At 46.2% G+C, this 72,089-nt stretch overlaps 1 protein-coding gene and 1 long non-coding RNA gene across 2 annotated transcripts; both read left to right on the top strand.

The window, feature by feature from the left end:
• The first annotated feature begins 16,073 nt into the window (after positions 1 to 16,073).
• Positions 16,074 to 32,886, top strand: LOC142574189 (uncharacterized). Its single transcript, XR_012826448.1, has 3 exons — positions 16,074 to 16,225; positions 26,502 to 26,703; positions 32,748 to 32,886. It is a non-coding gene; the product is annotated as an uncharacterized LOC142574189 (long non-coding RNA).
• Positions 32,887 to 37,214: 4,328 nt separating this feature from the next.
• On the top strand, positions 37,215 to 44,345 carry LOC142574188 (uncharacterized). Its single transcript, XM_075683337.1, has 2 exons — positions 37,215 to 38,397; positions 43,869 to 44,345. Exons 1-2 carry the CDS (start codon positions 37,254 to 37,256, stop codon positions 44,012 to 44,014), a joined length of 1,290 nt encoding a protein of 429 aa, XP_075539452.1. The 5' UTR covers positions 37,215 to 37,253; the 3' UTR covers positions 44,015 to 44,345.
• The last annotated feature ends 27,744 nt before the right edge of the window (positions 44,346 to 72,089 follow it).

The raw sequence follows: 72,089 nt of genomic DNA, 5'->3' as shown, positions 1-72,089 counted from the left end.
CATCCGAGCTGCTTCAACAAGTTCCCGTTGTGTCAGCTGTACCTTGCGACACTGTTGTGATTGTGGATGTGTCCCCATGTTTTCCAACACTGCCATGTTGTATATATATATATATATATATATATATATATATATATATATATATATATATATATATATATATATATATATATATATATATATATATATATTGGGGGAGGAAGAAGATATATAGGGAGGAGGAAGAAGACGACGTGGCCCCGCTTGATATATTGTCGCCATTTTGGCCTTCCGTTAGCTTCCCTGTAAATAAATTGTATATAGTACTGGGCTCCAGCTACACGTAACATTAATTTGGTGGAGGTGGACGTTCCCCGTACCCGTGATGGGGCTTCGCAGTGGTCGCAGCGGCGATAGTGCAACTTCGGCTCCTGCTGGCGGCACTTCATCTACGCAACCGTCTCCGCCTGCAGCCCGACCTACGTCGCTGTTTCCCCCCCTCGGGATCCTGATGTTTTCAACGGAGTCGGCAGTCCTGATGTTGACGACTGGCTCCGCTTATACGAACGTGTCAGCACCAGTCACAGGTGGGATGCGACTATAATGCTTGCGAACGTTCTTTTCTACCTCGACGGAGCTCCACTTGCATGGTTCCAAACTCACGAAGAGGAGATGTCGAGCTGGGATCTCTTCAAAGAGAAGCTCCGCGACATTTTGGCAATCCGTTCGGTCGCCAAGTCAATGCCAAGCCTTGCCACACGTTTACAGACGTCGACCGAGTCTTACGTGTCGTGCATTCTCGACGTCTTGGCCCTTTGTGCCAAGGCTGACCCGACCATGTCTGAGGACGATAAGGTTAATCATGTTCTCAAAGCCATTGCTGACGACGCCTTCACTTTACTGGTGCTTACGAATGTCGCCAGCATCGATGCGATCCTCAAGGAGTGCCGACGTCGTGAGCACGCCAAAAGCCGTCGGGTATCCCAGCACATCACGCGACTTCCCAGCACAGCTGCTACGTCATCCTGTGACGACCTCTTCCACCAGCCGTCGCGATCTGCTAACTTGACCCGCATCATTCGTCGTGAAGTCGATGCGGCACAACTGGCGGCCCCTTCATTCCCATCACCTGATCATTCTCCGGTGACAATCTCCTTCATCCAGGCCGTCGTCCGTCAAGAGTTGTCCAACGTCGGCCTGCAGTCCATTCATTCCATACGCTCGGAACGTCTTTCTCCACGCACGTCTCCACTGCGCTCTTCTTACTCCTCTTACGGACAGCCCAACCCCTCCGAATGGCGAACCGTGGACGCATTGGACATGTCGCTCGCCACTGCCGCAGCCGCTGGACTTCTCCGATGCGCTATTCTCCTGCTTACCACCCTCGCCCCTCTAGCGCGTCCTTTTCCTTCGCCCCTTCTATGCCCGCTCCATCATCTGACCCTGCGACACCTTTCACACGACCTCGCTACTCCCGCTCGCCTTCTCCCTCCCGTCGTCAATCTCGTTCGCCCCCGTCACGCCGTGCTCCTTCTCCGACCTACTCGCCGCACCCCCGACCGGAAAACTAGACAGTGCAGCTTCTGGAGGTGAAGCTGCAAAGACGACATTGGCACGAAATCCTCGCTTCACCTTACCCACGAACAAGAATCTTTTGGACGTTCTCGTTGTCAATGTTCCTGTGTACGCGTTGATTGACACTGGGGCGCATGTGTACATTATGAGTGCTGCTCTTCGCTGTCGGCTCAAGAAAGTTCCGACGCCCGCCCCGAACCGATTTGTACAAGTCGCCGACGGAGGGACTGTACTGTCGCTATTGTTGGCATGTGCTCTGCCCGACTCACCATTGCTGAGAGACAAACCGTCGTTCTCTTCACGTCATCGAGCATTGCCCTCACAAACTCATTCTCGGTCTGGATTTCCTTGCCAACCATTCGGCCCTCATTGACTGTTCGGCCGGCTCACTTCGCCTTGACTTGCCTCTTCTTGCCGACCCTGTGGACCTGCCTCCAAGCCGTTTGAGCTGCATGGATTTTATTCGCCTACCACCTCTATCTGTGACACACGTCGACTTGTGCTCACCAGCTGTACCTGACGGTAATTACGTGGTCGCACCAATTCCGGAAGTTATACTTACACATGGTGTTACCGTTCCGCAAACTGTGCTGGCAATTACTGGCAACCGCACCTGCCTTCCCCTTGTCAATTTCGCGCTAACCGCGCAAGTCCTGCCTCAGGGGATTTCATTGGCCATAATTAGCGCTTTGCAGGATGATGAGATCGAGCTATTCACAGTGGAAGATCGTGACAGCTCAGCCCATACCGAGACGTCATCGCACGGTACTGACGTCGACATTGAGAAGATGGTTTCCTCTGACCTTACACCTGTTCAAGCTGAAGCCCTTTGCCATGTTTTTGACGGCTATCGCGACATTTTTGACTTTGACAATCGACCTTTAGGTCAAACGTCCGTCATGACCCATCGCATAAACACTGACGATGCGAACCCTATTCACCGACGTCCATATCGTGTTTCTGCGTCCGAACGAGCTGTTATCCAACAGGAAGTCAAAAAGATGCTTGCAAAGGACATTATCTAGCCTTCCTGTAGTCCCTGGGCTTCTCCCGCCGTACTTGTCAAAAAGGAGGATGGAACGTGGCGTTTCTGTGTAGATTATCGCCACCTGAACAATATCACAAAAAAGGACGTGTACCCTTTGCCACGTATTGATGGCGCTCTAGACTGCTTGTACGGTGCCACCTATTTTTCTACTATCGACTTACGGTCCGGCTACCGGCAGATATTCGTCAACGACATGGATCGAAAGAAGACTGCATTATTACCCCTGACGGCCTTTATCAGATGCCTTTCGGTCTCTGTAACGCTCCCGCCACCTTCGAACGAATGATGGACTCTTTGCTTCAGGGGTTCAAGTGGTCCACCTGTTTGTGCTATCTGGACGACGTGATCGTTTATTCGCCCACATTTGACACGCATCCAGACCGTCTTTCAGCGATTCTTGACGTGTTCCGCCGCGCCGGTCTCCAGTTGAACTCGTCAAAATGTCACTTCGCTCGCTGCCAAATCACCGTTTTTGGACACCTCGTGGATGCAAGAGGCGTGTGACCTGATCTGGACAAAATTCACGCCATTACGAACTTTTCTGTTCCGTAGTCTACCAAGGACGTTTGTAGTTTCGTAGCGCTGTGCTCTTATTTCCGATGCTTTGTGAAGGATTTTGTGACCATCGCACATCCCCTTACCGGCCTCTTAAAGAAAGACACCCCTTTTACTTCGGGTCCTGACCACGCCGCATCTTTTTTGCATCTCACTACTCTCCTTAGCACGCCTCCAATTCCGGCCCACTTTGACCCGTCTGCCTCAACGGAAGTTCGAACGGATGCCAGTGGCCACGGCATAGGAGAAGTGTTAGCACAACGCCAGCGTGGTCATGACCGTGTTATAGCCTATGCCAGCCGACTTCTATCACCCGCTGAGCGCAATTATTCAATCACAGAGCGCGAGTGCCTCGCTCTTGTGTGGGCTGTTGCGAAGTTTCGTCCATACTTGTACGGACGCCCCTTCTGTGTCATCACTGATCACCACGCGCTCTGCTGGCTATCCTCACTCAAGGACCCCACGGGACGACTCGCTCGCTGGGCGTTACGCCTGCAAGAATATACCTTCTCCGTGGTATACAAGACGGGACGCTTGCACCAGGATGCCGATTGTTTGTCCCGCTACCCCGTCGACGACCCGGCTGATGCGGACACCATCACTTGCGTTTTCTCTGTGTCCAAGTTGCTCGAAATCGGCAATGAGCAACGCCGCGATCCTTCCTTACGAGCCCTCATCGACCATCTGGAGTCAACGCCTGGCGACGCCTCTCTCCGGATGTTTCTCCTTAAGGAAGGGACACTATACCGCCGCAATCTCGATCCACACGGCCGTGACCTTCTGCTCGTAATTCCATCACACCTGCGTTCGACTGTCCTCCAACAACTTCACGACGCTCCCTTGGCTGGACACTTGAGCATCTCGCGCACATACGACCGTGTACGCCGTCGATTCTTCTGGCCGGGTCCCCTCCGCTCCGTGCTGCGCTACGTTGCCGCTTGTGAGCCCTGTCAGTGCCGGAAGAAGCCCACCACACTTCCAGCTGGATGTCTCCAGCCGATGGACATCCCACCGGAACCCTTTTTCTGTGTTGGTCTAGACCTTCTTGGACCATTTCCTCTCTCGGGCTCCGGAAATAAATGGGTCGCCGTCGCTACTGAATATGCTACGCGGTACGCAATCACCAGAGCCCTTCCGACAAGTTGTGCTACTGACGTTGCTGACTTTCTGTTCTATGACATCATTTTAGTGCATAGTGCTCCGCGCCAATTGCTCACTGACCGTGGCCGCAGCTTTCTGTCGGCAGTCGTCGAGAACATCCTCTGCTCCTGCTCGACAAAGCACAAGTTCAGCACGCCCTACCACCCACAGACCAACGGCCTTACAAAGCGCCTCAACCGGACCCTCACCGACATGCTTTCAAAGTACGTTGCGACCGACCCCCACGACTGGGATCTTCACTTACCATATGTGACGTTCGCGTATGATTCATCGCGTCACGACACCACCGGCTATTCACCATTCTATCTCCTATATGGCCGAGAACCCGCGGTTCCCTTGGACACTTTGTTGCCCTCGGCCACAGGTTCAACCACTGAATACGCCCGCGACGCGATCGCACACGCCGACCACGCGCGCCAGCTCGCCCGCACCCGTCTCGAAGTCTCACAGGAGCATCAGAGACGCCTCTATGATTGCCGCCATCGCGACGTGCACTTTACTCCGGTTTCTCTGCTGCTTCTCTGGTCACCCATTCGACGTGTGGGCCTTTCCGAAAAGCTGCTGTCGCGCTACACTGGCCCATACCGTGTGGTGCGACAAGTGACCGATGTCACGTATGAAGTTATCCCCGCCGACCTGTCAGCGTCATCGTCGGCTGCAAGTGACATGGTTCACGTGGCGAGACTAAAGCCATACGAGACACCTTTCAACGCGGATGTGTAGATTAAGCAAAGGGACGGTGCTTCTACCACCGGGGGTGATTCTACGGAACAGCCGCCACAGTGAGGCTGCACGGAGGAGCAAGAAGGCGACGTGGCCCCGCTTGATATAGTGTCGCCATTTTGGCCTTCCGTTAGCTTCACTGTAAATAAATTAGATATAGTATCGGGCTCCAACTACACGTAACAATATATATATATATATATATATATATATATATATATATATATATTTACACACAGAGAGATAGAGATTGGGTTCGGAACGCCGGTCAGGTGCTAGCCCTCCCCTCCCCCCCCCCCCCCCCCCGGAAACTTTCCGCCTATGCTAGACACTGTCACATGCCCTATGCATCGCTGGAAACCGAGCGGGAATTTATACGTCGTTGGCCTTAATATTACACTTAGCGGCCACGAAAAAAATGCCGGTTGTATATATTGTACTAAAACAGCGTATACATTTTTGTATTTGAAAGCATTCCCATTTTCGCTTTGAGTAAATTCGAATGCAGACGTATATTATATCGGAGAAACTAAAGAAATAGTTGGATCGCGTCTGCCTGAATTCAACGTGGCCGTCGCTCATGCTCGTAATGCTCACAAAAAATAATAGCATGATAGGGCTGTATTACGACTTTTATAACCGTGGCAACTAACCAAGCAGGAATAACGATGGCCTTCAAACTTCTTTTTTTCTTTTTGCACGGGTTTTTCATCTCCTCCACCGAATACCACCGCTGGCCATTTTCTTCTCTTTGTGTGACTAACCAATGCGCGCTATATCCGCAAGAGGGCGCTTTGTGTCAACTCTAAACTCCAGCGCTCCTTTCCCATAAGGTTTGAATAACACAATGAGACATCCGTGTAACTTTCTTTCTTCAGCTGATGGCCTCCGGTGAAGCTTCGGATGGAGACTGTTGCTGCTTACACTGGTGCCACAACAATAAAAGAACCTACAGAATGCCAGGATCGGGAATTTTCGTAGAGCAAAATAAACATGTCCTCATTTCACAAGGCGTCTTGAGTCAGTTTTATAAAAGTGCCGGTTGCACAGGGAAAGCTCCAATGGAGGCGTGTAAAGATCGCTCGCAATCGTATGCACTTATTTCGCTAAATAAGGAAAATACCGCACCAAGCCAGCACGCGGTTAGCAGTAGGCGCAGAAACAAATGTCGAGCCCATCAGGGCAGCCGGTGTAACATGTACTAGCTGGCGTTCAGATTTTGCGCGCCCGAAGTCGAAACCTCGAGTGAGGTCCAATTATTCACTCCAGCAGCTTGGTGCGCTGCATCGATTCGGCCGCTGGGCTCTACGTGACTTTCCCCTCTTGTATGTGCTTCTCCATGGTTGAATCCCTAACTCAGGTTTGACACTGCGCCTTTCTTCACTGTGACTAGAACCTGACAATATTTTTCAGTAAAGTGTGCGTTGACAGGTCCTCACTGGAAGCAGTATGCCTTTGCTCAAAGGATGACCATGCTTTAAGCCAAGAAGCTTGGACATGTTGTGAGTTATCCTCGCCCACAAGACGGTTACTATAACGTTTTGAGGGTGGGCTGAGTGCGTAATGGCATGATCCATTTAAGACATTTCATACGCACTTGGTGTAAGCGCTTATCCGGGATGTCCTTATACGTTATCGTATAAACCATGTTTGTTTTTTGTGTCTCAAAAGAGCTCACCGAATCGTCAACCAATCATTTGTTGCTTGTTTCGTAAAATGATGTACGTCATAAGATTCTTGAATTTTAGCTGCTGAAACCGCAATCTTTTCATGAGGCACGCCTCAGCTGGAGTGAGTGAGTGAGTGAGTGAGGGAAAAAACTTTAGTTCGAGTGAGAACGATTTGCGTCCGGCGAGTTAGTGCGCGGCGCCACCGCAGAGGTTACGGCCAAGAGTTCTTGCCTCTCGGCGGCTTCTTTGACCCGCTGGACTGCCCAGAGTTGGTCTTCCAGGTTTGAGCTGAGCATCGCGGCCTGCCATCGCGTGCGGAGGCTGTCGATGGAGACTTCTCTCGCATTGTCATGCATTAGTTCCCGGCATTCCCATAGCATGTGTTCTAGCGTGACTCTGGTGACACACTTTTCATCTATCTGTTGCGTATATGCCTGGATAAATAGCGTGCATTAGTATCGCGCTCTTGTAGGATTTGGTTTGTAGTTGTCGCCATTGGACAGCTTGAAATCGGGTGAGTTGTGGATGGGGTGGTGGATAAGTGCATCTTTGCATCCTGTAATGGTTGGTGCTGTTGTTACGCCTGGTCAATGTGTCTTCCCATTCCCATACTTCGGAGGGCCTTGTCGAGGAGTCTACGTTCGTAGCAGCTCGGAAAGTCAGTCCTCGAGCTACGTTGTGTGCCACCGCGTTAGGGTTGTCCTCTCCCGTTGAGTCGTTGGCGTGGGCTGGTATCCATAGGATTTGAACAATCTGTCTTCCCTGGTAGGTTTGCCTTTTCTGAGTATATTTAGCGCCTCAGCTGAGATCCGGCCATTCGCGAAGTTGCGTACTGCCGTCTGGGAATCGCTGATTATAAGTATGCGTTGGTTTGTACTATGGCTAACGCTATAGCCGCTCCCTCCGCCGTTTCGATTCATGTGGTGTTTATAGTCAAGCTTGTGCAGCATTGTTTGTTGTGGTTAAGTATACCGCTGCGACAAAGGTGCGTTTGTGTTTGTAACATGCAGCGTCTACAAAGACCGCGTCCTTGTTCCTTCCGTAGTTTTTTGCCATGTTCTTTGCCCTACTTTTTCTTCTGCGCTCGTGGTGTACAGGATGCATACACTTGGGTAAGGGGGGTACCTTGAGTCTGGCCCTTATTTTCTTGGGTATGTCCCGTTTGTTTCCGTGGTGCGTGTGCTAGCGGATCCCTAATATATCTAGGATGTGTCTGCTCGCCGTCGTCTTGGAGAGGCGTTCGTATTGCGCTATACGTTGCGCTCCTAGCTATTAGCTCCTCTAGCGTGTTGTGCAGTCCTAGATCTAGGAGTTTCGCCGTGCTCGTGCTTAGCATGAGTCCAATCGCTTGTTTGTATATCTTTCTAATCAGGCCGTCTAGCTTTTTCTTTTCTGTGGCGCATCATCTGTAGTATGCCGCCACATACGTGATCTGACTTATGACGAACGCCTGGATGATTCTCATGACGCTTGCTTCTTTCATTGCCTCGTGCCTGTTGGTGATTCTCGTGCCTGTTGGTGATTCTCTTGATCAATCGTATCGTCTCAGAAACTTTGGCTTCGATTTTTCGAATAGTTTCTCCGTTGGTGCCCTTGGCTTCTATAATCATTCCCAATGCCCTTATCTTTTCGACTTTGGGTATGGGTTGTCCATCTTCGGTCATGAGTTGTATGTCTTTATAGGTTTGTGTGTTGTAGTTCTTGGGAGGTGTCCCCTTTAGCGTTGGTCTGTACAGTAACAGCTCAGATTTTTCGGCCGAGCATATTAAACTGGTGCCTTCTAGGTATTTCTCGACTATTTCAACAGCTTCTTGTAGTCTCTGATCAATCGACCCATCACTGTGATGTCGTCTGCATAGATTGTGTGTTTAAGTTCCTAGATTCTTTGTAATTTGCTAGGAAGACCAATCAGAGCGAGGTTGAAGAGCATAGGCGATATAAACAATCCCTGCGGGGTGCGTGCACTGCCAATAGGCACTTTCTCAGACGTCAGATCTCCTACCGTGATTTTTGCTTCTCTATCCGTTAAGAAGTTTCGTATATAACTGTACGTCTGCTCACCCAAGCCAAGGTTGTTGATTTGGCGCTGTACGGTTTGGTGTGCCACATTGTCGAATGCCTTCTTGAGATCTAGCCCGAGGATGGCTCGAGTCGATCTCCCTGGTTCGTCTATTGGTGCTTCAGTTGCAGCATGGCGTGTGGTGTAGACAGGTTTCTTCGGAATCCTATCATCGTGTTTGGGAGTAAGTCGTTGTGTTCTATGCAGTTGGTGAGCCTCGCGAGGAAGGCATGCTCCATTAGTTTGCCTACGTAGGAAGTTAAAGATATGGGTCTTAGATTCCCGAGTTGTAGTTGTTTGCCAGGCTTTGGTATTAGGATGACTTGTGCCGTCTTCAACTTGTGCGGTATCTTTCCTTGTTTCCAGCACTCGTTCGTATATTCTTGTAGTTTGCCAATGGACGCGTCGTCGAGGGTTCTGAGTGTCTTGTTTCTAAGGGCGTCTAGGCGCGGTGCCAATTTGGTGTTGAGTTTGCAGAGGACTGCTGTTATTTCTGCTTCGCTCAACTCTTCATCTAGGTCGGAGATCTGTTCCCCCTCGTATTTGAGATGAATACACGGCGATGCCTGTGATATGTATTTGAGTTCGACCTCTTTAAAAAATTCTCGCTCTGTTCCTTTATACACGTATAGGATCTTGTGCATGTTTTGCCTGTGCAACGTTTTTGTTTCCTCTGGGTTAAGAAGATATTTGAATAACCTCCACGTCTTGCTCGTGCTAAGTTGCTGATCCATCTCCGTGCATAGTTCCTCCCATTGTCGTTTTTGGAGCTGTTGTGCATATTGTTCTATTTCTTTGTTTAGTAAGGCTATCTTCTTCCTTAATTTCTTGTTATGTTTCTGCGTTTTCCATCGTTTCTGCCGCCCTTGTTCGGCCTCCCACATGTGCGAGAGCCTGCTTTCTATCGCTTATAGCTGAGCCTCTTGTGGGATCACCTTCGTTAATTTGAAGACATTTTCCTTTACGTTGGCTGTCCACTGGTCAATGTCTGTAATGGCTTCTATGTTCCTCTCTTCCCTTATTTTTCTGAATTTCACCTAATCACCTAATTTGAGTTGATTGCCCGTGCATTTGTCGGAGCCTCCACTGAGCTGGATTTCGATTATAGAGTGGTCGCTCCCCAGGTCTTCCTGTGTATTTAGCCATCTTATGGATTGTATATTCTCAGCTAAGGTGAAGTCTGGTGTGGAGTCGTCACAGCCGCTGTTGCCTTTCCTTGTGGGCGTTGCTGGGTTCGTTACAAGGGTTAGACCTTCCTGCTGGGAGTCTAGCCATAGATTTTTGCCTTTGATGAGAACGTACTTGTATCCCCACGTGGTGCGGGCGGCGTTAAAGTCTCCACCTATTATCACCTTCGAGACACCTGCTATGTCGAACGTGCGTTTGAATAGTGTTAAGAATCGGCGCCTCTTGATTTTTTAACTGCTGTATACGTTTACAATAAATATACTGTTATTTGTCTTCCTTGATAGTATAATTACACTTAGTATGTTGTATATGTCTGTGACTCGTGTATCATGTTGTACAACCATATGGTCTCTTCTGACTAGGGTAGTAAGGGCCTTGGTTTCTCCTACGGCATTGCCTATGGACTGGTACCCTGACAGTTTGGTGATACCATTAGTTTCTTGTAAAATAATTATGCCTAGCTTTTCTTTGATTTTCAGGTATTCATACAGATTCGATTTTTTATTTCGGTAACATCTGCAATGCCATATGATATATCTTCTTTTTCTTTGCCTGGCCATGATTATGCTGTGATATTAGAGGCCGTCGGGTATAGTATCGACGGCCTGAGACTTGAGAGTTGCCTGGACTGTTTCTATTTCCTTTGGCGGGGCTACAGGGTCCATTCTTCCTTCTAACGTCGTTACGTTTCCGTTTATATTCTCAAGATGTTGCTGTACGGGTTGTAGTTGTTGTGCGACCATGCTATGGCCGCCTTAATTGATTCTTCCATCTGGCTCATGCGGTCTTCTATCTTTTTCTCAAGTCTGGGTTCAAATTCTTCTAGAAGGTCTTTTCTTATGCTTGCGGTTTTAGTTTTCTCGGGTTTGGTCCCGTTGTCCTCAATAATCTCTGCTGTCTTGCGTTTAAGTTGTGGAGCATGGCTGTTTTCTTCCGTGCTCACATTCTCGCTCTCCATTGTGTCGGTGAACTTTCGCTGTGCTTTTGTTTTTCAGCTTGGTGCTTGTGAACTTCTTCTTTGAATCTCTTATTCACCTCAATCAATACTGCCATTTTCTGTTTCATTGCTGCAACGACTTGTTTTATCTGTGCCAGCTCTTCCTCTAACTTATGATTAGCTACAGCCTTCGTCTCCGCGCGCTTCCCCGTGACCGTGCTTGCCCAGCTCACCGTTGGCGTTGGCATGGTGCCTCCTGAACTCTAGGGTTCCTTGACCTTGGACCTGGCTCGGCTCCTGGACCTGGATCTGCTCGATCTGGTTGTGGACTTCGACCGGCCTCTGCTCCTGGACCTTGATCTGCTACGCCCTTCTTTCAAAGGATTCGAAGGGGGTTCCGGCCGGTTCTTCAGGATGCTTAGGCCATGCGGCTCATCTTGCGTCGTGCAGTTTTCTTCTTCTTTGTGTCTTTTTTGCTTAATTCTTTCCCAGCGACGTTTCTTCACCAGGAAGGGGATCTTGTATCTTTCCTTGAATTATCGATCTGCTGTAGGGTGATCCATGCAGCATAGCCGACACTTAGCCTTGCATTCATGCTTTTCAGGAGGGTCCGCCAACCCACATCCTCGCAAATCTTGTCGTCGGGGTTAGGACACACGTCCGCTCTGGGTCCTAATCGTCCACATTGGTAGCACATGTCCAGTTGTATTTTGTATTGCGTGCACCGCAACAAGGCAGCACCGTATCTCCCGTAGCTTGGGACCTTGTATCCGTCGAACAGCACAATCCCATTTGTTGTGTTGCCCATTATCTTGGTGGCGATTGTTGCAGGATTTCTTGAAGTTATTATTTTTGTCACAATGTCTTGTGCGCTGTCTTGCAGTCCTATGCCTCGGATCACTCCTTTGGATGTATTGTCCGGGGCCGCTTCGTAAGCGCTGGCTTCATATTCCGGTGTATTCGTCCTGATATAGACGATCTTCCTGTACTTGTCGGCGTGTTCTTCTGTGGTAGTACTGATCACTATTATGTTCTGTTGATAGTTGACACATATCGTGGCTTTGCCTCTTCGGGTAGGCTGGCAGCCCTAACGATGCTTCGGACAATGTGGGTGCTCGTCTAGTCGGAGACTCGAAAACCCCCTCTTGGTCTTACTGTTATCCTGTAAGCCTCCTTTGGTAGATACGGCATTCTGCTCGCCTTGGTGATCTGTCGTATACGGCGCTCTATCTGTTTCTTGCCTTCTCCTGTGGACTGGGGTGGCACGTGTTGTCGCTGTGGCGTTGCTTCCTTGGCTTTGCGTCGTATAACTGGACGTCAGCCTGTGCCATCCTCGTAGCCTTCCTGCGTAACGTTCTCCTTCGACCGATACTTCCAGCTTGCTAAAATGCCGGACCGCTAAGCGTGCGGGAAGCCACGGCACCAGAGATGCGGCGAGGCCGCCAACGGCTGCCGTGCAGGCGTAATTTGGTCACAAATTGGTCCTCCCACCTGAATTAGGTGTCAGGGTGATCGCGGTGACTTGCTGCGTCGATCCGTGGTGGCTTTTCCGATGAATTTGGTGATTTCCGCTAAGAAGCACTCGAGAAACACAGAGCCGACGAGGGGTGAGTCCGCTCACCATTGTCTTGTTCTTCTGCGGAATATTCTTGACTACCTTGGATTCTTTAGCATGTACTTCAATTCAACTACATAAGAGTTTTTGCATTTCGCCCTCATCGAAATGCATACACCAGGACCTCGAGTTCCACAGCATAATGTCATAACCCCTATACTACAGTGGTGGGTCCGCTGTACTGAATAGTAGCATGTATGTTTTCTTTGTATCATTATTGTTCGGTAGTGGGGGTGGTGGTGGTGGTGGTGGTGGTGATGGTAGTGGTGGTGGTGGTCCGTTGTACCTGCAGGTGGGTTTAACCCGGCTATCTAGGCCGGGAATTGTTCCACCCAAACGTTCCTTTTATTTGTCATGGGGGTACTCTTGGTGTGTCGAAAAATTCCGTGTCTCTTAGAAATGTGAGAATAAGGCTTGAAGTTTTCTTGCGGTCTCTAGCAGATCCTTCCGGAAAGACAAGGGGTTGTAGACACGTATGTGGGAGGTCTTTCGTTTGTAAATTTTGGAGTCCCTTTCACTGCAGTAGCTCGGGCGCAGAATGTATTCGATGTCTTTTGCTTCATTGCATGAATTACACAGGGGAAAATCAGCACGTCCCATCTTGAATAGCAATGCAAGAATACATGCAGAACCGGTCTTTATTCGATGCAGTAGCGAGCCTTCCTCTTGACGTAACCGTCTGGTTACGTAGGGTGAATACAAAGTGAACACGGATGTCTGATTGCGAGACTTGACTGCTTCATGGTACTTTGGCGTCAGTGGATGTGAGATGGCTGCCTATGCAAGACGGCCAGCTTCGTCATCTTTACCAATGTCGATGTGAGACTGAAGCCTTTTTTATTCAGGTCTTTCGCTAATGACAGTGACTGTCGCGGCAGCTTGCTTAACGATAAACAGCGACTGGGTTGTTGCAAAGCCGCTTTCGAATCCGTGAGGAGTACGGCATCTTATGCAGGCAAGGTATTTAGCTTTCGTAAGGTAGCAGCTATTACACTCCCCTCCCCCTAGACAACTCTTCATGAGACCACACTGTCCATCCGGCCAGAACATTAAAAGAGGGTTTCCCAAACGTAGCTGCGCTGTGGTCTCCGTCCACTTTGACGGACCCGTCTGTGTACGCTAAGAGATGATTCTCGTAATTGATAGTCAAGTGCTCCAGGACGAGTAACTTTGCTTCTGACGATGAAACAGTGTGCCTTTAAAGCAGTATCGGTACGCTTAAGCTGCGTGTAATGGCTTCAAATGTCCGGGACTGCTCTATATTTTGCCTCTTCATTGAGCAAAGAAATCCTAAGGCTCGAAGCGTTTTCAGCGCTGCATAAAAATATGAATGTGTCCTGGCGCCTATACGTTGGAGAAGGATTTCAACCAAAAAAGCTTTAGGCGCCTGAATGTGGGCATGACTCGGCTTGGCACAACAAATTTTTGTTCGAACCTGGCTCAGGAACTCCTAGACATGGTCGAAGGCCTTTCCTGTGTATTGCCTGCGCATTGCTCTTAGGCGCTCGCACTGGCTGACGGGTGGCAACATTAGAGGAATATGGTATAATATCGTACTCGTAGCCAACACTGAGTGTAATAGTAGCGAGGGCGTTGGGCGCTTACCTCCGCGTATGCTGGCGACGCGCTGAGACACATGGATCCTCTATGTTGATTGTGTCCCAAAGTTATCAACCGTGTAGAGACATTGTAACCTGTGGTCAGTGTAATGCCCAGAAATCAAACATTGGTAGCTCGCCGAAATGTGCAGCCACCTAAGCTCTACTTGAAGCATGTAGCTTTTCGCTTCAGCCCGGCAAATAGGACAAATGACGATTTCTCCACTGGTAGCAACTATATGGTATCATCTATGTATCTGTATGGTATACTGTATACTGAAGGAGCTGCAAGCGCCATTCAGGCGCACTCGTCCACGCTACCTAGGCCTAGCGTCCATTCCGACGTTTCCGTTAGGAACCTACTGGGGAGCGCGTAGAAAAAAACTCTTGCAATAGAGAGAAACCGAGAAAACGAATTCGATGTAAAGAACGGACGCTAAAACGACCGTGGAAGTTTAGAATTAAGAATGCGAAGAAAGAAATTAAAGGGAAAATCTGTACGATAACACAATGGACAGTACCTTGCTATCTGAGGCTCGAGCTGGTTGCCTGAGGACAGAAATATACCGAAACAAGTACCGGAGGCCTGTGTAGATAAATTGAAGTGAATTTTGGAGGTTTACGTGCCAAAATCACTATTCGATTATGACGGACGCCGTAGTGGCAGAGTCCGGATTACTTTTTACCGTGAGGTAATGTTTAACGTGCCCCCAATGCACGGGCCACGGGCGCTTTTGCATTTCACCCACATCTAAATGCGGCCGCCGTGGCAGGCATTTCATCCTACGACCTCGTGGTTAGCTGCGCAACACCATAGCCGCTTGGCCGCCGCAGCGTGTGAGGCATGTGTATGCGGCAGCAAAAATCCGGAAACCCTTCAGCACATCCTAGTAGAATGCGAAGGGTTATCACTGTGAGACCCGGATGTAACGCACACGCTCCAGAAGCGCTCGGATCAAATTGACGGAAGCATCCACCGATCAGCAGTCAAGATAAGCAACGGACTTTGGAGTATTGGTGGAAAAAATCCGGGAAGAAATTGATACGACCGGATCCGTTACAGGCATAGGTGGCGATACAGGGTAGATAGAGTGACTTTGAAGAAAAAGAAAAAAAAATATTGCGGAGATGTATAGAAATACACTAGAAGAAGAAACTACTAAAATGGACCTGACTAAATGAAGCAGGCTAGGTGACTATTTGCCAACCCCCCATTTCAAAGCGGATGTCATCAATAAATCAGGAGCAGCAGCCCCCCAACGCAGGCACACTTCTCTTCCAAAGGTCGGTGATTCTACTTAAAAAGGCGCATAGGTTCAACCGCCTATTGACTTACTATACGCCACCAACTTGAGAGAAAACTGAACACGGCACGCCTAATTACATACCATAATCCTGTGTTTCGCGTTTTTTCAGAGGCTCGTTACAAACGACCATTGGCAGACGTCATATCAGGATCCCCCCCCTATTGAGCGCTGCTACTCTGAACTTGTGGAAGCTCTCTGGCGATTCTGGATGAAAACGCGTTTAATATTAGGAGCTGAAACAGGGAAGAAATAGCCTGCCTGCAGAAAAAGAAAAGAAAACGCTCTGTTTGGCGCTCGCCACGGCTCCGAAGACGGCCGTACAAGTGCGAAAATGGGCCATGGGCAGGATACGATAGTGCTCGGAAGAGTATACAGCTCGCATTTTGTGTGTGTGTGCGTGTGTGCGTGTGTGTGCGTGCGTGCGTGTGTGTGTGTGTGTGTGTGTGTGTGTGTGTGTGTGTGTGTGTGTGTGTGTGTGTGTGTGTGTGTGTGTGTGTGTGTGTGTGTGTGTGTGTGGCATAAATCCGCTGGCCGGATAATTTTTTATCTTCATCACCCTGTACATGAAAAAAAAAAACAGCGATGAGCGCTGGCGTTATCTTTCACTCGTTGTGAGCCTGCGTCGCGGCACTGTTCCGCAAGCACGCGCTTTGCTCTCACGGCTTCGCCGGCGCAGCTGCATGTGTTGTGTCGCAAGGTCGTGATCGTTCCTGTCCGTGGTCGGATTTTTTTTTTCCGTTTCTCACCGGAAACTTGTCTACCTACGAACAAAGAGCCTGCATCCCACTTGACTCTGACGCTGCGTCTACGGTGAGTTCCCTCTTGTGTGTCGGGAAAACGCGTGTCTGCTGACAAAAGTTCCATGTTTATGACATAAACGGGCGCTCCCTTCAATTATTCCTGATTCGTTAGTGATTGCAGACAAAAAAAAAAACATTGGACACGGACAGGCTTGACTTACAAATATCAAATGTAAGCGTTGTTACGACGGTCGAAATAGTTCCCAATATTACACGGTGCCATATATTGGCTCGTTATGTTGACTCGTACCTGCAAGCGCGAATGGCGTGCTCTTAAATTGTTTTAGTTATCGACAGGATCTCGTTTGTGTCTAGCGAAATCTTGCCTTCGGTGCTGGTAGAATCAAGGCCTGTAGTAATCATGAAAAATGTTCATTGTTCATTCCAAGTTCATTCGTGCACCGTGTTGTTTTGAAGTGGCGCGTAAGCCGGGGCACGTTGATTCCATTTATTGTGTACGCCTTTGTGTGGATTTAACGCGCTGTGCTTATTCATTTTGTACGATCTCCGAGCCGCGGGTAGCCAGCAGCAAAATATTTTCGTTTTTCCGAACTGTTTTGGTTATCCTGAAGATCTGCCCCAATGGCGTCGATTATTTCCTTCGCCCATTATTACGAGATAGCACGCACAATACAATTCTTGAAATACAGTTGTCGATATCTAGCGCTCCACTTTCACTAAATTCACACTTTTAGTGTCTTGAGAGGCTAGTTGGTTCATTCTAATGAGTGATTGCTAACTATGCAAAATTGGAAAATAGGATACCGCTCAGGAAGAAATTTTGGAAGCGTTCTTTTTTATCAAAACAAAACGTAGCGTCTGTGTAGGTGACACATCTATATCGTTGTTCAGTACGGGAACGTCTTCTTTTGTTATTAAAAATTATGTGGGGACGCGGGGATAGGTTTCTATCTTTTTGTTGATTTGTATGCGCCTGCGCATTTGGCCTCCCTTGTAATGCTACCTTTTCTAACGCCCAACGTTGCAATAAACCAGTCGGCAGTCCACTCTCGTTCTTTCCGCATTACCTCTGCTTGTGCGGTGCCCTCTTCCCCAATCTTGGCGCCCCATTTAGCAATCGGTCTCTAGCAGATTCACGCCTCAAAGGATATCCGCAGCACCAGAACCTGCATAAACTCCTTTCTGTTCTGTGCGCTCTAGAACAATATCTGTTTGAACGAATGCGGCAGAAGCGTGTCGCATACACCGGCCGTGGTTGCTCAGTGGGTATGGTGTTACGCTGCTGAGCACAAGGTCGCGGGATCGAATACCAGCCACGGCGGCCGCATTTCGATGGGGGCGAAGGCATCCCTGTGCTTAGATTTAGGTGCACGTTAAAGATTCCCGGGTGGTCGACACTTCCGGAGTCCTCCACTAGGGCGTGCCTCATTATCAGAAAGTGGTTCTGGCAGGTAAAACCCCATAATTAGTTTTTTTTTACTGGCGTGTCGCATAATCCGTTTAGCGTGTGGAATACATGCACTGGCATAATGCACTGCGAACGCGCGTCAAGTTACTTTGCCAAACAGAAACAAAGCGGAGGCAGTGTTTAGTGAATTGATGTCACCGGCTAGGATGAAGACTGAGAGGGCTAACCAGTCTTTCGTTCTTCCACTCAACGACGCAATTTGCTTGAAAAAAAAAAACAAACAACTGGCACGAACATGCTTCAGACGCAGGTACACGAAATTTGATGCGCTACTTGCAAAGGGGGACACGTCGTACAGAAAATGCGCGCTTGAACATATATGAAGCGCTTGTGCCGCATTCGTTTAAGCTGACCAAATCAATACTATTTCCATTCTTTTTAGGTCAGCGGGGAATCCGCTTGAAACAAGAAGGAATAACACATTCCAGTCATTCGTGGTGCGCTCAGTGATTCAATCGCAAAAATTAGCATTCTTGGCTGCCGGCGTTTTTCGCGGCCAAGTGAGCATTGGATGATTTCTAGGGACCAAATACAGTGCCAATGTGTCAGAAAGGCCGACGCTTTTATAGCGTACCACAACGCATATCAGCTAGGTGTCTCCTAGCGCCCACGGACGGTGCAATAAAGCACCGGCCGTCATGCGGGCTGGTTATCGCGTTTGAATCGCTGAGCAATGAAGATGCAAGTAGAACATGTGCAATAACGTCCACGCTCACGTCGCGTGGTTCCGTCTCCCGGACTACATCAGGGCACCTGGCTCGATTGTGGATGCGGGCTGTGCCGGAAAATACATTCTTCATGCGCGACATTATAATTGCGCACCTGCGCTGCGGACATGTTTTGAGACTGTCACAACACGCGCTTGCCTGCTCAAGTCTGGAAATAGAAAGCGTATCCGCATTCCAACGAAATAAGTTTCTTCGTTATCCGAGAGAAACGTTTTGCGTGAACAGATATTTCAGGGCGCGCGTGTAAATCGCGAGGGACAAAAGCGAAGACAGGTGAGCATTGGCGAACAAACATGTTATACGAAGGAACAATTTAATTTGCGGTAATTTGCCGATAGCGCTACTCGATCGGCTCTTCAAGGCGACAGAGCACAGTTGATACTGCTATAAAGGACAGATGCCGCTAGAAAACTTCGAATGCTCACCCAGGACGTGGGATCGTTCGCCACTTGCGGCAAGTTGTTTTTTCATCCCATTTCATTGCCATTAATTTACATTTCTTTAATTCAATTAGTATGTACAAATAATTTGCCCTGTGTATTCCTTGGTATCTTTGTTGGCTTCTTGTGATATGCCCCACTCCAACCCAGAAGAAATGCAAGAGCTGTGACACAGTAAATCCGTCGGCTGATCACCCCTGTCTCCCTTGCTGCGCGCTCTACGGCAAAGACCACCCGACTGGTGATAAGTCCTGCCATCGCCGCTTCCCGGCACCACACCTCTTACTCCAACGACGATGGGAACGCCTACGACTGGGACAGCAAGGAGCAGACCAGCAGACGGGGCCATCGAATTCTGCAAATGGAGACTCAGCTCTCCCAACACCAAAGTCGACACCACAACTGCAGGCTCCCGAACGCAGCAACTCACGCGGACGCAGTCGGTGACGTGGACGCAACCGCTCCCGAGGTCGCAGTCAGTCACAAGGACGCAGTCACTCCCGGAGCGAACCGGATTCAACACCGCCGCAGCAGCAAGGAAACGCAAGCCTTCGAACGACCACAGTTAAAGTGCAAGACGCACCCCCCAAGGTAAGCTGGGCCAGCATTGTCTCCCACACAGGTCACACCTCACAACCTATAGCAACCCCAGTGAACACAGTTAGTGACGGTACCATGCACAGCTTCATGCATGAGCTCCGATCCTTACGTGCTGAGATACAAGACCTCAAGACAGAAAACGCTAAGCTCAAATCACAACTTGCAGACACACAACCCAAACACTTACCATCAAATGCAGACAACCTTCCTGTCCCTGCAATAGATTGCCCGCAAACCACCCAACAACCAACCCCGCACAAGCGCAAAGCTCTCGAACCAATCTCAGCAGCGGCAACACCAGCATACACTTCAGAAGGAAATGTGAACTGTGAAGCCCTCACTGAGCTGCAACAGCGGATAGAACGCAACCTGAATGAAGCATTAGACTGTAAACTTGCCACATTGCTCGACGCCTCCATTGCAAAGGCTCTCTAACGCGCAATGGACAACCTCCTTACTGCGAAACTAGAAACTCTACTACTGCCCAGAATTGAGCAAACCTTTGCGGCAAGCGAACAACAGCGACAGGAAAACATGGACGACGCGCGCAAAGTGTTTCAAGACATGGTCGCGACTCTGGCTCAAAATCACAACACCCGTTTGACAGAATTGGAAAACACTCAACTCCGCCCCAGAGCAGGTCCACTAAAGAAGCCGTACTCGCGTCTCGACAAAGATGGCTGCGAGTAATCCAGAACGTGCTACCTACTGTAATTGGCAGTGGAACTGCCGGGGCTTCCGGTGAGAGCGAGCACCCACTTAGAGCAATATATTACCTCTCTCGCACCACATACTTCCCCCGATGTTATCGCATTACAAGAGACCGGAGAAGCGGCTAAGCTGTCGGAATACCCGGCATACACCGCAGTTTGCGATGATAACCGCAGGCCCCAAGTAACCACACCAGTTAAGCGAAACATTCCGGTTATACAGCATCACACAAGCATTCATACAGCAGCCCACATTTTCCTGGAGATCATCCCGTCTGCAAGGCGCAAGCAACAGAGCCTCTTCATCCTCAATGTGTACAGCAGCCCCAAAGAACAACATAGGTTTCTACGACTTTTCACCAAAGCAGATCAAGTAGCTAAGGGAGCCCCTCTGCTCATCGTAGGGGACCTAAACGCCCCTGCTGTGGCATGGGGATACCCAATAGACCGCCGAAAGGCAAGACAACTATGGCTTGACGGACAGAATCTAGGTCTTACTCTTGTCACGGATCCAACTTGTCCCACTCGTTTGGGAAACAACGTTAGCAGAGACACTACTCCAGACTTGACATTCGCAAAACGAATTCCACAAGCAGACTGGATCAACACACAAGACAACTTGGGCAGCGATCACTATTTAATCCAAACAACAGTTCGAACGGGCCCGCGAAAGCCTAAGGGCCGTCAACTCCGCAAAATGAACTGGGACGCTTTCCGGCAGGCCAGAGCCCTCACCTCTTTCTCGGGTACCCAACCCCCTTTCGCAGATTGGGTCGCATCCTTGGCGCAAGACGCGAGCGAAGCCACTAAATTGGTGCCTAAGGAAGCCAATCTGCAGGAGGCAGATAGCAAGTTACTGCATATGTGGGAAGCCCTCACCAGTCTTCAACGCAGGTACAAACACAACAAGCTCAACCGAACGCTCAGGAAACGTATTAGTACTCTCACCCTTCACATCGAAGACTATGCACAACAACTTACTCGTCAAAATTGGCACGGCACATGCGACAGCATGGAGCGGAAACCAAACCTGCCCAAAACGTGGAATATCCTCCGTTACCTCCTCGATCTTGCCAACAGCAAGAACACACCAACAGCACAATTTGCAAAAAATTATTCACACCCATCCGGGCACGGACGCACAAGTTCTTCAAGAGCTGATAGACCGATACATAGGACCTCAACCTACTACAGCCGTTCCAGCATACACAGGCACCGCTAACGACCACCTGGACGCGGCCACACAAGCAGCAGAAGTACGTGAAGCCATCCTCGCACTCCGCCCTAACTCGGCCCCGGGACCTGATGGCATTACTAATAAAATGCTTCGTAACCTAGATGAGGATTCCATACAAGCCCTCACAGCTTATTTTAACGCATACTGGGAAACTGTAAACCTCCCTTCACAATGGAAAGAAGCCAAAATTATTATGATTCCCAAACCCGGGAAGCGCCTCCTACTCGAAAACCTCCGCGCTATCTCCCTCACTTCATGTGTCGGAAAAGTCCTCGAACATGTCATTCTCACACGCTTACACAGACATATGAACGACAACGACCTCTTCCCCAATACCATGGTTGGCGTCCGCCCGAAACTTTCTGCTCAAGATATCATGATTCAGCTCAAGCACCAAATTATCAATGGCGACAAAAGCTCCAGGCTGGACACCAAAGCCATCTTGGGACTAGACCTAACCAAGGCATTCGATAACGTCACGCATGAGTCCATGCTCAACCAACTGGCACAACTCCAGGTTGGACATCGAACATATAACTACGTGAAGAATTTTCTTACAGGTCGCACGGCCACCATTACCATCGGAGGGTTGCAGTCGCCAATTATTCACTTCGGCAGCAAAGGCACGCCGCAAGGATCGGTTCTATCCGCTTTTCTGTTTAACGTGGCCTTGCTCGGACTACCGCCTGCATTAGCTAGCATCCCCAACCTCAAGCATAGCCTCTACGCAGACGATATCACCCTGTGGGTCACCGGGGGCAGCGACGAGGACATCCAAGACACGCTGCAGCAAGCCATCAACGAGGTCGTTGCGTACGTAGAACCGTGCGGCCTGGCGTGCTCCCCACAGAAATCGGAGCTCCTTCTGTACAAGCCCAATTGGGGAGGTCGACGTTCAGACCCTCACCCGCCCGAGATAGAACTCCACGTGCACCAGCAACGCATACCTACTGTACCTAGCATCCGTATCCTTGGCTTACGCATCCAACAAAACGGCAGAAACACGGAGATACTCAAGCAATTAGATAATCATGTGCACCAAACAACTCGCCTCATTGCACGCATTGGAAATCGACATCACGGCATGAAAGAAAGCAACCTTATACGCCTGGTAACCGCCTACGCCCTGAGCAGGATCACCTATGTCGCCCCGTGCCTTAGCCTCAATGCAGCTGACAAGCTCAAACTCAACACCATGATCAAGAGGGCCTATAAACAAGCCCTACATCTTCCCATCACCACCTCTAACGAGAAACTGGACTCCCTCGGCATTCATAACACCATAGACGAGCTTATTGAAACGCAGCGTATTAGCCAATACGAACGACTCGCCAATTCCACCACGGGCAGGCACATTCTAGGCACCCAAAGCATAACCTACACCACCCAATTCGGACCAAAGGTACCCATCCCTCCAAACATTCGTGCTCAACTAGTTATCCCACCCATACCTCACAATATGCGCCCTGAACACGGTCCGGAGCGACGTGCAGAACGAGCTAAACAACTACAAAAGCGCTACGACCAAGCAGCTGACGTAGCCTACGTGGACGCAGCAGAATACCCCAATCAAAACGCCATGGCGGTCGTCGCAGTCACGGGTTCGCAGTACCGCCTCGCCGCGGCCGCATCAATATTCACCATGCAACCCGAAGTAGGAGAACAAACGGCCATCGCTTTGGCCTATCCGGCTACCAATGCACACTGCATCATTAGCGATCCAAAAACGGCCATTCGTAACTACACAGGACTTATAGCACCCCAAGCGCAGAAGATTCTCTCTGGCACTCCTCCCTCAAGGCAACGCCGCGTGCAGATCATCTGGGCCTCTGGTCACTCGGGTCTGGCTGGAAACGAAGCCGCCCACGATGCCGCCCGAGCTCTCGCACACCGGGCGCATCATCCTTCTCCTGCGTCTTCCGATCCCGACCAGCCCTCTGTTGTGCATCGCGGTCACGCGCGGGACCGAATGGTCACGTCCAGAGAAATTCTCCTGCACTACCGCAGAGAGCGGTTACGCTACCCCGCAGCACACAAAACACTGAATAAGTCTATCTACCACTTGGCGACTCCTTCAGACACGAACTTTTCCGAACCCCGTGCTTTACAACCGCATGTACCCCAATGCATACTCCCCATTCTGCAAAGCGTCCGAGTCCCGCGCTGACCTCGATCCTATTATCTGGCAATGCCCCAAAGCCTCACCCACCAACACCTCCCGCACTAACACACGCATCATTGCTACGGCCGAGCAGTGGGAGACATTGCTGCTCAGCTTGGACCCAGAGGAGCAGCTTTGGGCCGTCCGGATGGCCGAAGACGCCGCCAGAAAGCAAGGACTGGCCGCCGTCTGAGGAAGGGGGGGATTGGGGGTCAGTCTCCCGCCACCCCTGAATACCATCAAGGACATAACAAAGTTTTATCTTGCTCTCGTGATATGAGCCATTCAATTAGTGTTTTAACGTTTCAGCGGTTTACCTGCTAGAAATATGAGAATTTGCTTGCCGTGCTTATTTGTCCTTCCCGATGACTGCGCACGCTATCGGTTACACGAACTTGCATCTTTTTAAGGCCACGCTATCTTGCCAAGTTAGAGGCACGTCTTCGTACGTTTCTGGCCCCCAACGCTGAGCGCTTTTGACGGGATGATGGTGCCATCTAAAGAAGGTGCAGCGAGAGTATTTCACCGTTTCAAGCACAGTGTTTTATACAATTACTAAGCGAAACGCTGACTTCTACGGAAGCTGCAAGCAGGGCGATTAAGCCACGGCGATGTTGGTTTGTGCACAGATTTCCCTAAACTTCGTCCTTTTTGCATCAAACGACCCTGTGACTTTGCAGAGTCATTATTTTCGACAAATTACCACGTTATAAAGAATTAAACAAACATTATTAAAATTCTTCGACTGCAGGATTCGAACACGGAACCTGTAGCACCCATGCCTGATATTGGAACAATTAGGCCATGGACGCACGCGTCGAGGAGCGGCATAGAGCACCTTCTCTGCTGGGCAATCCAGTGCGTAGAGGCGCTTGGCGCATTTTGATCCGCAGCTGCGCTAGTCGAAACCGACGCATCAGGAAAAGCCGCAATTGCAACGCCACACTATCAACACCACCGAAAATTCAAACAAGTAATATAAATTGATGTACTGCATGTAAATATGTGCGGTCGTTTTCATGTAAGCGCATGCGCAGTCTATGCTGCTTCACATGTATCAACCGATGCAGGGGTACAATAAACTTAGTTGAAAGTTTGCGCTTGGTGTACCTTCTCTTACGTCTGTGTCTTTTTTGTTGCATAATAATACTTGAGTAATAGGTGGTGTAGCTACTGAAGGAATAAAAATCGTACGCTACTGGCTACAAGAACTGACGCTCAAGATCCGAGCGATCACTCTCTTAAGTTAGCTCGATATTTTCGTAGTTTTCAGCCTCAGTATTAAGGCCCGAACTATTGTTGAGAATGAGTGCGTGTGGTATAGCATGGAAGCGTATTTAACGGACACCTACCACACTACTGATTCAAAGGACGGCAAAGCGGGCTTGAAGCCGCACATAGCCAGACCACAGCGACAGCTGGCTTGACCCTGCACTCGACTTGTTTCTGCATGCTCGCACATATTACCTTATGTGTATTGGCATTCGCAAAGTTGTAAAACCCTCATAACTGTTTATCTTATGTTTGGTGAAAGTTTCTGCAATAGAAATTGATGAGATTCGGCGTTGGCAGCACAGTATTATTATGATCGAAAATAGTGCTCCTGGTTGCGAGTGTAAAAGACAACTTTCCAGTGCAGCACCATCTCTGGCGGGGACACGAAACTGGCTCCTGTGTCTGGGCTGGTTTAAATCTTGATATAATTAGGAGTCCAGGGGTGCTATAACGCAAAACTATTCCATACTTTTATGTTTCAATTCTTCAATCAGCCCTCCGTGACTGGTAAAAAACTTTTTTGGACCACCCCCGCTTCACGACGTCACGAGAACCGCGATAGCTCCCCATCTGATATGACGTGTACACACTGATTATGCATGATTTGACCGAACAAAAGAAAAATAGTTATTTCTGATTCGACGCCTTTTCTGCCTTAGCCCTCGGCTATTGGTCAAAAGTTTTCTGGCTGCACCCATTTCACCTGCCTCTCACGCGACGTCACGAAACCGCAAGAACTCACTGCGTCAAAGTAACGTGTACGCGTTAAAGATGCATTAATATGCCAAACGAAACTGAATTTTCTTCTGAATAGCCGCAGGCTGCCCCGTTCCGAAAGGAATAAAACATGGCTGCCGCCGATCGCTCAGGTACTCGCTGCTCGCACCTGCCGGAGAGCATGGATTTATTTGCGTGTAATGAACGTTTTTGCGTGACCGTGTAATGTTTTCAAGCACTTTCTACACGTATATGACCTCGTCCTGCCAACTTTTCTTTGCTGAGGATCCGTTTTAGCATCATTCTTAAGCTTCCGTTGCATGCCGCCGCGATTGTCGACGAGTCCCCGCAAGCTAAGTAAGGGAAAGCAGACCAATCGCAGACGCCGGCCCTGCCCTCTTCATACGGTTATCGATTTTCAGTGCACTGGCTGGACCCCATCGAATCCCTCTCCACTTGAGCATGCTCCTCGCCTTCTATCAGCCAAGACAAGACAAGCGGCTCAGTGTAGGCAATGTTATTCGTTTTTCAAGCAAACAAAAGTGACCTCTTATGAACGAGGAGAGCGTTTGATTGGTCTGTTTAAACAACCCTGCAGGTAACCACCCGATGCTTGCGTCGGCGGTTATGCAAATTTGACGTCAGGAGATTTGAATAAAAACATATTGGAATAGTTTTACGTTATAGGGCCCCAGCACTGCAGCATTGTGTGTAATGGAAAAGCCCGTAATCTTTTACGGGCCATAAACTGTTCTTTCTGACATCGCTGCATTGGTGGCTCGTCGCCATTGCCTACTAGCAATGCAGTGCGAGTAGACGATGGCGACTAGCAAATGTACGGCAGATCAGGATGGTGAACATTTCTATTGCATAAGTCAATGTGACAGGCGCCAGTGACGATGATCAAGCACCACATAAATAAAAACGATCTTGTGGTCGTGCTCAAACAGGAAAGAAAAAGTAAACAAACCTATCTATTTGCCACGCAGTGTACATGCTTGAAGTCCAGTGAGCCATAAATGGATCGAAGTTGGGGCGTAGCTGGCGCCGCCAGCCTCACCGCCTTCTTCACGGTGGTGATGATGATGAATTCCGGGTTCTTCTATGTCTCCTTCATTGAAGAATTTGGAGTTGACAGAGAGACAGCCTCATGGCCCGCCAGCGTCATGTCAGTTGTGTCACACTCGTCAGGTAAGAGTAGGCATTGCTGTCATCCTATGAGGCAACGGTTTTAATGCGAATGGCATTTTTTGTCTGCCTCAAATGTCTTGAATCTAGCTGCACACAGTGTCCCAGCTAATTTTTACTCAGATTTTACAAATATCCGAGAGCCGCGTAGCTGCACAGAACCATGGTAATGCTGTTTGTCGTCGTTCGGAGATGCTCAAATTATTTTGTATTCATTTCGCGTAATGAGATAATCAGTCTTATATAATTGTGCAACTTCTCAATTATTATAATTAGATTAAAAGTGCTATATAAACAGGTCTTTCCGAGCGTGAAAGAAGCCGGCGAATGCGCGCAAAGTATCTCAAGCAGCCAGCGTGCGGCAATTTTGCGTGCATTTGCGGGCATCTTTCACACTCGGAAAAACACTTTTCTGTAGCAGTTATTGTGCAACGGAAAGCTGTATCGGGAGTTTCTCATGTCGCTCTACAATTTTCTCATTGACAGTTTTCGTCTAACTATAATCTTTGCGAAGTTGATTAGTTATTTAACATATATTATTATCTAATTAAACGGAATGAAAAAATATAATTTCGGTATTTCGAAGTGACGGCAAACAACATTACGTGGTTCTGTCCAGCTACGTGACATTCGCATATTTTTAAACTTTGGTTTAGGTTAACTGGGACACCCCGTGTGCGTGCCTGTGTGTGTGCGTGTGCGCGCGTGTGCGTGTGTGTGTCCTCTTAGGTTCACCCAGTGGCCTAGGTTGCCTACCTGGTTGAGCAACTACATTTGTGCTCCTGGTCGTGACGCCATCGTGGTCGTTCCACTGTCGTCATTCCAGCTTTGTGATCTTATATTCGTCATGCCATGATTGTCCCTCCTTCTACCTAGACCTCGTGACCCTAGCTGACTGTTGCGGCTTAGGGTGGTGTTAGGGAAAGGAATCCACCAAGCCCATCGACTGCTCCGTCATGTTATAGGAATGAAGGAAAAAGGGTTTATTGGCTGAGTTACACGGTTCCAGTTACGGAAGCCCACTCCATGCAGGAGCAAATTAAACGTCTGAGTTTACATCAGGACCCTCGGTCCCACTTCTTGAAAAGTCTCCGCTTTTAATAGTGTTGTCTTCCCTAGGCGAGTCGACTAGAGAATCTGAAGACTGTCCAGCAGCAAATCACAATCGATGAATCCGTTGCGATACCACGCCCATGTTCGCAACACTGCATAGTAACCTTGCCTCCCAGCCACATGGTATGGAATATACGGTAGGAAGGCAACCTGCGAATAAAATGTCACCGTCGTTGTTTGGTAGCGTTGGATAGGGCCTCCTTTCATCGTTAGTTCAATCTGCCAGGTAATGATGTGGGTGGCGGCCTTTTGTGGACACGTCTAGAGTCGGTGTCTATGCCGTGTTGACATCTGGATAGGCGCTGATGGATGGGTGGGCGTTTTCCTTGTGGCAGACGTCTAATTACCGCCTTTGTGGTGCTGGGACGTGGGACGTAACATCACTAATAGCTTGGGCCACTGGATATGGAATCGTGGTAGTGCTACCGTCGTGGTCGTCACACAGACGCTATCACGCATCCGCTGTCATACTGTCGTCTTCGTATCGTCTTAGTCATGCTATTGTCGTCATTCACGGTTCTTCATCGGGTTTTCCCACACCGCCGTCATCACGCCATCGTCGTCATAGAGTTCACATCGTCGTGTTGTCGCTGTTATACCGTCGTCATAAATTATCAATGGCCATCTCATCCTCATCGCGCCGTTGTCCTTATACCCTTTGTCGTTCCACCGATATCATTCCTTTTTTTGTCGTAACATCGACCCCGCGTCAGCGTCATACCGTCATCGTCATTTGTCCATGCTCACGTGCGACCTTGACAAGCAAGTGCCATAGCAAAGTGGGATGATATAGGAGTATGTGGCATATTGTCAAAGCAATGAAAGTTTCAGAGTTACCGCTAAGCGTGTTGGAATATGGTCCGTCGTTTCATTGCTCGATTGCTATTCGCATTACCGCCGACAGTTATTGTGAGATGAGTGCTGGCAGAATTTTGTTTTCTGGTAACTTATGCCACTCGATATACGTTGCAAAATATCACTCGAGAGCCGCCACCAGACGTAGTTCGCGGCAATAAGCGAATATATTTCAGCTTTTCTGCTATCAAAAATGCCTTGTGGTGAAAATTCTACTTGCTAGAAAGCCATAAAGTAATAATAATAATATTTGGGGTTTTACGTGCCAAAACCACTTTCTGATTATGAGGCACGCCGTAGTGGAGGACTCCGGAAATTTTGACCACCTGGGGTTCTTTAACGTGCACCTAAATCTAAGCACACGGGTGTTTTCGCATTTCGCCCCCATCGAAATGCGGCCGCCGTGGCCGGGATTCGATCCCGCGACCTCGTGCTCAGCAGCCCAACACCATAGCCACTGAGCAACCACGGCGGGTGAAAGCCATAAAGTGTTCGCCTCAGCGTTAACAACCACGTGGTTTGCTTATCGTCTTCTTATGTATCACCATATAAACCATCGCTTATGGAAACACCAAGTGCTTCTTTGGAGCATTCACTCTATGAGATCTCTCACAGGATCACACTTGCGTTATTCCAGAGGCTGTCGCACCACACCTGTGGTCAAAAAAAAAATTGCGGTAAAATTAGTCAGCTTCGTGCGCCTGTACCGCGCGCTGCATCTATAATGCCTACACTGCTATGCTCTGTTGACGTCGAATTTGCGGATGCATAAAAACAATTCTGAGAATAATCTTTATAGACCTTCACAGAGAGATGTATAAAATAGGGAAGAAAACGGTCAAATGTTTCTATACATCGTTGACACATAAAGTTAGTGTCGTGTATCTGCCGACGTTATGTGCCACGTCTAAAAAAGTTGAATGTCGCACACATAGCATCTTGTTTCAGGCAGGTACGACAACAACATCTCACCGTAGCTCTCTCTGGCCTTGGCTGCTTTAATTTTCAACTAAATAGGAGAAATAATACAGACCTAAATGATTGGAGCGTTCGCAAATCGACGGCGTCTAGAAAGGTGCAACTCGGACACGCTTTATTTTGCGCGGAGAAATGTATGTAAATATGTAATGTATGTAAATATGTGATGTTAGGGCAGACCACTGTAAGCTAACTCAACATACACAGAAAATTCCAAACGCAGTTGAGGCGCCATGTTTTAAAATAATGCTTAGTGATACCTTGTCAAAAAGGTAAAGTACCGCCGGCTGATTGTTAATAAAAAGAATTCCGGTATGATTAACTGCACGTAAAATTATAGCTCCCAAGGACCTAAAGTTTGTCCCGGGGATGATCCGACTAGAATAGCGTATTAGAATGCATGGATAGTGGGAGTGCCAGTGGCTGGACTTTGTCATATTACTTCAGTTTCAGTTTCAGTTTTAGTTTATTATTCTTTAGATACAATGAATTGGTAAGCGACTTTATACAGACGAGGGTCTCAAAGTCAGACTGCAATGGGACCTTCGGTTTATGATAACAATGGAGAGATGCTATAAAGAAGAGCAAGATAACTAAAAGAAAAAAACATAATCGCGAAAATACAACATATAAAAATAAAATTAACGAAAACGAATAGTCTGTATACAAGCCTATAGTGCGTAAAGAAACTCAATATATACAAATGGCAAATGTAGTGCAATCAATGACGTAAACTTAGATATACCTATAAGACAGCTTAAGGGCATGACTAAAAGTATGAAAGGATGAAGATTTAATGCTGATGGGTAAACCATTCCACAGTTTTATAGCAGCGAATGATGATGTCATTTCTCCATAGTTAGAATGAACCATGGGGAGTACAAAACTGGAGTTAAGTGCAAACCTGGTATTAATGTTACTGTTGAGGGGCCTGGAATCAATGAATTGGTATGAGAGCTGTTTAGTAAGTAATTTATAAAACATAATTACTAGATAATAGTTGAACAAGTTCGTTACAACAAAGATGTTATTTTCACGAAGTAATAGGGTAGCACTCGTCAAAAACCCACTGTTAGTGATAATGCGTATTGCTTGGTTTTGTAAGTGCTGAATAGACGAGATATGACAGTGACATGGTTTTTCCCCAGGAAACAACGCCATAATTAATGTGGCTGTGAATGTAGGCAAAGTATAATGCCAATATTGCGTCTTTAGAGAGGCATGTTCTTGATTTGATTATCTAATAGCGAAGGCACACTTTTGCTTAATGAAGGTAATGTGTCGAGAAACTATTTTGACGCCCAAAAATAATACACAGTCGGAGAGGGGAATGTAATGAATATCTAGAGTTAGCTCAGGCAAGCTTTGGCTACAACAGAAAATCGTGAATTGAGTTTCTGAAGGATTGATAATTAAATGATTGGACGAACACCATCCAAAAATATGGTCAAGCTCATTGTTAAATTTAAGGATTAAAGTTAAAGAACTGTCGCGCAACGAGATAGTAGTATCGTCTGCGTATAGTATACAATGTGCCGATTTAAGACACGATGGTAAATCATTAATATAAATAGAGAATAGTAAGGGACCTAGTATGGGGGGGGAGCCCTGTGGTACACCTTGGTTAATAACATTAGTTTCAGAATAAGCCCGTAAAAGAAACTGTTTCTTCTCTCTCATGTAGGTAACATTTTGGGAGTCTTTGTACTGGACCGGTAATTGCAAGGCTTCTAGCTTAGTAAAAAAGTACGTTATAACTAATTGTATCAAACGCTTCACTGAAGTCTAAGAATACCGAACCAACGAAGTTGCCCGTATGAATCGAGTGACGAATGTAGTCGGTTAGGGATATTAAAGCTAATTTAGTCGAACTGCTAGCGCGACAACCAAACTGAGAAGATTGAAACAAATTAACTTTTTAAGTAATTATTTAGGCGCTTACAAAACAACTTTTCAACAACTTTACTAATCGACGATAGAATAGAAATAGGACGACAGTTAAAAACCTCCGTTTTATGACCGTTATTATGTGCAGTGGGAAAAAGCCAAGTGGGAAAAATACCCTATTTTAAAACATTATTAATTGTAATACAAAGTGGATCAGAAATAAGGGGTGCAACAAGTTTTAGATGAAATAGAGAAATATTATCTAAGCCAGGGCTAGTATTCTTTAGAGGTAATACCATGCAACATACCTCATCTGCAGTTACGGGAATGATTGCAGCGATAAATGGGGTCAGTAGTAGTCATATGGTGACGGCGTATATGTTATAGAAGTAGTCACTGAAACTATTTGCTATGCTAGAAGAATCAGTATCAGTTTTATTGTTGTAGTTTATTTTATCAGCATTATTACCGGACTTAGGTAAGTTCATGATCTTATTAAGAAGTTGCCATTGTATTTATATTGTTATTAAAATATTAATCAAAATTAAGAAGCAGGCATGCTATTGTTGAAAATGATACGAAATATAGAAGTTCTGGACATTAATGTTCCTGTATGTGCTCCTATGGCCTACGGTAGGCCGTGAACACAAAAAGAGGCTAAAATGTAGCTTTTAGGCAATATCTGATAAACAATAAAGAAAATTTATTTGGGCGATTCAACTAAGTCTTATTCAACTCGCCACACGTTACAAATGCACCTGTGCCCGTTATGGTCGAAATGTTAGCCACTGTGCTTGGAACAGTTTGAGCAATAGTAGCACATGGAAAGCATCATATGCTATCTTGAATTTGAAACAGAGTACTGTGTGCCGTAGAATTTACGGTGCGCGTGCACATAACTTATGACATCGGCTTTGAGTATTTCAACAGCGTGTCTTTCAAATGCAAAGCATCTTTTTCCGGACTTTCTAACAAATTTTTATAGCTTAATTTCGCTGCTGTTAGGGAAAATACCCGCGGCTTCAATGACTCAAGAGGAGGCCAGACTTTTGACGTAGTTTTCCACCTGCTCGAGCAATATCCTCGTGTAGGCTGTGTTTTGTATTCACGTGAGCAGTCGGTGTGGCTACGGTGGCGTAAATGGCTTGCATGTTAGAAATATCTCTAGCCCACATATTTTTTGTACGTATTTTCACCATTTCCCGTCCTTACAGGTCTGCTAGTTTCATGCGCTCAGCGGCATCTGTCTGTCTTCCAGCTCGGCCTCATCGGCAGTGTCTTCCTTTGGGCAGGAATCCTGGGAGCCGTCTTCGCTCCCAACATGGCCTGGATGACCGTGACGCTAGGCGCAATACATGGCGAGTTACGCTTTGTCAACATGCACCGACAGCTACGTAGTGTCAGTTGTCTATGAATCTCAACACAACTTAGGGAGTGTATTTGGGTTTAGCGCTACGCTGTTGGTACTCGAGTTTCGCGACAACGTCGCATTGTATACGTGAAATTCCAAGACAAGCTTAGCATCCTCTTACTGCATTCTCCGGTTTGTTCGCAAATATAAACAGCTTTCATGTGTGATCGTGGTAGCTCGTCATCAGAAGGAACACCGAAGAAAACAGCGCAGATCTCACGCACGATTTGGAACTTATGTGAAGCGAAGCTTCCATAAAGCGGTTTTCAATGTTACAGAACTGTTAATATTCTTCGGCACGTTTTGCAGAATTGGCATTACCTACATGCCCATAAGCAGGATGCCGCACTCGTAGCAGTAGCCCAGCGTAGCTATGGGGTTGCGCTGTTGAAGTCGAGGTCGGGAGTTCCATTCGGGCTGCGGCGACCGCATTTCTATGAGGGTGAAGTATATATACACACACACACAAAAGAATAGTCTCGTGTTGTTAGACTAAGGGACACGTTAGGGAACGACAGGTGGTCAAAATTATAAATGCGGAGTCACTCGACTACAGCGCGTCTCATAATCGGATCGTGGCTTTGGCGCGAAAAATCGGAGCAGTTAAATGAGCAGAATGCTGAAAATTCCATTACGGGTTCTACGCGACCACGTACTGTACATTTGAGTGGTGCAGTCCGTAGGATTAGGCATGTTTACTGCTGCATTACTTATAAGAGCGGTCCACCTTACTCGGCAAGAAGCCAACCGTTGATTAGAACCAAATCACCAAAAAGAAGCTTCAGAAAGCTACGATATAACAAAGCAGTTATGCGCTTGAAGGTGCGTATTTCGGTAGTGAGGATATTTACGTACCCTTTGCTTTTTTCCTGCGTAATTTATTAGACAAGATAGCCGGTATTCCGCACATCTGCGGAGACAGTGCAACGGGAGCTACATGTAAGCCATTTCGTTATAATGCGTGACGTTCTATATGTGAGCTTTTCAGCATGACAGAAGCAGCAGCTACTATAGCCAAACTTCGAGTGTGCTTACTGGAAACTTTCGCTTTAAAAGGCGCACAATTTTCGCCATCCGTCTTCACGAACAATACGTAAACAAGCACAGTGTGCCACTGTGACCAGAAGAAGGCGCAAGTTCGCTTGTCTTCTGAGTACTGCCACATGACAATACTGGAAAATGGGCCATTTTCGCTTTACTCGCTTTGAAAATCCGCTGGCTGTTGCTGGAGAAGGAGTGGCTGCGTCGGATGGACAAGTGTAGATATAGCGGGGGTATTCATTCTGCTTCCGGTCGAAGCAGGCAGTTACGCTAGTTAACATTTCTTGTTATGCAACGCAGATTGCAATTTAAAACCTGGGTACAAAATATTTATCAAACACAGCAATGGCGCCCTCAAAATATTTTTCACAACTTGTATACAAAAAAGATACAATCTACTAATACTTGGAAAGGACGACATGTGGGTGTGAGCGACAAAGAAACTTTTATAACGTGGCGTACCAAAACAGGTGTAGAACCATGTATGACAATAAATTAGCTGGGATTATAAGAAAACAATATTTCATGTTTGTTTTTGATTTTTTTTGCCGGCTGACGTGAGCATCAGATGACTTTTTGCGAATTGTGCTCGAACTGCGTTTAAATATTTAGTACTTACAACGAAAATAGCGATAGCACAACGGGTCATAAAGCCGCAAATACAAGAACGTTATTTTTTTTCTAAGGTGTTCCAGTTGGTGCAACCATATGCAATACCATGTGCGATATGAATGTACTAGAGTTCACGGGGGGCTTGCCTGGGTGAATATGTCACCTTATTCTTGCTTTACGAGTACATGGTATGGCATGGTGGACAAAGATAGTGAGGGAGAGAACACGTTTACAAAAAGGCTAAGAAGTCGGTCTGAGCTACAGCTTTCTCTGGCTTGCTACTCTATACTAAAGATGGAAATCATATGCGAAGATCAAAAAAAGGAAGGGCGTAAGTACAACGCTAACTCTCTAAACACGTCTGTATGTTTATGTGACTAGTAAACAAGCTAGAGCTGTCCTTATAATCACGACCATGCGAGGCCGAGCAGCCGAAGCAATTTCATCAAATAGACGAGTACACGCAAAGACCAGCTTTCGTGCACCTTGTGCGTACGTGGCACAAACGCAAAAGATTTGCGCAAGTGCTTCTGGCAGCTGAAAGTGCTGACAGTTTGGACCACTGTGAGTGAAACCTGTGTGACCTGTGAGTAGCGCGTGGTCAACGCCGACACCAAGTCGAATCATTTTCGCCGTATGTGTTTGATTACTTTTCGGGTGCTGAGCCATTCGAAGCTTCATTGCTTCCGCACCCCGCTTTGCGTTGTCAGAACCGGGTACGAAATCTTTGCTTCACTGTGTCACGTGAACATCTGTGTTATACACAGGGCTCAACTACCAGGCACCACAGGTGTCTACGAAAATGGAGCGCAGGGCGGACAAAGTAATGGGTAAACAATATTTATGCGTATTCCGAGCCTCCTTGAAGAACAAAACTACGTAGGGAAATTTCAGGCCACCTTGGTTAGGCCGACAATTTTTTAAGATTCCGATCAGCTATGATACGTGTAGTATGTACTCGTAAGAACTGAATCCGTAAACAACGGACCGACTCCAGTAGTGCACGCTCGAGCCTTGGATCTGATACAGTAATGCGTGTGTTCTCCCAAATGAAGGAATTCTGGCGTGAAGTGTCTCAGACAAGTGCTAAGGCGGAAGTTGACGGCAGTCATAAACCCCGGTCTTCCTATATCGCAAGGCCAGCGTGCAATATCTATGGCAGTGGCTCTGGTTGTCGCAGTAATAAGAATTAGCAGACATGTGGTAGCTATTAGCAGGCATACATCAAAAATTGCATCAGCACCGAGGAAAGCCCTAAAGGCCCACAGGAATTTCCTAATTCAACCTTAACTTCAATGCTTGAGTATTCACAACGACCACTGAAGTCTGCAGCCATTACCATGAAACCTTTAATAGAGTACTATCTTCGACTCTTTATGTCCCCTCTTGCTTCTTTCATTGACTTTATCCTTCCGCCACATATCTTTCCTGAACCATTGCTAGACTTTAAAAAAGGCCGCTTAGTTTATTTGCCGCGACGTCCTCCGGCGTATACCAATACTCGATGCAGATTTTGTTAATAAACCTGGTAATTGATTACGAAAGCTTAGCAATCGGCACTCGCCCTTGTGTTCTTCCCTCGTCCGTGTGTTTCTCGAGCTGTTTCACCATGAAATTATTGTACCACCTAACTCGCGCCCAGAATGGGGTTATAATCCACGCTCTTTAGCTGTCACAGGTGTAACACAAAGTGTATATAAGTGCAAAAGAAGTTTCGCATCAACTTACTCTTATCTGGCTATGGCACTCGGAAATAAAATTACTCGCAGGCTTCTCATTTACGAGCAACCTCGTAACAACTAACGATGTCAGTGCACATGTGCGGACATGACATCTATACACTGAAGGTGACTTTAACCACCTACGCTCTTAAATGCTACTCGTACTGTGCGAACCTCGATTTCGAGAGCGCTTCGTAGTGCAAACATTTACGTCCATCAAATTGAATAACCGGTAAAGTGCTGGAAGACATAAAAAAATTACTGCAGAATTTAACACTGTGCGCAGCATCCTTGATGTGATTGTGGCCAGTGTAAGTGACTGGCGCTCATACGGTCGATGGGTTTCCGTGCCTCAAAGCTACATGTGTACTACAATGCCTGCAACTGCCATAAGCTACAAAAATGGACCTCCTCAACACCTTTATGGGCTCTAGTCCCATCTTAAGCAGCAGGCGGGACTGCTCACGAATATTCCCGTCATCACGCATCTCCTCTTACGGTACAGAACTTGTTATCCTTCAACAAAAGAACAAAGTATATCAACAGCATGCGGTAGAGATGCGGCGAGCCAGCAGGTCGTTCCTTCTGGCTGCGAGCAGCGCTAGAAATTCACACGTTCGTTTGCGAGCTATGTATCTTTCATTGAAAATTTCAAGGCAAATTCCTAAATACTGGCGTTTACTCCATACGCAGTCAGAACGCGCTTGCTTAGGTAAGCACTCTGCAGTGAGCACTTCACGGGTCTGACGGGGCGACACTGCAAGAACAATAATGCTCGAAGCGAAGCTACAGCGCAGGGCAAAGTATTACAGCTGATGCTCTTGCACTTGCCAGCGAGACGGAAAAGAGTGCGAGTGCGCTTACACTACGTTCTCTTTTTTTTCACCGCAGGTGCAGGCGTGGGATTCGTCTGCGTGACTCTGGTCATAGTAGTCATGATGTACTTCGACAAATACCGCGGTGTAGCCAGTGGCCTCAAGTTCGCCGGATACACTCTCGCTTCGCTGCTGTTCCCCACAATACTCACATCGCTGAAGGATGCCTACGGGTTCAGAGGATCTATGCTCGTGTACGCTGCGATCACAATGAACGTGACAGCTCTGACGCTGCTCTTGAAAGAGCCTCCGTGGCAAATGAATGCTCGGGACCATAAGACCGAAACATCTAAGGAAGAAAGCGGGAGCATTTCCTCGATTACCGATGTCCCTCTGGATAGCGCGGCTTCGAATCCTTTGGCGTTTCGAGAAGGCGCTGGAAGCAATGGTGCTGGATTTGCAGAATCTATAAACACAGTGAGCTCTCTCACACCAAATGGCGTTGGTGCGGTAGACTCTATTCACAACCGGGTAGCGAATTCAGAAGTACCAGGGATGCTTGCGTGCAACAGTAGCAATGAGCACCCCCCAGAGAATTCAAATAGCATAAACCTGTTTAAAACCTGGATTCACAGTATTACGTTTCTGAGAAAGCAAGAAAGCACCAACCAGATGGCTGGCGTGGAAAATGGACGCAATGGAAAGCGAACAGCAACGATTGTGAGTGAAGGTAATACATCAAATGAAGCAAAGCAGTGTATTTCGCAGAAGTCTCAGCGCTCCTGTTTCTCATTTGGAGAAGTCGGCAACCTGTTATCTAAGCCTAGGTTTTACGCTTGCGTGTTGGCGGTCGTGGCGATGGACTACACGATGGCCGTCTTTCCAGCGACCATAGTGGACTACGCGCTTGACAAAGGATCATCCCGGAGACACGCTGACCTTTCTGTGACCTACTGCTCACCAGCCGAGCTGTTTGGTCGTATTGTGCTTCCGCTAATCGGTGACTGCAGGTTCGTGAGCAGGACAACATTGGTATCGGCGAGCTTCTTCCTGCTCGCCGCGACTATGCTGGCCCTACCAGCGACTACTTCCTTCCTGGCTTATATTCTCGTGTGCGCGTGCGCGACAATGTTCACGGCTTGCTTGCTCGCCATGAAGCCCGTGGTGATTGCCGACTACTTCGGCATCGAAAGCATCGCAATCAGCTGGGGTTTCGCTGGAGTGACGCTGCTGCCCCTGCTCCTGTGCAGTCCGCATATTATCGGTGAGTTTCCCGTGTTCCACTTGTTTAATTTGCCGTCTAGCTGAAGAAGTAGCACAGAACGAACTATAATTATGCATTGGGTGCACGTTAACGAACCCCAGGTGGTCATAAATAATCGGAAGTCCCCCACTACGGCGTGCCTCATAACCAGATCGTGGTTTCGGCGCGTAAAACCCCAGAATTGAAATATTTTTAAGAAACTATACTGTCGATTGATGCTGTGAGCGGGATACATAAATGAACCAACTTTATCTTCTAAAGTGTCCGACTCGTGGGAGCGTGACGAATGCTGATAGTAAAACAAGGTCGCCAATGAAATACACTAGGAACCTAATAAGTAATGATGGGCTAGTTGGTGAGCCATAATATCGATCGAACAGTGCACTTGAAATAGATACGTTCACGCACACACACGAAAGGACATGTGAAACGCGTGCATATTGAAACATGAAAACTAGTAGTGGCCGTTTGCAGGTGTGCGTGAACATGTCTATTTGAAGTGCGCGGCTTCATTAACACCTTGACGGACCAATATTTCCACATTTTTTATTATGTCTCATCTCTCGCTCTCCTGCTTGTCTGTTTCTCTATTGATACGATGGGCTCCTACGGCTGATTTGGAAAATCGTTCGAAAAACACTGATTGAATAAATGGATGAGCATGCACATCAACAAGAAAAAGGAGACAGAATTTTTGCACGCTGAAATCTTTATTAGCGCCAGCTTCAAATTGACATTTCGGACAAATGCCTTCAGAAGTTTCTAGCATGCTCTAGAAGTACAACACCTTCCGTGCACATTAGGAAAAATGTCTTATTTTTTGCTTTAGCACGAGCAATAAGTGGTTAATTTCTTGTCTTTTCATTGAAAGCTTCATTTGCTTTGTGTATCACTGCGTATTGTGTTGTTTTTAGAGAAAATGTATGTGCCAGTGACTGGTGGATTCCACACAAACCCCGCTAACAACTGCTCTTTTACACCTCGCGTGAGGTAGCACAACTTCTTATCTTCGGTCATGTTCGAGTCGGCTCTACGAAAGAGGCGGGCCATGTCCTCGGCGAACATGTGACCGACTCATTAGGTTGTTGCACCCATAGCTCCATCATCTGCTGGGCGCGGTCGCTTCGGTCGGCACTTGCAAAAGTATCCGTGATCTTTTGCCGAAAATCATTCCATGTCGTCAGGCTAAAGTCATGGTTCTCGTACCGAGTACGGCCACTGTCGTCAAGGGCAAACTAGACGTGGGAAAGCTTTTGCTGCTCAGTTCACTAGTTAATCTGTGCGACGCGTTCATACTTGTCAAGCCAGTCTTCAATGTCTTCGAAGACTGCACCGCGATAGCGATGGGGAACCAGTGGATGCAGAACGGTTACCTGTTGTGGACAGGGAAACCGGCTGCTTTGGGGTGCTTGCGGTGAGCTGGTTTCGGCCATTGCGAGATGTGTGCAGCTGCCGGAGAGAGGTGGTTGAAGAGGGGAAAACTCCGGGGCAAGGCCTAGCAGTCGGCGACTAAAGCGATGCACGGGTTTCGTAACTGGTGTCAACGCCTCCGGGCTAGATGAACGACTCCCAGAAGGACTCCGGAGCATCAGGCGAACTCAGTACCCAGCACCTCCACCAGCGTCGCGGTACAAGGCGGAAAGAAGACAGGGAGACGTTAAAGAACAACAGGACAACCTGTTCAACAACAAACGGAACCGAGGCACGTCTTCTTTGTCTTCACCCAATCTCAGTCACCCACTAGACGGAGTCCATTATTGCCCCCATCGTCGTTGTCTTCTAAGTAGAATACATGCGTCAACATCACCTCCTACCCCTCCCTTATAATGCTCCGCGAGCAAATGAAGGACTATTCAATTCAAGTTAGAGGTTAGTGATGAAAAATTTGTTGCAAAGAATAAGGTAACAGTTATGTGCATTTGAGTGGAAGGAGGAACGTATTGTGGCCCCAAGAGCCTACGTTTAAGACAGAATTGGTCTGTTGAGCTTAAGTAAGAAGTGGGCCCTGAGTTGAGAGAAACAAATAAACGTACTAAATGGCTTTACATTCAGCAATAATAAATGATGCTCGACAGATAGATCATCCTTCGCGAAGGATCAAATGAGTCAGTCGTACGGCGACCCGTGGCTTTGTAAGCCAGGAAAGCTGGCGCGAACAAAATACGTGGGGTGACGCCATATTGAATTTGCACCTTCTCCCCGTGGTTTCTGACAGCGTCAGCACGACGCCAAAGCAATAGGCTTTCAGTAGAGGATTCTTACACTTGGCGCACGTGCAGCTCCTGCGAACTTAATTATGTGGCCTGGTATCACGTGCGAACCAGCTCCACAGAAGATCAGTCCGAACGCGTGAATATATCACGAAATTCGTTGCAACACACCGTCGTCGTTAGTCCATTCACCAGTGCCGCATTGTGGACGCAAAATTCAAAAGCAGTTTTTAAAATTTTATAAATTCAAATGCAAACATGTAAGCTTCAAACAGTCCTACGGCATTCTCAACTCATTAGCGATTGTGCTCGCTCTCCTATTCAAGAACGAAAAGGAAAGAGTGGTGTGAGGGAGAGGGTACATGTTTGCGCAGAATGACGATAGGGTCTGAGCTTGAATGTGATGAGAAACAAAGGGAGCAAAAATATGTATGAAAAGGAGGCCAAAAAGTCAAGAAAAAAGAAATAAAATGTCGGAACTGAAATCGTAGTCGTTGGCACACTGACGGAGGCTTATGGCACACAGTCTCTTTCTCAAGAAGATCGATTAATGGTCTTCTGACGCGATTTGCCTGACGTTGAATGCTCGCGTAAGCGTCATATATATTTATATCTCTCGCACAGAGGACTGCGTAAGTTTTCAGAAAACTTGCCATTATGTCGCAGTTTACTTAGGTATAGCAACGTCATACACCCATACCGAAATATTGAGGATCCTGCAGGTTTCTCTCACGAAAATAGGTTCATCAAATAATATACGGCACGAAGGGCAACAGAATGCACCGATTATTGTGCTTCAGTGACACTCACTGGCCGGAATATACGTTTACTGCTTAGAAATCATCTCATTTAGTTTAGTTCCCGTTCAGACATTATTTCGATAAACGCCTACGAAGAGAGGCAAAAGGCGAATATTTGTTTCCCGACTGGGTCTCGCGCCACATTTTGGACCGTTAGAGCGAAGAGAAGGCAAAACAAAACAATACGCGTTGTAGAGAATAAATGATGTACATCGTCATCTTCAACAAAATAAATAAACGAGCACTCAAAAATATTCTTTAAGTCCCCCTTACGGACTGGTTCGAGCCCGATTGTCCGGATTGCAGAGATCGTTTTGCCCTTTAGAACACATGCTCTGGTGGTATTCCTCGTCGTGGGACCACGATCATCTCTCTACGGAAGAAGAGTGGAAAGAGGCGCTCAAGAGCTCCGACCTCGCCGCTCGGCTACGGGCCATCCAGAGGGCCCGCGGCGCGGCGGTCAGGCACGGCCGGCCCGTCCCAACGGGGGATCGGCCCGAAGTGGCTCCTCCCCCTTAAGGAGGTTTCGGAGTCGCTTCTAAGGCCCTGAATGAAGTTCATTGCCTGCCTGCCTGCTCCGTTATATAAAATTAAACGCAATATGGTGTTAGTCGTACGGCAATGTATGTCAAGCAACGTATGGCGCTTTTATATACAAGCTTAGAATTAGGAAACTAACGAATACTCACGAATTTAACCACACGCATTCACACTAGATTTTACGCACTCGTGTATACAATAAAACAATGCATTGTACTATATGTTCTAGGTACATGAAAACCGATGATACTTTAACCTTTGGCCAGTCTCTTGTTAAATTACAATATGTTAGTAGTTTCTTCTGCGTATACAGTGATTTCAGCTTCTTTATAAACTCAATACATCAATTTGGTTATTTCTGGACTGCACTACAAAGTTTATGGCATATATTTGCTCGACAAATGCTACAACAAGTACATTACGAAAAATATTTGTGTTCAGGACAGATCAACGAAGGGTTAGAAATCTTGTTTTATTTCTCGAATCAGTGGGTATGTGTAGTAGTCGAAAAACGGCATACCTTTATGCATACGAAAAAGCCGCACGTGCTTTCTGGTTGTGTGATTTATTAGGCCTGACTCGGCCATTTCGCAAGGAAAACAGCTGGTGTACATCCGTTTAGAAAGTTTCGAAGCACATCCGTTCTGCTACAGCTACGCCGGCCCAGAAGGCAATACCAAAGTTGGAAGGGTTATCTACATACACAAGCTGGGTGAGGTACGCCTGGTTGCCCGTCTGTTGAAGAATGTCTCGAACGATAGCAATAAAATTAAGTACCGCACAAATTGAAAATGCAAACTAAAATTTGCTGACACATTGAGATCGATGATCACCGGTAGTACATAGAATTGGTAATATCAATGAAAGATTAATCGATTAAATGCATCCCGCAAAACGATTAAACTTCATCGATGTCCGCCTTTCGTTTAATCGACTTCATCGATTAAACCTTCTCGATTATTTATTATCGATAGTTTGACAGGAGTGGCGTGAAAATTTTGAAATCGTAATGGCATGGCGGCACAGAAGCAGTGACTGTTCGACTGTGGTAGAGCAACTGCCGACTGCTTTTCAGAGCGCCGAGTGATGCCGAGCTGAGCGCTTCCTCTTTCCTCCTCCACCGCACACGGCACCACGCCACGCGAAGCTTCAAATGCCCTCGCAATTCAACGCATACCATAGTTGATGGTCGTGTCACTGCCAGTTCACTAATTGACGTGACACAGCATGCGCGCTGGTTTGGAACATGTACTTGGCATAGCGATCTAGTTCATGTCGATTCCAGCAAATCTACAGCGTCCGAGCGTCTATATATTCTCGCATGGCGGTCGTGTGGCCATACATAGAAGGTGTGAGTTTCATCCAAACAACCCAGACAATTGACATTCCTTCGCTCTGTAGAAAAAAGCTTGGGGTTTAAAATTACAAAATTATAATTTTCTTTACCCCTGTACATATTGCAATTTTTTGCACACTTAAGCTGGACTTCACATTCACTTTTGCAATTTTTCTTATTTCTTCTTTAACTGCACTGTACAAGGATTCACTAGTGTCATGTATGTTTTTAATTCTGCACTATCATTTTATAATAGATATTGTTTACCTTTTGAAAAGCCACTAAAGCCAACTATACTTGACCTTTAACAAGTTAAAGATTACCCATAGTGAAACGTTTATACACATATGTTTAACTTGGTTGCACGTCTCAAACGTTGAAATATGGTCCTACAAAAAGAAATAATTGCGTTTCAACTGTTTATCAGGTGCCCGCAAAAATTTCGGTTGATCGATTAATCAATAAAAAACTCTGCATCGAAATAGATTAATCGATGAAAGGCTAAAATAAATAATCATCCCTAGCCGCTCAGGTAAAGAAAAGCAACTTCAAAAGAGCTTCTCATTTTATTTTTTGTCTCTGTAGGTTACTTTCGGGACACAGGAGGAAGCTACGATGGACTTTACCAGCTGCAAGCTGGAATCCACTGCTTCGTCGGCGGCCTGTTCGGACTTCTCGCTGTCTTAGACAGAAGAAGGCAGAAAGAGTGGACGAGGAACGTGATAAATTAGGCTGTTCGCTTTAATCTGCTTTGATGTAGCTCACGATTTTACCTTACTGTTTATGCCTTGCATTATGAGAAGACGCTAAACTCTAACGGTTTTTGTTATTCTTGTAATGTTTCGCAAACACCGGAGGCTTCCATAAAAGCGGTTGCTGTAAAACGGTAACCGTGAAAACGGTACCATTTTTCCGGAAAAGTGCCAACGCATCATATATTCTATATACTTAACAGGGGAATATCCAGATGGGTGTGTCGGCTTGTTCTCTGGCGCACTCCTCCCTCTGACTCTATTTACTCCCATTCAATGACCGCAAAATATAACTGCCATTTAGGTGGCCGCTTTTTCGGTAAACAACGATAGCACTTTAATGGCAACTTTAACCTTGGGTACTAGGCTCGAACACACACAAGACACAAGGAAGTAGACGGGACAGAGCACCTTTGTCCCGTCTCCTTCCTTCTGTTTTGTGTGTGTTCGCGCCTAGTACCCAAGATGAATTGTGACCAACTCGCCCAACAAGACGTACTTTAAGGAAACCTTGAAAGTGCGTGATACACTTTGTGAACCTTGTAACTAGCGTTGTAGATCTGAAGATGTGAACATGATCGGTGAACATGTTAGCCAAAGAATAATCCACTGTGGTTTTTCAGTTTTTGACACTTGATTGTTAAATATAGTGTAAGAAACAGTGAAAACCCGCCTGATCTTTGCTTCGCAATATTGTAAGCAGCTAAGCGGCCAACCAAACGGCATTGGGGCAATTAGTGATCGCAAGAACAATCTCAGTAACAATGCTATCGCCAATTTTGAGTCAAATAAATTAAAACATGTGTCTGCGGTCTGAAAAGGACCAACAGAGTATTTCATTTTTGCACTTCCAGTCTACACACGACGGTTTCGTGCAAATGCGTCTGCTGCGCTCGGCCTGAGAGATCACGCCGGAGAGTGCAGCGCAGTGTAGATATCGCGGCCGCGATAGTGTGCCGCTATGAGGCCACTGGCCACTACCAAATGCATGCTCTGATTTGTCTCAGCTGCAGGGTCGCGGTGACGCGAGGCAGCTCGAGCGCCCATCTGCGTCGAGAGAGCGACGCGCGCACTTGAACCTGAAGCAGCGTCGTAAAGAAACAAGCGAAAATTTCTAAATTATGGGCGGGAACTGGCCCCTCTGTCATCCGCGATGTGTAGCTTCCAACGCGCTACAGGAAACGGAAGGAGATAAAAGCCGTGCATCGATGACATAACAACATCTGACAACACTTTTACTTGAATGATTTGATTTTTTTTGGAGCTTCGTAAGGCGACGTACGTCCTTAGGCCATTGTAGTCAGGCCATTGTACGAACAATTAGAAATGAAGTTGCTTGCACGTGGCTGTGGCCACTCACGTAGGAATAAAAGTGGCCACCCTGCTCATTGATGTCGTAGTCGTAGGGTCTCTCTAATTTCGACTAGCTTTCAACACTCAACTAGCCTCGAACCACGCGAAACCTAAGGTCAGGCCACACGCACGCATCATTTGCTCACTCCTGGTCGCTCCTGGCAGATTTGACCGCGAATTGAGCTGTTGACAGCGCTTCAAGATCTCCAAGTTGGAAGTGACTACTATCCTTCGGTCAACCTGGTTGATGACAAAGCCGATTCGCACCACGTCGCATGGCCTGGCTGCAGCATATGGACGCCAGCGCGCGCTCGAGCTCTTTCGTGCATAAAGCAAGTGCTGCTCATACGCACTACAGTTGCGTGTAGCTGGGCTCGGGTACGTGCCCTGGATACCGCGGTCTGCGCTGGGTGTCTCGACGAGTTCGCTGATTGACCGCACTGCGGCCTTCTGAGGGCAACCGCGTTTGTCACGTTGTAGGCGCAAAATATCCTAAATAGTGGCGCCTAGAGAGAGAGAGAGAGAGAGAGAGAAGCTGCAACTGCCAAACTTCTACGAATTCCGGGCGGGCCTTCTGGTTCGGGGCTACCTTTGGCTTTACCGAAAATCTGATGGCCCGGTAGGCTAGCTAGTTCTGGTAGTCAGCATCCCGGTTGAGCAGTGTGCCCTCTCACTGCGCTATGTTTCCGTTAGTGTCTACGTGGACAAACAAAACCGAATTTGAACTGTGCGCTACAGTGTCGTTAAGTAGGCAGAGCGTTACGACCACAGCCCACTCCGCCGTAGCCTTCGTAGTTGAAGGCATAGAAGAAAGAGCGGGAGCATTGCGAAGGAGATCATCGGCAATGTTTGATTGCCAAGAACTCCTCTTCTTCTGAACGCATTGAAGTACATGTTGCGCCTATCATCATCATCATTAGCCTGGTTACACCCACTGCAGAGCAAAGGCCTCTCCCATACTTCTCCAACAACCCCGGTCATGTACTAATTCTAGACATGCCATGCCTGCAAACTTCTTAATCTCATCCGCCCACCTAACTTTCTGCCGCCCCCTGCTACGCTTCCCTTACCTTGGAATCCAGTCCGTAACCCTTAATGACCATCGGTTATCTTCCCTCCTCATTACATGTCCTGCCCATGCCCATTTCTTTTTCTTGATTTCAACTAAGATGTCATTAACTCGCGTTTGTTCCCTCACCCAATCTGCTCTTTTCTTATCCCTTAATGTTACACCTATCATTCATCTTTCCATAGCTCGTTGCGTCGTCCTCAATTTGAGTACAACCCTTTTCGTAAGCCTCCAGGTTTCTGCCCCGTAGGTGAGTACTGGTAAGACACAGCGATTATATAATTTTCTCTTGAGGGATAATGGCAACCTGCTGTTCATGATCTGAGAATGCCTGCCAAACGCACCCCAGCCCATTCTTATTCTTCTGATTATTTCCGTCTCATGATCCGGATCCGCCGTCACTACCTGCCCTAAGTAGATGTATTCCCTTACGACTTCCAGTGCCTCGCTGCCTATTGTAAATTGCTGTTCTCTCCCGAGACTGTTAAGCATTACTTTAGTTTTCTGCAGATTAATTTTTAGACCCACTCTTCTGCTTTGCCTCTCCAGGTCAGTGAGCATGCATTGCAATTGGTCCCCTGAGTTACTAAGCAAGGCAATATCATCAGCGAATCGCAAGTTACTAAGGTATTCTCCATTAACTTTTATCCCCACTTCTTCCAAATCCAGGTCTCTGAATACCTCCTGTAAACACGCTGTGAATAGCATTGGAGATATCGTATCTCCCTGCCTGACGCCTTTCTTTATTGGGATTTTGTTGCTCGCTTTATGGAGGACTACGGTGGCTGTGGAGCCGCTATAGATATCTTTCAGTATTTTTGCATACGGCTCGTCTACACCCTGATTCCGTAATGCCTCTATGACTGCTGAGGTTTCGACAGAATCAAACGCTTTCTCGTAATCAATGAAAGCTATATATAAGGGTTGGTTATATTCCGCAAATTTCTCTATCACCTGATTGATAGTGTGAATATGATCTATTGTTGAGTAGCCTTTACGGAATCCTGCCTGGTCCTTTGCTTGACAGAAGTCTAAGGTGTTCCTGATTCTATTTGCGGTTACCTTAGTAAATAATTTGTAGGCAACGGACAGTAAGCTGATCGGTCTATAATTTTTCAAGTCTTTGGCGTCCCCTTTCCAATGGATTAGGATTATGTTGGCGTTCTTCCAAGATTCCGGTACGCTCGAGGTCATGAGGCATTGCGTATACAGGGTGGCCAGTTTCTCTAGAACAATCTGTCCACCATCCTTCAACAAATCTGTTGTTACCCGATCCTCCCCAGCTGCCTTCCCCCATTGCATATCTCCCAAGGCTTTCTTTACTTCTTCCGGCGTTACCTTTGGGTTTTCGAATTCCTCTGGACTAATTTATCTTCCATTATCGTCGAGGGTGCCACTGGTACTGTATAAATCTCTATAGAAATCCTCAGCCACTTGAACTCTCTCATCCATATTAGTAATGATATTGCCGGCTTTGTCTCTTAACGCATACATATGATTCTTGCCAATTCCTAGTTTCTTCTTCACTGTTTTTAGGCTTCCTCCGTTCCTGAGAGCATGTTCAATTCCATCCATATTATACTTCCTTATGTCAGCTGTCTTACGCTTGTTGATTAACAATCTATTTTAACTGTAAATCCATTTTTTTATTCAATACGAAGTGGTTTCGGGGCCGTTTAACGATTACGAGAAGCCCAACGAGGGCACAAATTTGAACGAGCCCATCCGCGACTGCTGGGGTCTGTATGCGCGTGTGCGCTTATTTGTGACTCCTCCACTTCAGACTGACTCCCAATGTCGGAACCGACGTGGCGCGAGCTGCACCGTCATTTACCGAGGGCAGGGCGAGAGTCTGTTCTTTCCCATTCCGTGGCGAGACTGTTGTTTGGAAGCTAAGGCATGCGCGCCCCTGGCAGACCACCTTCAGCACACGCTTTGAGCGTTCCTTGATGCTCTTCGTCGAGCACATTGTCCATTTGCGCGCTCCTTACACAGCGATTAAATAAACGTTGAGTTATTATCGCGGTAGCGATTATTTTGACACTCAAGGCGAATTACCACCGTCGTCATAGGCGTCGACATGATGTCCAGTATGCTGTCCGAATGCGATAACATAGCCGCCCCGCTCCGTACGCTCTTATGTTTCTGCCCTGGGATTCGCCTGACGGGAGGCCATTGCTGTGGTGTGTCGACCATGGAGGCAGTATTCATTCCCGCATGGTGCCTGTTTCTGGCAAACGACGACTACGTGCACGGCTCGGGTTTCCTCGCGGCTGCACGGCGTCCACGATGGAAGCAGCCACCGTCTCACGGACTGCTATTCAGCCCCTCCCCGTGCCGGCAGCAATGCTCCCCCCCCTCCCCGCGTCCGGCCGCGCCCGCACCACGGACGACTCCCACTGTGTTTGGGACGGTTTCCAAAGGAGGACTGTGTTTTGACCCCATGCCTTGCAGTTCGTTCCCTTTGGACTTTGCAGGGTCATAAAACTGCCCCGGCGCACCATTATCACCGACCGCCAGATCGGCTTGACGCCGCAGTGCGGTTCCAGGAAGCGCCGGCCACCAAGAGCGGCGTTAGGACCACGGAGGCTGCCCAGACTCTCTCTCTCTCGACCTTGTTTCGTCCTTAGGGACTGTGTGGGGAATCTGGGGGCTGAGGGGTGTTATTTAAGCAGCTTGAAGCTGCTCTGTGGCTCTTTCCTGATAATATGCAAACTTTGTATAAAGAATTCTTCACCGAGAAAGCTCTCCTCGTCTCTGACTCTGTGTCAAGTGGGGTCCGGACCTCCTGCCTGCTACGCATACCTCGGCACACGCAACAAGTGGATGGCGAGCGGTGGCATCGAGCCTGAAGTATGACAGACGACAGCACACCGTGATCACATTGACGGACAGCTTAGGGCTGGTGAGTGTGGGCTTTGCTCTTTTGAGTGACCAGGCTGACTTGATAGAGGTGTAATCCTAGTCGTAGGAGGGACCTGCCGCAGAAACGTGTGTTTGGTACTTCTGGGTAGAGGTCAAGGCATTGTCACACCAGTGTTCCGCGATGGATCTGAAACGGTTGCTTAAAACTCAGCTCATATCTTTTTGTGAGGAGCTAGGCGTTGAAATTCAGCTTTAAATGAAGAAAGCAAGCGTCATTGAAGCGACTGAGAGCACGGACCTTGCGAAAGAGGAAATCGTAGAAATGTGGAACGAGATATTATGCCACAAGGCGGACGAGCAGAAGCTAACAGAGCTTCACAGAGAGAAAATTGGACTTGAAGTCGAGGTGAGAAAGACAAGTGGTGTTTCTAGGACCAGAGAGACCAGGTAGACATGACCTTTATGATCTATCTAAACGTATGCAACCCTTCAAGGTTGGGCTTAAAGGTAGGGTGTTTGCCTTGGAGCAGTTTTACTCAAAGGTGCCGGAAGCAAGGAAACTTTGGAACCAAGACAGGGATCGTGTCGAGTCAGTGCAGTCAGCCGCTGTGTGCCTCCTGCAGAGAAAATAACAGTGTGCCTACTGGAGAGGATATAAAGAGGAGGCACACCCCACAGCCAATAGGCAAGACACAGTAGACTCGTACAGTTGCTTAGTGAACGCAATGTGTGTGCGTGTCTGTGTGTGTATGTGTTTGTGCGTTGCTGTGTTTAACTGGGCTGCACCAGCCGGCCTAAGTCTCTACCCTACTGACATGGTCTACCGTACATTTTCCGGCGGAACTGGATGCCCGTTTCCTCTTCGAAGGACGGGAAAGTCCCAAGCCTAGCGCACGCAACCACGGATGGCGATGTAATTCCCTCGACATCCTATGATTGCTCCGGACAAGAGGGGCAACGGTTCACGCCTGTTTACAGAAAAATAGAACAGCTCCAAAACATTGCCTCTCGTTTCCCGCGTTCTCGTTTATGTCAATGTCCTGAAGCAGCGGCAGCTTTAATTTGGCTCGCGATTGGTTTTGCACTCATTCCTTCGTTTCCGAGCGTGCGAGCGCTATGACGGGCCCTTAATGGCAGATTGCTGAGATGTAACGTGTTTGTACACTTTCTTGTTGCCTTCATCCTTTTTCTCGTACTTTCCGTTTAGCACACGTGTCGGTAGACTGTTTCTATTGTAACGCGATATCTACGTCACGTTGCGATGCGTGCCATCCAATGATAATTTCTGGCCCTTCTGTACCGTGAGACTTACAGAAGGGCCAGAAATTATCACAACACAACATTGAAACCAACATTGAAGGTCACAAAATTGGAAGACCGCCCGCATTTGCTGCGAGCGCACGTGGTGTAATCCTTTTATCGGCTCTACTCCAGCTTGTCTCGCTGACCATGCCTGTACATGCCGCACACTTGTATTTTTCCATCTGTGCAGCGCTCGCCCTCTTTTATGTTTCGCTTCCCAGGCTCTGCTTGTGCTCTTGTACATTTTTGCACTGTGCGTAACGTTCCAGAGAAGTACACGTAGACAGACTATTGCCTGCTACAAAATGTCTATAATATAGAAGTACAGAGCCCACCTGAACCAGGATGCGTTCCTTTTCAGTGATACTAGCCAATCACTTCAACTGGATTTGAGATTTAACTAAGAAGATCGTGTTTGTTATATTGTGACAAATATCATTTGAGTGGTTGTAACTTGATTCTCTAAGACTGATTTGTGGCAGAACCGCGAAAATGCAACTATGCAAGTTACCAAATTGAATCAAGTTTGCCGAGATGGGAGGACAAGTTAAATTGTTGATGCTTTTTTGAAAGAAATTTCGATTGTCACTACGAAATAATTTGCCGCAGAGGCGTCTGCACTCCTTTTCCGTGTACGTGTAAACAAATAAAATTCCTGCGGGTTGACCCAGTGCCGTGTGTTCGGACCTTCATGGCCTCTCCGCGGAAGCAAGTTGTCTCTTTGGCGTCCGGTTCACGGACACAGTACCCCCAGATTGACCCATCCGGTAGAAATCGGTAGTTGTCGCCTGAAAACATGGTTTGTACCCACGACGGGGATCAGCCACGCAGGTTTAATTTAAAAAAACGCAAAAATAACAAAAGCGGTCAAGGCAAACATTCAAAACGAAGCATCAGGTAACAACATGATAACATAGTTTCTAGTTCATTACGAAAGGAACAGAGGTTAGTACTGGATAAACCAGATGCATGAAAGAAAATATTAAGCTGGGGAACTCTACGGCGGAAGCTTGAGAACATTACCTCGCGTTGTGAAAAAAAAATACATTTGATGTTGTTTCACCGAAATATTATATGTCAAAATTTGTCTGCGGAATGTAGTGATGATTTATTCCAATTCATATATAAGAGGCGCTTAAATCTAGCTGCTGTTAGAACAGAGAAATCTTGAAGAACATTTAAGACCAGACCCTTTAGTGACGACGGTGCGAGCGAGTCAGATGATTCATCTAAAAAGATTCAGCTATGTCCGGCGAACGAGTCAAAGCGGACTTCAGAAAAATAGTCAGGGGCAAGAGTAGAAAATATACTCATCAGGTGTGACCGATTGTTTGAATTTAACTGCGTACAGATTGAAAGTGCATCTGTAGCAATTATTGCTTTAGATGTACGTGGACCCAATTTTCTGATGGCCAGCAGAATTGCTAGAAATTCAACAAGAAATGTTGGGGTATAATCAGCGAGACCGAGAGCAAAAGACCAGTTAAGCTGATTTAAAAAGATCCCGAGTTCGGCCTTCACTAAATTTTGCGTTGCGTTGCGTCTGTAGAAATAACCAAGTCAGGCGAACTAAGATTGTCTTGAAGAATACCTTAAGTACAGACACTGGAGGAAGTTTTACGTGTTATCGAAAAATATAATCAAAAATCAGTTTCTCCTTCAAGGAATTTGTTTTTCGATAAATCAGGCACTGTTGACGAACTTGAAGTTTTGATAACAGCGCCCGAAGAAAAAAAATTATTCATGGACTATTACGATACTCCCTAATGCAAAGTTTTAGCGCAGCTGTTCGGGTTTTCATTTCCCGTTATATTGGTTGGCGGGGACAATGTTGCAAACGGAGTGGTTTGCTGTGCGACTGCCTTGCTAATCGGCAGATTGCGAGAGGCAGCGCGTGGGTGACCCGTGAGCGCGATTCACAGAGGCCGCCACAGACAGGCTTCGCTCATGCAGCGCTTTGTTTCAGTATGTGGTATCGGTGACGTCATCCGTGAACAGACGACGCGCTCTACTCCAGCGCCATCACGTAGCCATCGCGGCCGCACAGCCCATATTGCGTGACACTACGTTTTTCTTCTCCCACTTTCACCATTTCTTCCTCCTCCGCTTTCCGCCTCATGGTTCCACTACATCCTCCTCCTCCGCTTTGCTCCTCACACTGTCTTCGCTATTGGCGTCTTTCATCTTTCGCTGCGCTCAATTGCTCTGTTACGAGGACGCCTAGGGACGACGCCAACGCTCGCCGCAGAGACGGGTTTTTAAGAGGTACACTCTAAAAAAATTTGTGGCTGTCGATAACGCGCCAATATGTTCTGAAAGCGAAATCTAGAGAATTGATGAAAACTGATTGCAAGCGGGAGAGGGATACATTGAAAAGCTTTAGGAAAAGCAGGAAAGTGAGTTGCATCAATCTCGACTCATGCAGAATAATTCTAGCCTCCAGATAAAGCACATTCGTAGCAACAAATTTTGGCAGCCCATGACAAGGACGCAGCGTTTGCCTTTCCAGTTGTCTTAAAGATCTCAGCTTGTATGTTGGACATCCTGAGAAAAAATATAGCCACAATTGAGAATGGGACAGACGTAAAGATTATAAATCATAAGTAGCGTACTCCTATGCATACCTGTGTTTTTATTGTTGAACAGGCAGAATAATCCCATTGCACGCATACCTCTTCTTGCATTTGCTTCAATTTGATTCTGCCAGTTTAGCTTAAAATAGACTCGAACAGCAGAGTTTTCTAATCTAGAACTTAAAATGATATGTTCCGCACTGTCTATGATTCTGCAGTACCTAAAGTTACAAATGTGTGTTCACAGGTTCCTCGGGTGTGAGTTGTTAAACTGAGGCAGAGCCTAAGTTCAGTACAGACGACGCCATTAAAAAAAATAATACCCGATTGAAAAGTATGTGAACGAGAGTCTACGAGAATTGTTGTACGCTATTATTGCTCCATAGACTACGATTTCCCGCCGATTGGACGTTTCCTGGTAGTACACGTGTGTATGAGATAGCGTTCTTGCCAATGAACGAGATTCGCATACATCATGAACGAGTTTGTACGAGCTGAGTGCATACACGATGAAGGACCTTGTACGACCTGCAAGAGAATGAAGCCTAAAAATATTGGCACTTCCTTTGCATATTTACTATAATAATTTAAATAGAATTCTTATAAGTGGCACTGCATGCATGATCATTTGTGCTGACCTTACTGCAGTACTGTCTTGCTGTAATGGTTTGTTCATAATTCAACTGTAAAGAGTAATTTTGAGATGCAATATTAGATGAAGTAATGCCTTGTATTTGTAAAAAAAAAGTATACAGGTTCTTTCACATAGCCATTCAAGTTTTCATTAATAGCGATGTCCTCTGAATTTAATCAATAGCATGCCATTCATCTCACAAGTGTTGTTTATTGGACCTTCCAATGGTACTTTGATACACCAAGTTTGCTGACAGATGACCATTGGAATGTGTTCCTTGAGTGAGAGCTTGCAGGGTGCCTGAAAAAGTAAAGCCAACCATTTATTTTCATTTATGCAACAAGATAGCGCAAAGTCAAAAGCAGTTTTGCTTAAATTCAAACAGGTAAGAGTGCTCCAGCGTCCAGAACATATAGGATACTCAACAAAGTTTAGTAAAAAGAAGTGTTTTTTTTTTGCAATGCTTATGACTTCTAAAGGAACATGCATTACTGTGGTAGAATAATCTGTCACATTAGCAGGCCACTAGAACAAGTTATCACAGTAAAAAAAGAAAGAAAGACTGTTTGATCAACAATAATTACTGGTATTGAAGCAACAGAAGTAACAAGCGTAAAATGTAATTTTAGAAAGCATCATAAACATGTCCAGCAAACTAAATAGCTTTGAAACTACCCCGTAAGAACGTAAGAACCCTGGTGGCGTACTGGCTTTGACATTGCACAGCTAGACCAAATGGCGCCGGATAAAATCCCGGTCACAATGCTCGCATTTCGATGCAAAATGCAAAAACATAAGGTGCATTGGGCGCACAATAAAGAACCTACTAGAGTGTTCAAAATTAATCCGGAGTCCCCAACTAATGCGTGCCTCAGAATCATATTGTGGTTTTGGCACAAATAACTCCCGAATTTAATTTACTTAGGGCAAATAGTATATGCATAAGGACAAGTGCATATACAGAATCATCTGACACCAGGTACCAGTTAACAAAATTTCATACTTTCTAAAGTAAGGAATCGTAAGACGATTTGAGTAAATATCTATTTATGCGAAAATTATTGCCATTAGTTTTATATGGCCCATTCTGCCTTACTTTCTTCTTAACTAAATTGTGCAGTGCAGGTGCTTACTACACCTAAAAGATTTGGCACCATTCCTAAAGGTGCATGGTATTGCTTCAACCAACAGCACAAGTTTGCTTTATGAATGAATGAATGTTTATTTCATCTTGAGTACAATTTCAAGAAAGGTGCAAGGGCAAAAAGCGCACGGTGCCTGCAGGGGCCTCTGTACCTGCAATATACGCTTTCATTATGCATTATTTAGGGGTAGTTCATTGGCAGTGAGCGGACACACATAACGTTACATATTTTAACACATTGTAGACGAGTTTACAGAAACTTAGAACAGAATTGACAAAATTATTGCGTTACAGTTGGTTTACTAATATAGACGTTGAAATAATAAAATGTTCCCCTTAACCCCTTTTCCCCCTTCCTCTGCCGGTCCAGAAGCAGTAAAGTACACGTTATACATGTAAATTACCATAGTACACTAAAGTGCAGCATATAACCGTGAACATGTATGTATCCACGTAAAACAGAAAAAAAAAGGAAAAAAAGCGGGTTATAATATATTTATGTTGCAACAATCACTCTATCAAACACTGTGTTAGTAACAATTCCTTCACATGGTTTTTGAAGGGGATTCTAGTCATACTGAAATCAATGTTAACTTCTAGCTCTTTAGGATTGTTAGTACTTGGTACCTGGTTGTTTGTTTACCATAATTGGTCCTTGTGTTTGGGATCCGTTTTCTTTTTACTCTCATGTCGTAAGGAACTTCCTTAATGTTCTCGTGTATATATATATATATATATATATATATATATATATATTGTCGTAGTTTAAGATCATAAACGTCGTTAGCTTTAAGCATTCGGTACTTAAAACATAATGGTAATGTGCTTAGTTCATAACATGGTCCCTGATAATTTTCATAAATGCGCAATATTTTCTTTTGTTGAATAATGAGCCTGTTGTAGTTAGTTTTTGTTGTGGTACCCCATACCAATATGCCGTACGATAATCTGGAGTGGAACAGTGAAGTATATAGGTTTTGTTTCAGCCAGATAGGCATGAAGTGTGCAATTTTATAGAAGCATCCAACAGACCGGGAGAGTTCGGTAGCTAAATTATTAATGTGTACATTCCATGAGAGGTTCTCTTGGAACCAAACACAAACAAAGTTTTGCTGCTTAACCCTGGTTATGTGTTGCCCTTCAAAAGTTAAAACTATTTCCATACTTAGTGGTTTGTTAAGTGCACGAAATATTATGTACTTTGTTTTCGCTGTGTTAAGCTGCAGCCTATCTTCCAGGAGCCGGGCCGCGAGGGACGCAAGGTAGATGTTGGCCCTTCTTCCTAAATCTGTTAGATCTGTGGACTTAAAGATGATGTTAGTATCATCGGCATACATAATAAGTTCAGGAGAGTTGGGTATAGTTACGATGTCATTAATGTACACGAGAAATAAAAACGGTCCTAATATTGACCCCTGTAGAGCTCCTTGTGTTAACTTTAGCTGTGGTGATTTGATGTCTTTTATATGCACGATTTGATAGCTGTCACTCAAGTAGCTTTTAAAGAGCTCTAGTACAACTCCCAGTACACCATATCTAGACAGTTTGTGCAGCAGGATATCGTTCTTTATTGAGTCAAATGCTTTCTTTAAGTCAAGAAATAAACCAGGAGTTAACTATTTACTGTCAATGTTTGTAAGTATGCTATCTTTAATACAGCACAACGCTTCTTCTGTTGATCTCTTCTTTTCAAATCCATATTGGCTACTAGACAAGATTTTGTGTTTATCAAAAAAAGAAATTAGTCCTTGGTTAATCACACTTTCAAAGATCTTCGACAAAATGAAGAGCACCGATATCGGTCGGTAATTTGATAAATTATTTCTATCGCCTCCTTTAAATATAGCTCTTACTCGTGCTATCTTAAGTTTATGTGGGAAAACACCGGTTGTTAGCATGAGAATAATAACGTGAGCAATTGTCCCCGAAACAAGGTGAGATATTTGTTTTAATTCCTTATAGCCAATTTCGTCAATTCCAGGGGCGACGTTACTTTTCAGCAGCCTTATGTACGCTTCCACTTCGGTAGGAGATGTTGGTTGCATGAATTTCGTTTGTTCTAACATGGGTATAGCTGTAATATTAGTCTCAAAATCAGTGGCATTAGGCTCTTCATAACATCCTGCATTTATGAAATGGACATTCATTGAGTTAGCCAGATGCTCACCACAAGTAGTTCTACCATTTGTAGTAATTTCTTTTATATCACCAAACGGTTTCTTTCTATTAGTTAATGCATTTACAATTTCCCACACCTTCTCAGGGTTGTCATAAATGTTCTACAATTTTGCTGTGTAATAATTATTTTCAGCTTTTCTTTAATCATTGTTCAGAGAATTTCGGAATTTTTTGTATCTACAAAACGCTTCAGGATCCCGGCAACTGAGGAATTCGTGGTGTAATTTTTCCTTATCCTTTATAGTTGATATAGACTTTTGTTTATCCAAGGCTTTCTGTATTTTTTATTTCTACGCACCACGATTTTCTTGAGTGGAAACGCTTTGTCAAAACAGCTATAGACCATGCGAAAAAACATATCATATGCAATGTAGACATCGCTCTGCTCTAATACAATGCTCCAGTCATGTCCTTGAACTAAGTTAACGAAAACCTCGCCTGAGCTATCATGTAAGTTTCGTAGAAAAGATACCTGCTCATCAGCCTTATTTTCATATCGAGTAGTTAGTAGAAATAGTGGCAGGTGGTCGCTAATATCGGAAAAAACACCCGGTTTTATATTATCTGTGCTCAGGTTTGTTATGCAGACATCCAATAACGTAGCACTGTGCGTTGTGATTCTAGTGGGTATATCATATAATTTCGACAGGCGTACCTTGACAGCAGGGTCGTAAATTCTCTAGAGTACGGGTCTGAGGATTTCAGGTCAATATTTATGTCGCCCATAATGACAAATTTGCCCCTATTAAAGCATTGTGACATAACAGCGTCTCAAAGAAATGAAGAAAATTTTATTTTTTTGCTAAGGGTGGCCTATAGACAACTATTGTTAGTATATTGCCAACGCGTAATGCTAAATATTCCACATCGTCATTCATGACGGATAGGTGAGGCAGCTTCTCACATGTAAGTCTGTCCTTAAAATATATGGCAAGGCCCCCTCCCTTCCTTACGCAACGGCACAAATGCTCAGAATGGTACCCAGGTAGACACGGTACTTCATTTCCGTGAATCCAAGTTTCTGAGAACATTATCACATCAAATGATACGGTACAGGAGCCTAGAAAGTAGGTAATGTCATCAACTTTGTTGCTGATGCTTCTGCTATTGATATGCAGAAAGCAAAAATTATTTTTGGAGAGAGAGAATTGAGAATCGAAAGCATCAATGGTGTAATGATTTATCTCATCTTCTAGCGCGGCCATGACAAAATGAGGGCCAAAAATGTGCAGAAGACGCTACGCTCGAAAGTAGGCCACTATGAATGCGCAGCCGTATCAGCACATATCTTACTCAGATCTGTTTGTGTGGCGACACGGATTACAGACGAGCCTTCATCTTTTCTTGCCCACCCGCCGTGGTTGCTCAGTGGCTATGGTGTTGGGCTGCTGAGCACGAGGTCGCGGGATCGAATCCCGGCCACGGCGGACGCATTTCGATGGGGGCGAAATGCGAAAACACCCGTGTGCTTAGATTTAGGTGCACGTTAAAGAACCCCAGGTGGTCAAAATTTCCGGAGTCCTCCACTACGGCGTGCCTCATAATCAGAAAGTGGTTTTGGCACGTAAAACCCCAAATATTATTATTATCTTTTCTTGCCAAAACCTTCTTGCCGTTCGTCAAGACAAATTTCCAGTTTGCAGCTTTCTTTTTTGGATTGCGACTGAAAGCAGCGCCTTATTGGCTTGCATGAGATTCTCGTTTACGTAAACGAGCGTCTTCGCCTTACTTCTAAGCACTGAACTGTCTATCCTTTGTTTTCTGCATTTAGACAAGAACGCGCTGTGTTTGCTCCGTCGCATAAAACTAGCAATAATGCTGTGTACGCCCTGCTGTGAGCCACGTACCCTGTGACACGTGTCAAGATCAGCCTCTTCGACAATCTCACCGACGAATTACCAAATTTTTTATTGTGTTCACCGGAACATCTCCCGCCAGTGCTCCTTTTATTTCTACATTATTGAGGCGCTGGTATTGCTCCAATTCTTCACGCTTCTGAAAGAGCCTTTCGTTTCCCGCTTTCAGTGCGCTATTCTGGTTTACAATGTCATGCATTTACTTCCTGAGCTGTTTTATGTCATCTGCTATGCCCTTTACGTCATTGCAAACGTCCGTAAAGGAGGATACGCTATCCTTCAATTCCCCCATATTTGATCCGTAGTCTCGTTTGAAAATGTCAAATGCTCTCACTAATTCCTGGAGGTCTTTATATCCAGTGCGTCTTTTTCAATATCGCCACCGGCGTCTTTTGCAACTCTCTTTGCCATTACAAACACATTTACAAACACTTTGCGCTAGGTTCGGCAGCAGTGCGCAGAAAACAAATAACACCAAAAGATTTTTCTGAAACAAATGTCTCACCTGTAGGCAAAGCAAATCCCTTAACGTGTGCATCTTTCGAAGCACCGCTGCCGAACTGAGCGATAGACACGCTGTTGCAGCTATATATCGCTGACGGTTCCCTGGTGGCCTTCCTGGCTGTCGTCTCTGCTCAGATCCGTCGAGCAGGTCCGCCAGGCGCGCGGGCTGGTATCGCGACGATTTCCCGGCGATGGTCACGAGAAGCCTCCCTTCTGCTGTGCAATGCCACGGAGCCACACCTGTTTGTTTTGCGATGGCTCTAAGGCAAAACAAAATCCCTTAACGTGTGCGTCTTTCCAAGCACCGCTGCCGAACTCTGCACGATTGTTATCCTATGCAAACGATTTTCACACTTCTTGACCTCACGGACTCCTGGGCAGGATCACTAGTGCACTTGACCTTTTTTCATCTGTTGTTGTCCACATGTTGTTGTACATGACCGGGGTAGTTGGAGAAGTATGGAAGAGGCCTTTGCCCTGCAGTGGGCGTAACCAGGCTGATGATGATGGCGATGATGATAATGTCCACCAATTGATGCTGGTGAAGACATTAACCTGAGTTAGCAATTGTTAATGCACCCTGTTTCATAATGATGAATTTAGGGTCACTGACCCAAGTCAAGCCAACAGAGCTTCTGTTCTGGCAGGTTAAGTTTGTGGCCTTTCCTTAGAAAGAGCTTACTGTTGGCACGTTACATGGTGCAGGTCACTCTTGTCAGGGTTGGGTGAATTGCCGCAGTGTTGATTCCTTTGTGCAGAATGGCAGTTGCAGGATTAGTGGGCTTGTAGGAAGACAACCTCAAGATAACTTTCTGGTTTCAATGGGCTCTTTTAGATTTAATACATCAAGTTTTCTTGAGACTGTCTGCACAGGTGGTTCTTTAGTGTCACCGTGAAGTTGACATTTAGCTGTATGTCCTAGAAGACACAAAGAATGATCTGCTATAGTGCACTCCTTGCAAAGAACGCTCGAGTTTTCAAACCCTTGAATTTCTGTCAGTACTGAGCTCTTGCTGGCAGTAATTTCTTCCCAGCTTGCCGAATTATCTTGAGGCAGCACGCTTACACTATATATACCTTCAACTGACCTTTTGAATTAACATTCTGTGCTTTGCAAATCTGTTTGAAGCAAAGGCGGCACTTATAGATTTCTATTCTGGATGCGAGTGAGACGAACCAGTAAGTCTCGGTTACAATCTTCTCTCAAAATGTTCGACAAAGGTTCTCAAAGGGTTCGATGAAAATTCGTTTACTTGCGTAACATGATATGTGAAGTTACGGTCACTGACCAAGTAAGTGATTATCATCACGTTAGAGACGAGACGAATTTCCATTAAACATTTACCTCCAACACACCAAAACACAATATCCAACCAAGATCAGAATAGCCACCTGTGAGTGCCACCTTTTCTTCAACCACACTTGCCAAGCCAGGAGTCTTATTATCCTGAAAATTCTCCATTTGAAGACCCCAGTAGCGTCAGCTTGGTGCCTTAAAATAATTCAACAAGCTGAAACGAAATTACTGATAGCACAGGTATGCCAATAGGTAATAAAGGGCATCAAAGCTGGCCCCGTCTTTGCAATGTGCCAACTAAAGGGTCATTGTCACGCCTCTCGGGATGCACAACTTCATGGCAACTTGATGCCGATGCTAAGGAAGCACTAGTGCAGACAGTTGCAAGAATAAAAAAAAAACTTTATGCCCTCAGACAAATGCACCCACTCAAAGCACAGAGGTTATGTTTAACGCGTCTTCCTACAACTACATTGAACCTAAACCCGCTGTTTTGGGCAAGGGAACAAACATTAACACTAGTGGTTTCGGAGAGCAGCCTATAGGCTGCTCCCCGAAAGAGTACCAGGAAATGTAATAATGGATATGTGCACCATTCACAACAAGACGCCTTGTATCTATGAGAATGCCACAGCCAATTACATAATTAAAATGGACCATTTTACCATGCATGCAAAGTACAGCATGGCTTTCAGGGTACCACAAACTACTGAAATTCACTACAGCCAAGTTCAGCAGTCAACACCATAGTCAAGCCTCTAGAAGTTGTGCACATTAGCAAGTTGACAGAATAATGAGGAGGAGAGGGTGAGGGAAATGGTGCCACTATAGTATAGTTCAAGCTCTATCTCACATCATGTGCAGAAGGGCAAATAATATCCAGCTTTCGGTTGTACTCTCACCTGCGACCACTGCACCAGGTTGACTGACATGCGTAACAAGCAGTTTGTGATAGCTCGTTATTACAACCTGCAACTGATGTGACATCAGAGATCAGCTTCAAGCTTGACGCTAAGCTGTACAAGGGACACATTATGGACTGGCTACATTAACATTTAAAGCAAAATTGTTGAAAAGTTTTTGCCAAACCTGCCAGCCTGTGCACTTTATATTTTGCAAAAACCCTACACAGAAATTATGTGCTGGAAAGACAGCACACCACTTTCTTAAAGCTTTCTCGCAGTACCCAGATTTTTCTATGCAGACGTTATTAACCATTATTTACCATGAAACGTTGCACACCAGCAGTATACTTGGAAAGCACAAACTGACAACATGTTTTAAGATCAGCGAGTTTTTCTCGGTGCTTTTGTTGCTTTCAATTTAGCCTGCTTCTTGAACGTATCTTAATAAACTTACCTAAAGCAAGTATCGCGCTTGTACTTTCGTTACGGATTTTTAATTGCTAATAATTAAGAAAGCAGTATAAGTGCCATGCCAATGAATTTTGTTACGTGAATTTTCGCATTCTTGTGCCACCCCATCTCTCAACAGCTTTAAAACAACTTCACCGATAGCACTTTTTTCTCATTACTTAATGGAACATTAATAAAATTGCAGAATGAGCAAAAATTTGTAAATTGCACGAGATATTCAAGAAAGTTGGCAGGTACCAAATACACGAAAAGAAACTAGAACAAATAAGTGGCCGTGGCCGTATTGCACGAACTTTGTCAAAGCAAGCAGATGAGATGCGTTGTGCTGTTCAGGCTGCCTTAGTGCCGCAGACTCCTATGCGGTACAGAGATGCCTCCGTCTCCGGAAATTGTCACATCCCTAAACGATAAGACATCTTCAACTTCTTGTAATTACTGCTGAAATATCAAACTTGTGATTCAATGACATCGCATTAAATTGTGAGAAGATCTCTTACAGCGAGCTACATGAAGCTGCATCCGCTTTGACAAATATCGCATTCTTACATCACAGGTGGTTATCACAGGTGGTTATTCAAGGTGTAAAAAGCACGAAAGCACACATAACACTAAAAACAAGAAATACAGGTTGCCTTGGCGATAATCTATAATCAGGAAAATTTGGATAAAAGCTAAAATCTTCACACGAGTCAGAGCATTCGGGTGCCGTCGTGCGTTGACGTTAGCTGTGAACACAACACATCAACGTACTTATAGAAATGTCTATACAATTTCTTGATGAGAAATTAAATACAGAAGCAGTGACATTCCCTGCTTGAATTTTTATGCCTGTTCAGACCAAGCGATGCCCGGCTATAGCATACTTCATAACAAAAAGGAAATGAACAATAGATGAAGTTCTTAGTAACGTCAATACGTCTCAGGGTAATTTTCGTGAAACTTTTTGCTAAATGAAAACTACGATGCCGAACGAACATGAGGAAACCACTTTTATTGTTTTTGTAGCTGTACTAATCATCTTCTGTTCCGCATGACAAGGCACACTACATGAACCATAAGAATGCGCTAGGCGCCGGACTTACCTTTTGAGGCGAACGCTCCTTCGTGTCAGTTCACGCCGCAGCGACTGCACCAACGGCCCTTCCCCCGTAAACATTGTTGAAATGCGGTAAACCACAGCCCGCGATAGCGCAACAATCAACACATTCTTCCGTGCACTGTGACCCGATGCGGGAGCGGCGAGAGCACGAGAGGTTCTCATGAGCCAGGAACAAAGAAAGCGCGAATGGGCCGAACTACGATGATCAACAACGGCGCACCACAAGAAACATACAGCGAGCTAATAGCGTTGCACGGGCCCAAGTGCTTAGCGATCGTTAATGCACACAAAAAGAAGCACGTTTTCTCTAAGCACCTCATAAATATGATCAAACGATCAATATCACATCGGCCGCGCGGGCCGTCGTAACAACGTTTACAAATTCTTTTTCAGTACCCCAACTCCTCGCCTCGCCTATGTGCAGCGAGCGTCCCGCTGCCGTTCCCGCCACCACAGCGCATGCCATCGACCTCCGCGCTAAGCGTACGAGCGTCGTCTGCAAGAAAACAAAAGAACACTAAACAGCACACGGAAAGGACATAAAAAAAAACTAAAGTACCACAAGACACGCTAGTCCACACGAGATGTTCAAACGACTCTCGGTCTAGAACAAATAAAAAAAAAACTCAATCACCGAAAGTCTTATTTACTCTGGCAGTGCGTTGCCAGCATGCACTGGTACTTGCATTGATGGCAGTAGTGGTGTAGCGGGAAGTGGCACACAAGGGACGCGGGCGCACGGCAGAAGCAGCCACGTGCGTCAGAGTCCAAGGCTGTCGGAGTCGAAAGTCGTCCAAGTATAATCGGTACAGCTGAGTGGCGCACGTACTGGTTCCTTGGCTCGGGGTTCCGCCGTGGCGCCTCTTCCCAGCGTCGCTCCGGGCCTCCGGTGGCCCCCAGGGGACCTCCACTCTCCTCGCGGCGGCTCATGATCAGCACCAGGATCAGGAACGCCGACAGCAGCAAGTGCAGCAGAAATAGCCGAGCCCTACGCTCGGCGGATCTCTCCAGGGACAGCCAGGGTCATCTTGGTTCTGCTGATTTAAAATAAAATGCAGGTCGTGCGATGTTGTCAGTAGTCGGGTATGTGTTTGATGGGACGCATGTAGACAGGAAATGAAAAATAACATAAAACCACCGTGTTGACGGGACGACGTGCGTGCGTCATAGTTTGGTCCGCAAACCAGTTGAATCAATATGCAGGTGTCCCAGTTAACTTGGACCAAGGTTTTTAAAAAACTTAAGAGCTTTAGAGGAATCGTACCGACTGCATAGCAGCGACAGTCGTATGTACTTACAGCCAGTATCCTGTCATCACGAAGTATTGATTAGTTAATTGCTTTTAATTACTGAACTTTTAAATTATTCCTTGATTCGCAAACATATCCTAAATACAATATTGTGGGGCAGCTTAGATACCCTCCGAATAACCTCAAGTGGTCCTGGTTGTTTTTTCCCAGAAAAACAAAAGCCCGCGAAATACGAAATAGATGCGCACTCGCACGCCGCTACTCAAGCGCCTACAAACAACCATTGAAAGATGTACGGCTGCATTCTCTTATCGCCGCATTGTACAAGGCTCCGCTACGCTTATTAATGCGTCAGCGGCGTGTTCTCTTGATGCCACGACCATCACATAGCATGAAGCCCTGTATCGCGCTGCCGCCGCTAGCAAAGCCGTGTATCCGTGGCTACTCGCTTGGGAGCACTTGAGTAGCGGCGCGCGAACGCGTATCTATTTCGTACTTTGGATGTTCCGCGCGCTTTTGTTTTTTGTCGGAAAAACCAATGAGGCAAAGCTGAGCACAAAACAAATGCTTCATTCGGAGGTTATTTGAGGCGCCCTACAGCTTTGTAATTGATATGTTTGCGATTGAAGCAATAATTAAAAAGTTAACCAATTAAAAGTAATTATTAAGTAAAACTTCGTGATCAAAAAAACATTAGCCGTAAGCACATACGACTACAGCTACTATGCAGTCGGTACGATTTCTCTAGAGGCATTGGGTATGTTTTAAATCTTGGTCCAAGTTAACTGTGACACCCTGTATAAGAACAAGAATTCCATGATTTTCCACTATTTTGACGGGCAAGGCCAGGCACCCAGCATTCATGTCAATGTCAAGGGTCTTGGTCGAGCTTTTCCGTGTTCATATTATTTTATTTATTTTCCTTTTCTTCTTGCCCACCTTCTTCTAGGGCATTTCTTGTCCGTCGCCCCATTCACTGCAGAGTAGCATGTAGGCGAAAATACGCTGGCTAAACACTCTGCATTTTCAATAAAGAGCGTTCTCTCTCTCTCCTAGATCCGGTAGGTTTCAAACTTCGACATCAGACTTTGTAGAAGTAACCATGACGGAATTATCCGACGCCATCTTCAATGCACAACCATCCGTTCCTGGACCATACCGTATGACAACTGGTATGACTAAGCTGTTCTTTAACTCGGTGCCTAATCAGCTTTTGAATGTAGGTAACTTTTCGCAACAATATGCCTCGATTAAGAACTCTTGCAAAGTTGCAATAATTGTGCTTTTGCTTAAAAATCTAAACATCGGATATGACATCGACAACATACGGCCATGTGCCCTTGCATCGAATCTAGTCAACATAAAGGAAATGTAATCTGTGTCGGGGGCTCAATGAATCTACTTATTTTCGGGGTATTCTGTGCTCGAGGCCAATCGGAATTAGGCCTCAATGCTGGACATGGTCAGGTAACGCTGATTTAGAAAGCCGCATTCGACTCGAGGAATATCACGAGATCTACCAGCATTCTGTCAGGAGTGAGCGAAGAGCGACAAAACACTGCGGTGGAGCGGCAGCTGCCAACACCATCGAGTGGCCGACAAGGAAGACCATGTTGGCGGGCGCTGGCACGAGCGGCCGGACGAGAGAGAAGTAGGAACAACCAGTCACTGGTGGGCACGAAACCACGGGTACGAGGAAGGAGCAGAGAGAGAAAGAGACAGACTGGAACGCTCGGCGAAGAGATCGCTTGGGGATGGGGGTTCAAAGATCGCTAGTGTCGACGTCAGGGCCGTCGGGGTCCAGAGCTGAACCCGAGAGCCTCAACAGAACCTGGACGAGCCCGGTGGTCTCTGGAGAGACCCGCCACGCGTAAGGCTAGCCTATTTCTGCTGCACCTGCTGCTGTCGACTTTCCTGCTCCTGGTGCTGATGCTGAGCCGCCGCGAGGAGAGCGGAGGTCACCTGGGGGTGACCAGAGGCTCGGAGCGAAACCCAGAGCCAAGGAACCAGTACATACGCCGCTCAGCTGTATCAATCGTACTTGGACGACTTTCGTCTCCGATAGCCTTGGACTCTAACTCCCGGGGCTGGCGCTGCCGCCCGCCCTCGTCCCTCGTGTGTCACTGCCCGCCACACCACTACCACCGTCCAATGCATGCTGACAACGCACTGCCAGAGTAAATAAAACTTTCGGTGGTTGAGTTTTTCTTTATTTGTTCTAGAACGAGAGTCGTTTGAGCTTCTCGCACGGACTAGTGTGGCTCCTGCTTCTTTCTTTATGTACTTTCCGTGTGCTCTTTAGTGTTCTCTTGTTTTCTTTCTTTCAATGAAAATGAAGGTTGATTTTTTGGAAAGAATGGCTTAGTCTTTACTGAACTGAGGCCTGCCTCAGTTTAACAACTCACATCCGAGGAACCTGTCGTCACACATTGGTAACTTTAGATACTGCCAAAACATAGACAATGCCCAACCTGTAATTTTAATTTCTAGATTAGAAAACTCTACCTCTAGACACTATATAGTGGCCTGGATACAAGAGAATTTTTTCTGGTAGACAATTCTTTTGTTTGAAGGACGGGGTGACATCGGGTACATATACACGGACGAAGGGGACACCACAGGGACCACTTATTTCTCGGCTTTTGTTTAATATTTTGTTATGTCTGAACTCATCGGGATATGCAACTCTATCTCTACGCTGATGACACGGCATTTTTCTACTGATCACAGTATATCAGCAAGGCAGACCAAATTTTACAATCTTACTTGTCTAAACTCGAGTCCTGGCTGATTGGACTGCGTTTTTCTCTTAAGAAGAAGCTTTAGCTTGGAGGATCTTATTTAAGTGCATAGGAAAGAAGAAATCGTTTTTATGGGCAACGAAAGCACCAAATTTTATGAGGCTTTGTTGCAATTAAAAGAAGCGTTGAAGTCTAGTGACTGTCACAACCGAAAGTTTGATTTAGGTCGTCAATTCTTTCATAAAAATTTTTAAAACTCCAAATTTTGACAGAACGCTACAATCAACCTTACAACTCTGTAACTCAGCAATGAAAATAGAAATAATCGTTTTGTTCATTTCGTCTAATAGTGCATTTAAAGCGGACATAAGTTTTATATAAACATGGCTCTCAAATAGCTCACCTATGTGTGAGTGTAAATTCTGCAAAACACTTGTAAACAATGTAACGAATTCAGGTAAAATAGTAATTAATTTCTCAGATTTCTCCCCTTTGGACGCTATAACTGATGCAGTTTACAGAACTGTGATATATGTTCTTGGTGAAGAGCTACAAATTTGTAAACTTTTTTTTCTTCGGGCGCTGTTATCAAAACTTCAAGTTAGTCTACAGTGCCTGATTTATCCAAAAACAAATTCGTTTAAGCAGAAACTGATTTTTGATTATATTTTTGGATAAGACGCAAAACTTCCTTCAGTGCCTGTACTTAAGGTATTCTTCAACATCATCTTAGTTCGTCTGACTTGGTCATTTCTACAGATGCAACGCAAAATTTAGTGAAGGCCGAACTCGGGATCTTTTTAAATCAGCTTAATTGGTCTTTTGCTCTACGTCTCGCTGATTATACTCCAATATTTCTTGTTGAATTTCCAGCAGTTCTTCTAGCCATCAGAACATTCGGTCCACAGAAATCTAAAGTAATAATTGCTACAGATGCACTTTAGATCTGTACGTATTTAATTTCAAATAATCGGTCGCATCTGATCAGTATATTTGCGACTTTTGCCCCTGACTATATTTCTGAACTCCGCTTTGCCTGGGTCGCCGGACATAGTTGAATCTTTTTAAATGAATTATGTGACTCGCTTGCACCGTCGTCACTGAAGGGTGCGGTCTCAAATGTTCTTCAAGGTTGCTCTATTACAACAGGAGCTAGATTTAAACGCCTCATATCTGAATTGGAATGAATCATCACTACGTTCCGCAGACGACTTTGAACATCTTAAATTTCGAATAAACAAGAGGAAATGTTTTTCACAACGAGAGGTAATTTTATGAAGCTTCCGGCGTAGAGTTCCTTACCTAAATTTTTACTTTCATGGATCTGGTTTATCCCTTGCTAACCTCTGCTCTTTTGAACCAGAAACTAGTGACCGTTTCTTTCTTTCTTGCCGCCGCTTCAGCTCCCTCCGCAGAAGGTGCCTCCTCATATTTCCGACTGGTAATCTGGGTTTAGCACTTAGAACACCCAACATTTTCTCCTTTGATGCCTGTCATTTAGGCACAAGCCATGGGTAGATGATTACTGCTCGGCGCATGTTCACTGAAGCGTCCGGGAGGTTACGCTGTAAATGTACCGAGCAAAGGACACTTTATTACCCGCCATGGTTGCTCAGTGGCTATGGTGTATGGCTGCTAAGTACGATGTCGCGGAATCGTATCCAAGCCAGGGCGGCCGCATTTAAATGGAGGTGCAATGCGAAAAGCACCCGTGTACTTTGATTTAGGTGCATTTTACAGAACCCCATTTAGTTCAGATTATTCTGAAGTCCCCCGCTACGGCGTGCCTCACAAGCAGATCGTGGGTAAGGTAAGTAAACACCTATGATTTTCATTTTACCACCTCTGTTTATGAAAATTTCGGTTATCATTTAGTTGCCTGATGCTTCGTTTTGAATGTGTGCCTTGACCACTTTTGTTATTTTTTTGTGCGTACTTTCCAATTAATCCAGTGTGGCCAATCCCCCTCATGGGCACAAACCATGTTTTCAGGCAACAACTATCAGTTTCCACCGGATGGGTCAGTCTGGGGGTACTGTGTCCGTACCCCCAGACTGACAAATTGCCTACGTCCAGATAACATGAAGCTGCAAAGACCTGGCACTAACTCAACCCTCAGGCACCGCTAGCCACGAGAGGGTGCAACGCCCATAGATGTGCTCGTGTCCGTGTTGTCGTATGCACCAAACACGTGCTGATGCAGACGCCCCTGCGGGAAATTATTTCGCAGTGTCAATCGAAATTTCTTTAAGAAAAACGTCAAGAATTTGACTTTCCCTCGCCTCTCGGCAAGCTTGATTCATATCATTGCTTTGCATAGTTGCCCATACTAAGCATTTTCGCGCTTCTCCCATAAATCAGTCTTAAAGAATGTCATCATCATCATCATCATCATCATCATCAACCTGGTTACGTCCCCTGCAGGGCAAAGGCCTCTCCAATATTTCTCCAACAACCCAGGTCATGTACTAATTGTGGCCATGTCGTCCCTGCAAACTTTTTAATCTCATCCGCCCACCTAACTTTCTGCCGCCCTCTGCTACGCTTCCCTTCCCTTGGAATCCAGTCCGTAACCCTTAATGACCATCGGTTATCTTCGATCCTCATTACATGTCCTGCCCATGCCCATTTCTTTTTCTTGATTTCAACTAAGATGTCATTAACTCGCGTTTGTTCCCTCACCCAATCCGCTCTTTTCTTATCCCTTAACGTTACACCTACCATTCTGCTTTCCATAGCTCGCCGCGTCGTCCTCAATTCAAGATGAACATTTTTCGTAAGCCTCCAGGTTTCTGCCCCGTAGGTGAGTACTGGTAAGAAACAGCTATGATACACTTTTCTCTTGAGGGATAATGGCAACCTGCTGTTCCTGATCTGAGAATGCCTGCCAAACGCACCCCAGCCCATTCTTATTCTTCTGGTTATTTCAGTCTCATGATCCGGATTCGCCGTCGCTACCTTGCCCTAAGTAGATGTATTCCCTTACCACTTCCAGTTCCTCGCTACCTATTGTAAATTGCTCTTCTCTTCAGAGACTGTTAAAAATTTCTTTAGTTTTCTGCAGATTAATTTTTAGACCCACTCTTCTGCTTTACCTCTCCAGGTCAGTGAGCGTGCATTGCAATTGGTCCCCTGAGTTACTAAGCAAGGCCGAGCCATAGCATCGTATTTTTTTCTACCTCTTCAAACGTGTCAAATTCTCGAGGTCAGTTAAATAACATTTGTCACCATATGACAAACACGGTCTTCTTAGCTGATTCTCGAATCCACTTGACGCGATTGTCTATTATCACTGAACAGGAACGCGTCCTGGTTCGGGTGCGCGCTGGACTTGTATATTGTAGACATAGCAGGAAATAGCCAGCCTACGTGTACTTCTCTACAACGATACACGCAGTGCAGAATTGTAGAAGAGCACTAGCAGGGCATGGGAAGCGAAGCATAAAAGAGGGCGAGAGCTGCACAGATGGAAAAGGACAGAAGTGTGCCGCATGTACAGGCATGGCCAGCGAGGCGAGCTTGGGTAGAGTCGATAACAAGATTACAGAAGGCGCCCTCGCAGCAAATGCGGGCGGTCTTTCAATGTTTTGGCCTGTAAGTGTCACATTACAGAAGGGCCAGACATTATCATTGCATGGCACGCATCGCAACGTGACGCACATATCGTGTCACAATAGAAACCGTCTACCGACACGTGAGCTAAACGGAAAGTACGAGAAAAAGAATGACGGCAACAAGAAAGTATACAAACGCCCTACAGCTGGGCGCTCTGCCATTAACGGCCCGTCATAGCGCTCGCTCGCCCGGTAACGAAGGAATGAGTGCAATGCCAGTCACGAGCCAAATAAAGCTGCCGCTGCTTCAGGGCATTGACATGAACGAGAACACGGGGAAGGAGAGGGAATGTTTGGCAGCTGTTCTATTTTTATGAAAGCAGTCGTAAACCGCCGCTACACCTGTCCAGAGCAATCATAGGATACGGAGTGAATCACATCGGCATCCGCGGTTGCGTGCGCTAGGCTCGGGCCTTTCTCGTTCTTCGAAGCAGAAACCGGCATCCAGTTCCGCCGAGAAACGTACAGTAGACCATGTCAGTAGAGTAGAGACTTATGCCGGCTGGTGCGGCATAGTTAAGAACAGAAAAAGGAGCAACGCACACACGCACACATTGCATTCGCTAAGCAACCGTACGAGTTTACAGTGTCTTGCCTTGAGTGTTATGCATCTCTAAAAGGAAACCAAAGGCAAGAAGGGGGTGGTGAATCGTGATGAATAAGATACTTTTTTTTTTGTGCTGAAGCAGTGAAGATGTCCTGTTGCGCATGTCTCCCTTTTTTGTGCATTTGGTAGACACCATCACCTGCCACAATAAAGGGCGAAATTGCTATATAGCGAATCCTGCAATGAATTGGTGTGCTCGCTCACATGGTACCTTACAGAACGACTCTGGTCCACGTGACAATAGGTGACCCTCTGCTATGGCAGTCGACACACTTTATGGCCTGTTGTTTCTCGTATGTATCCGTTACTTCTTTTTTTCTCGATTAACCTTTCTCTAAAAGTTCAGCATCTTGTTAAGAGCACTGAAGAGAAGCACGACTTCTGCCTTAGAATGTTTCCAATATGAGAATCACTGTGTACGCACGGAATCATTCCAACGCTCCTATTATCAAATCGCTAGGATCCTTCTGCTTTTATTTCCTTTCGGCACCTTGGCTTCGTACAACATTCACCTGCACCGCACTCTAGAACGCGTCTTGGACAGCCGCCGCACCTTAGCCAAGTTCCATTGCTTCCAATCTGTGTTCAACCC

This window comes from Dermacentor variabilis, chromosome 3, assembly GCF_050947875.1.
Source record: "Dermacentor variabilis isolate Ectoservices chromosome 3, ASM5094787v1, whole genome shotgun sequence".
Taxonomy (NCBI): domain Eukaryota; kingdom Metazoa; phylum Arthropoda; class Arachnida; order Ixodida; family Ixodidae; genus Dermacentor; species Dermacentor variabilis.
Note: the sequence above shows the minus strand (reverse complement) of the source record. Positions and strands in the feature narration are given on the sequence as shown.

What these genes read in the sequence shown, in the direction of transcription:
- LOC142574188 (XM_075683337.1), top strand. Translation starts at nt 37,254, where the DNA reads ATGATGTACTTCGACAAATACCGCGGTGTAGCCAGTGGCCTCAAGTTC. An exon ending in GTGCAGTCCGCATATTATCG is followed by an intron (nt 38,398 to 43,868) that starts GTGAGTTTCCCG and finishes TTGTCTCTGTAG; the next exon opens with GTTACTTTCGGGACACAGGA.